The 71,584-nt window shown below is 39.6% G+C and overlaps 3 protein-coding genes, 1 long non-coding RNA gene, 2 other non-coding genes and 1 pseudogene across 10 annotated transcripts in view; 1 reads left to right on the top strand and 6 right to left on the bottom strand.

Moving 5' to 3' along the window:
• Positions 1-16,593: 16,593 nt before the first annotated feature.
• On the bottom strand, positions 16,594-34,812 carry TTC5 (tetratricopeptide repeat domain 5). Of its 3 annotated transcripts, none has more exons than XM_004781468.3 (10): positions 34,735-34,812; positions 30,948-31,128; positions 29,331-29,542; positions 28,823-28,973; positions 27,673-27,764; positions 25,712-25,768; positions 25,014-25,160; positions 24,627-24,841; positions 19,915-20,059; positions 16,594-17,216 (listed from the first exon to the last, which is right to left on the bottom strand). In XM_004781468.3, exons 1-10 carry the CDS (start codon positions 34,783-34,785, stop codon positions 17,097-17,099), a joined length of 1,371 nt encoding a protein of 456 aa, XP_004781525.2. In that variant the 5' UTR covers positions 34,786-34,812; the 3' UTR covers positions 16,594-17,096. The 3 variants fall into 3 exon arrangements, with proteins under 3 accessions (XP_004781525.2, XP_004781526.2, XP_004781527.2); XM_004781469.3 differs by having other exon boundaries at positions 30,996-31,128; XM_004781470.3 differs by lacking the exon at positions 19,915-20,059.
• Positions 34,813-36,090: 1,278 nt separating this feature from the next.
• LOC101673599 lies at positions 36,091-39,423 on the bottom strand (annotated as a pseudogene).
• Positions 39,108-49,195, bottom strand: CCNB1IP1 (cyclin B1 interacting protein 1). Its single transcript, XM_004781467.2, has 4 exons — positions 49,089-49,195; positions 47,234-47,566; positions 43,511-43,844; positions 39,108-39,943 (listed from the first exon to the last, which is right to left on the bottom strand). Exons 2-4 carry the CDS (start codon positions 47,528-47,530, stop codon positions 39,741-39,743), a joined length of 834 nt encoding a protein of 277 aa, XP_004781524.1. The 5' UTR covers positions 47,531-47,566; positions 49,089-49,195; the 3' UTR covers positions 39,108-39,740.
• Positions 49,196-51,660: 2,465 nt separating this feature from the next.
• Positions 51,661-55,219, bottom strand: LOC123388226. The gene is made up of 3 exons (XR_006602781.1): positions 54,832-55,219; positions 53,367-53,432; positions 51,661-51,939 (listed from the first exon to the last, which is right to left on the bottom strand). It is a non-coding gene; the product is annotated as an uncharacterized LOC123388226 (long non-coding RNA).
• Positions 52,248-52,394, bottom strand: LOC123388260. The gene has a single exon (XR_006602815.1). It is a non-coding gene; the product is annotated as a small nucleolar RNA SNORA79 (small nucleolar RNA).
• Positions 54,571-54,646, bottom strand: LOC123388261. The gene has a single exon (XR_006602816.1). It is a non-coding gene; the product is annotated as a small nucleolar RNA SNORD126 (small nucleolar RNA).
• A 12,159-nt stretch (positions 55,220-67,378) lies between the features above and the next one.
• The window catches only part of PARP2 (poly(ADP-ribose) polymerase 2), a 9,543-nt gene continuing 5,337 nt past the window's right edge, over positions 67,379-71,584 (top strand). Inside the window, exons 1-7 of one of the 3 annotated variants that reach the window (XM_045067465.1) lie at positions 67,379-67,516; positions 68,545-68,691; positions 68,997-69,067; positions 69,671-69,721; positions 70,045-70,141; positions 70,550-70,625; positions 71,512-71,584. The exon at positions 71,512-71,584 is cut by the window's right edge and continues 30 nt beyond it. In XM_045067465.1, the coding sequence (XP_044923400.1) occupies positions 67,474-67,516; positions 68,545-68,691; positions 68,997-69,067; positions 69,671-69,721; positions 70,045-70,141; positions 70,550-70,625; positions 71,512-71,584 (558 nt within the window). In that variant the 5' untranslated portion in view covers positions 67,379-67,473. The other 2 variants (XM_004781465.3, XM_045067466.1) reach the window with 2 other exon arrangements.

Below are 71,584 nucleotides of genomic sequence, written 5' to 3'. Positions count from 1 at the left end.
AATGCCCTCCTTGGTTTAATAAGATCTTTCTTGTATTTCTTAGAGTAACATTTGCCATCATTTTGAGCTTTGACTTTGGCTGCTTATTTCTTCCTAGAGACTTGCAAGATAATTAATATTAAAATAAATTATCACACTGCTCATGTCCCGTGTGGAGAAAAGGAAATCATCATTCACTGTTGATGGAAATGCAAATTAGTGCAGCCACTGTGGAAAATGGTGTGGAGTTTTCTCAAAAAACTAAAAATAGTATTACCATATGATCCCAGCAATTCCATTACAGGGTATTTACCCAAAGAAAATGAAAATGCTCTTTCAAAAAGGTATATGCACCCCTATGTTTATTGTAACATTATTTACAATAGCCAAACTATGATAGCAGCCAAGTGTCCATGAATGGATGAATGGATAAAGAAGTAATAGAATATTACTCAGCCAGGGGACACCTGGATGGCTCAGTCAGTTAAGCATCTGACTTGGCTCAGGTCATGATCTCAAGGTCCTAGACTCGAGCCTCAAATCAAGATCCATACTCAGCAGGGAGTCTGATTGTCCCTCCCCCACTGCTCCTCCCCCCACTTGTGTTCTGTCTCTTAAATTTGAAAAAAAAGGGGGGGATATTATTCAGCCATTAAAAAGAAGAAAAGAATGAAGTCTTGCCATTTGCAACAACATGGATAGACCTAGTCAGGCAGAGAAAGACAAATACCATATTATTTCACTCATACATGGAATTTAAGAAACAAAACAAATGACCAAATAAAGAAAAGAGACAAGTAATGGTTATGTCTTATATATGAGCAACTACACATCAAACAGAAATGGTTTACTAAAAGCCTAGATTAACATGGTTTATCCTCAGTTACATATTTTTTATACAAAACAAGTATAAACATTATTTAAAGTACATTAAAAATCAACTCTAAACACCTAAGGAGAACCAGGCACTATACACACTAATCTTAACTATTAAATTTTAGCCCTTTCTACATTATCTTTTTATGGGTTTAAATAAGAACATGTAAAAGTGCTTCCTTATTTTGCAATAATAAGTCCACAAAACAGCCAAGTATAGTGTCAAAAACACTAGACCTGGTTTCAGGAGATTTAAGCCCAGGGTTACCACTCACTAGCTATACAACATTCATCTTAAAACTCTCAACCTGCTATATCCGATACTAGAGCAGGTATTCAATCAATGTTTATAAATGTAATCAGGAACTGAGTCTAGGAGAACCCAGTGAAGACGTGAAAGAGCCTTCCTCTTTGCTTGCCAACTTATGAATTTGGTTATAACAACAGGTAAGCAAATAAAATAAAATAAAGGATAGAGTTCTCCCCTCACCAGTTGTTCAATCATGGCAAGGCAAAGAGGAAATGGCCTGCACCCGGAAATGAGCACAAAGAGAAGGAAAGCCAACAGGGCAAAAAGACTGGTAGACTTATACTCTCACTAAGATTCTTTATCCCCTGGGAAGCAGTTTTCTCTGATCCCACTGGGAAAGCATGCATTCTGCCATGCAGTGGGGCCATGACATAAAATCCCAGTATTCTAGATCAGCTTCTTTATTCATCTGATAGAATTCTGGTTTATATTTTCTATAGCCATCATGACCTGAGCAAAGATAAGCTGGACCATGAAGCCATTTTGTTTATCTTCTCTATCAATATGAGCATATAAAAGAAGCAAAAAAAAAAAAAGAGAATCTGATAGCTTAAACCTAAAGAAAAGATTAGATATGTGGGTATGTGGGTAGCTCAGGCAGTCAAGTGTCTGTCTTCGGTTCAGGTCATGATCCCAGAGTCCTGGGATCAAGTTCTATGACAGACTCCTTGCTCAATGGGGAGCCTACTTCTCCCTCTACCTTCTCTGCCTGCTCTGCCTACCACTCCCCCTGCTTTTGCGTGCTCTTTCTCTCTCTCTCTCTCTGACAAACAAATAAAAAGGAGAGAAAAAAGATAGTTGTGATTTAGTCACAAGATCACTGACTAACTTAATGGTATTTTATAATGAATCATGTCAAGAAAATTATATTCAATTATTATTTCATATTACAAGGATGTTAGAAATACAATGGCATATGAGGTATGTAATGATAGTTGATATTTTGTAATAAAAATATTTTCTGAAAGAAAAAAAGAGAAGATTTGTGTAAGCAAAAATAGAAAAACACATGTTCAGAGAATTGTAGTCAACAACAGAATAATGTATATTCATTCAAAATTTATTGTTTACTAAAAACAAATAGCTAGGGAAACAATTTAGACAGACATATTTCAGATACAGCCTACTTAAAAGAGATCAAAATCTTATGGGAGATATTGATAATAATTTACAAATCACTTATACATTAGATAGTAATAAGAATATATAAACACAGTTGCTTTAGTAATAAGAATATACAAATATGGTTGCTTTATCTAGAACACAATTTTCAATGAACACTGATAAAATTGTATAGATTGAGATTTCCATGTCTTTCTTGGGCTTATCCCAAGATACAGCCTTATAGCTGTTGCAGCCACTCTGGAAAATAGCATGGAGCTTCCTCAAAAAGTGGAAAATAGAGCTATCCTATGACCCAGTAATCGCACTACGGGGTATTTACCCTAAAGATACAAATGTAGTGATCTGAAGGGGCACGTGCACCCGAATGTTTATGGCAGCAATGTCCATAATAGCCAAACTATGTAAAGAACCTAGATGTCCATCAACAAACAGATGAATGGATAAAGAAGAGTGGTGTATATATACAATGGAATACTATGCAGCCATCAAAAGAAATGGAATCTTGCCATTTGCAACGATATGGATGGAGCTAGAGGGTATTATGTTAAGCGAAATAAGTCAATCAGAGAAACAATTATCATATGATCTCCCCGATATGAGGAATTTGAGAGGCAGAGTGGGGGCTTTGGGGGTAGGGAAGGAAAAAATGAAACAAGATGGGATCAGGAGGGAGACAAATTATAAGAGACTCTTAATCTCACAAAACAAACTGAGGGTTGCTTGGGGGAGAGGGGCTATGGAGAGGGTGGTTGGATTATGGACATTGAGGAGGGTATGTGGTATGGTGAGGGCTGTGAAATGTGTAAGCCTGATGATTCACAGACCTGTACTCCTGGGGCAAATAATACATTATATGTTAATAAAAATTATATATATATACACATATATTTTTTTTTAAAAAAGACACAGCCTTATAAGCACATTTACCCGTAGGCTGGCAACAATCCTATCATTCAGTAGAAAGGTTACAATTCAACCCTCAGAGAAGTTTTCCATCCTAGATTTCAACTGGCCTGGCCTAAGAGCATTGGTAAAAGGCACTCAAAGTCAAGTCTCCTATCACTTTGCTTCTCCAAGGGTGAGCTGGAACTAGGACAGTTCCCTTCAGCAGTATCCATTTGTTCAGAAAGAGGTCACATGAATGTTCTTGGGTATGCTAGAAGGAGATTAATTTATTCTCTAACATAGCTTTAAAATCATACTTTAAAAAATGTTTTTAAATGTCATTTAAAAATGTAATCCAAGAAGTCAATCCAAAAAGGCTACATAACTCTATGATTCCAACTGTATGACATTATAGAAAAGGCAAAACTGTAGAGACAGTAAAAAGACCAGCGGTTGCTAGGAGTTAGAGGAGTAGGGAAGGATGAATAAGTAGAGTGCAGAGGATTTTTAGGGTAGCAAAACTATTCTGTATGACACTATAATGATGGATACAAGTCATTATACAATTCTCAAAACTCACAGAATATACAACCTCAAGAGTGAATCCTAATGTAAACCACAGATTTGGAGTGACAATGATGTATCAGTGTAAGGTCATTGACTATAACAAATGTACCATTCTAACGCAGGATGTTGATGGTTGAGAAAGTGTGTATGTATGTGTGCATGTGTGCAGAAGGTACATGGGAACTCTCTGTACTTTCCACTCAGTCTTGTTGTGAATGTAAAACTGTTTTAAAAAAATGAAGCTTATTTTTTAAATAATCAAAAAATGTAACCCAATAATAATTATTGGCCAAGACTACACAATTAGTGTTTACTTTCTTTTGGGCAGTGACAAAAAGCAGACAAAGTAAGCTTTCCACAAGTCTTTTTGTGGTACAGAAGCAGCAGTCTTTTTGTGGTACCAAAATATAGAGGCTCAATTAGTAAGTTTTCCTTGAATAATAACTTTTTTTTCGTCTACTCATTTCTGCCATCATTCACTTGGCCCATTTGGGAAACCTCAACCAAATATCTTCTTTCCCCCTTTCTGCTAGCAAGAAGAAAAAACTTCAGGCCCAGTTGGCAATATCTTGAAGTGGTTGGCACTGTTCGAGCTGCCTCTGTGAAAGAAATGCCCAAAGGATTCCCATCCCCCCAGGCCTAATCCAAAGACCGAGTTATTTTAACAGATTGAAAAGAAACTTGAAGAGTCAGAGTCATGGCAGAAGATCCTGAGGTCCCCAGGTACAGTTTGGGACTTTGCACCAGCTCTGCTTTGGTTGATTAAAGCAGGAGTTGGAGGCCCCTGAGAGCCAATTAGAAAATAAAGTCAGTGTGAGGAAGAGAAAAATGATTCCAGAAACTACCAATTAAAAGTGAATGGATCCCACATCACCAAGGGACCATGACTCAAACTATTGCATCAGCCAAGTTTCAGTACCAATTCCCCAAACATGATGAGGGAGCAAAAGGGAGGGAGCCAGAGGAGTTTCACACACTGGCAAGTGTCCACTTCTTACCCCAAGTGCATCCATCCCTGGCAAATTAAAGTGTAAATGGTATATCTTGATTAGCCACGTAGAAAACCCAAAGAACATGCCATGAGGGCAATAGGCTCTGTAGGCTGGAAAGCAGACCCAGTGGAGTTACACAGGGTGATGCTGACACAGCAGCCCTGCTACCGACTCTGAATCACACCTGTCAAGTCAGATCACACATGACTCATTGACCTTGGTGTAGCACAACACTACTGCCATGATTACACTCCCTCACCCCATGCATGCAAGATACTTGATGATTTTCACACATGTTCACAAACAGCACTTCATTCATTGTCACAAAATCCCTGTGGGTTTTGTCCGGTGTGTGTTAGTATTTCCATCTAGGAATTTAAAGAAGTTAATGCTGAAGTTCAAGACAGGTGCCTAATATCACACGGATTTGCATACTTTAAGTGATGGGCCACTATGCTCATATATACATAGACTATCTCTAGAAGAAAATATGAGAAAGTGGAGCAGTTACTACAGCAAGGGAACTAGGGGTCAGGAATGGAAATTAAACTTGCTTCTGTTACTCTTTTTATGACTTTACAATTTTATAGTCTTGTATATTTAACTTCCTGAAATTAAATGAAAAAGAAAGATATAATTAAGGAGTAGAAAACCACAATCCATTTCTCTTCCCACTGCATAATGCTGCCTCCCCTGCAGGGTAAGAAGCCAGAGTAGCTTTCTTTCTCTTGTATCCTCCCACTTCTTCCCCATTCCATCACCTCCATCCACATATACATACACAAACACAATTTTCTACGAGAAATTTCCCATTAATGCCTGCTCTGTGCAATCTTCCAGGAGCTAAGAATGTGCTGAAAACCAACCAAGTGATAAGGAAAGTGAAAACATGATTCTTGCTTATAGATTGAGTGATCCTAATGATAGTTTCATTTGGAAAAAATATAGCATCTTTGTCCAATATTTTAAGAGAATAGAAATATAAACAAACACTTCAGCATAAAGAATCAAGTATAGGGGCACCTCAGTGGCTCAGAGGGTTAAGCCTCTGCCTTTGTTTCAGGTCATGATCTCAGGGTCCTGGAATCAAGCCCCACATCAGGCTCTCTGCTCAGTGGGGAGCCTGCTTCCCCCTCTCTCTCTCTCTCAGCCTGCCTCTCTGCCTACTTGTGATCTCTCTCTATGTCAAATAAATAAATAAAATATTTTTAAAAAATAAATAAATAAAGGATCAAGTTTAGAAAGAATGAAAGCCACAAAACCTGCCAGTACTAGGGACTGTGGCTCCCTAATACTCAACAGGCTGGCAAGTCACTGACTGAAGGGGAAGAACTCTCTTCCCTGAATATCAGGGGAGATTCCTCCACTTGATATAGTGAGATGGGCTTCCACAAGAAGAAAAGGTGAGAGCACATATGACACAATGGCGATTGCAGCTACACACATCTAGAGACCAAACAGATAAAACTAAATTGATAGAGAACTGGAAGATATTGCCCATCCCACCACTTGCAACAATAATACTCTGTATCTACTAATCATAGATGCAGGTAGAAGGGTAAGCAGGAAAAAAAGTGCTGGAGCACTTGGGTGGCACAGTAGGTTAAGCATCCAACTCTTGGTTTTGGCTTAGGTCTTGATCTCAGGGTCATGATATTGAGCCCCTGTTTAGGCTCCACACTCAGTGTGGAGTCTGCTTAAGACTCTATCTCCCTCTCCCACTGCCCTTCCCACACACACTTGTGCACCCCTGCTGCTCTCTCTCACTCTAAAATAAAGGAATAAAGTATTTTATTTTAAAAAAAAAAAAGAAATTAAATTTAAAAAAAAAATAAAATGGTGACAGAATCCTGACACCAAGAGGCAGTCATCAGTTTGGACTACAACTCTTCTAAAGTTTGTTCATCTGTTCCATTTAAATTTATTGAGCACTTGTGTCAGGTACAGTGCTAGGATCTAAGACCATGAAAATGAGTAACTTCAAAAAGCTCATAGCCCACAGGAAATTAGCAAATAATTAAAATACAATGTCATAAGTGCTCTGAGAGTATAAAGACAGACACATTAAAATCTGCTTCCAGTGAGCCCAGGAAGTTTTTATAAGAAATGTAACATTTAAACTGAATCTCAAAGGACAGTTAGGAACTCTCCAGTGGGGGGGGACAACACATCTCAAGCAAAAAGAATCATATGTGCCAAAGTACTGAGGTATGAAAGAGCATGGAAAATTTCCAGACATTAAGAATATGTTGAGGGTGGGCGCCTGGGTGGCTCAGTGGGTTAAGCCGCTGCCTTCAGCTCAGGTCATGATCTCAGGGTCCTGGGATCGAGTCCCGCATCGGGCTCTCTGCTCAGCAGGGAGCCTGCTTCCCTCTCTCTCTCTCTCTGCCTGCCTCTCCATCTACTTGTGATTTCTCTCTGTCAAATAAATAAATAAAATCTTTAAAAAAAAAAAAAAGAACATGTTGAGGGTGCCATACATTAGGATTATAAGGAGAAAAGAGCAGGAATGAGAAAATATAAATAAGCAGACAAAACTTGAAGGCTGTGGCCATGTGAAGGAGTATCTTGCTGGAATTATAGAACTGTTGAAATTAAAGAACTGTTGAAAGTTTTTAAATAAGGAAATAGGGTAGTCCCTTTAACAACCACAATATTGTTCCAAGACCCCCACTGAATCCCTGAAATCCTGGAGAGTACCAAACTCTATATACACTGTTTTTTTCCCCATATATGTACATGTATGATAGTGAAATTTGTAAGTGAGGCATTGTATGAGATTAACAACAGTAACCAATAATAAAATAGAACAATAGAACAATTATAACAACATGCAGTAATTAAAGTTATGTGGTCTTTCTCTCAAAACATCTTATTGTACACAACTTTCTTCTTGTGATGATGTGGGATGATACAATGCCTACATGATAAAATGAAGTGAGGTGAATGACACAGGCATTGTGATCTAGTGTCAACCTACTAATGGCCTTCTGACAAGTCATCAGAAGGATCACCTGTTTCCAAACAGTGACTGATGAGGGTAACGGAAACAGCAGAAAGCAAAATCGTGGGAGCGGAAACTTGGATGAGGGGGGACTACTGTAATGTCAGACTGTCAAACAGTCTGATGTCAAACATCAGACTGATGTTTGAGAAAGGTGAAACTGTTGGCAACATTTGCCATTTCTGAAACAGCAGCAGAGCAAATTAGCAGAATAGATAATCCTATAAGATCTGAAGCCAGGATCACAGGGGTCAAATGATAGCTGCCATACAGTTGGAATATCAGTGTAATTGAGTATTGTCCTGCTGGTCTCTGCCTGTCCTATACCACAGAGGACATAAGTTAACTCATTTAAATCTCACAACATTCCTACAGGGTAGGTAGTGAAATTATCTTTATTTCACAGATGGGGACACTGAATCTCAGAGAACTAAGAAACTTGACCACAGCCTTTGGAGCAGAATAATAGTTAAGATGTCAAGTCCCGGGGCTCTTGAGTGGCTCAGGTATTAAGCGTCTTCAGACCCTGATCCCAGGGTCCTCGGATCGAGCCCCACATTGGGCTCCCTGCTCAGCAGGAAGCCTGCTTCAAACCCTCCCTTTCCCCCTGTTTGTGTTCCCTCTCTCACTGTGTCTCTATCAAATAAACAAAATCGTTTTTTAAAAATGTCAAATGCTGGCTCTGTGGCTTACTAGCTCATAAACTTGGACAAAGTTACTATTATGATCATTATTATTAAGAAGTTTTAAAATGGGGAAAAAAGATTTCAACTATTGAGAAAATAATTCTATTCAACTATTGAGAAAATAATGAAAATAGTAATTCATTATAGGGATGCCTGTATGTCTCAGTGGGTGAGCAACTGACTCTTGATTTGACTCAAGTCATGATCTCACCATTGTGAGACTGAGTTCCATGTTGGGCTCTGCATTCAGCATGGAGTCTGCTTGAGATTCTCTCTCACACTCTCTGGTCCTCATCCCCACTCACACATGCACACATACTCAATCTTCCTCTCCAAAAAAAAAGGGGGGAGTGCCTGGGTGGCTCAATGGGTTAAAGCCTCTGCCTTCGGCTCAGGTCATGATCCCAGGGTCCTGGGATCAAGCGCCACATCGGGCTTTCTGCTCTATGGGGAGCCTGGTTCCTCCTCTCTCTCTCTCTCTGCCTGCCTCTATGCCTGCTTTTGATTTCCGTCTGTCAAATAAATAAATAAAATCTTTTAAAAAAATAAAAATAAAAAAACATTGCAATAATCAGACAAGAAATGCTGAACTACTGAGTTAAGATAATACAAATGGAAAGAAAATAAATGAGATATTTAGGAGGTATGATTAACATATCCAATGACAGACAGCATATAAGAAATGAAGAAGAAACTCAGACTTCACAAGTTTCTGACCTGGATAACTAAACATACGTGAGGGCAGTTGCTAATATGGAGACAACAGAGGTGGATACCAGAGATAAAGAGTTGTGTTTCACAGATTTGGGATTTAAAGTGTCTATGGCGCATACAGCCTAGTAAGCTGGTATAATTTTATCACAAGTGCTTAGAGAAACCATCTGGAAATAAAGATTTGGGAAAATTGGTAATTCCTTTGGTAATTGAACACATAGCTCTGAATGAAACAGTGAAAGCAGAATGTTTCGAGGAAGAGAAGCCACAGGCCACAGGTAGAACTCCTAAGGCCACCATTGTTTAAATATGGGAAGAGGAAGTGTACATGCAGGAAGTAGGACTCAGGAAAATTCTGACCTCACACCAGGGCTATGCTCATCCACAAATCAGAAACAGTGCTTATACTGGCAGCGTTCACTGCGCTCATGGTTATTCTCTCAGATTGAGCACTCGGCGTTTTGTTTCACCTCTCAGTTCTTCTCCTAATCACTATAATTAGGCCTCTTTTCCATTCCCTGCAGTACCTAGTTGTAAGCTTCAACTTCTGCAACCCTTGGAGGATCCTCCTCCTGGCAGTTCCGTGTTGGATTGCACTGTGTCAGCCTGCTGAGCTGGAACTACATTTCTAAGTATCCTCTGCCCTTCACAGTTCTGGTTTGGAGTGGGCCAAAAAAAGCAATTTTCACAAGACCTACAAGGTGGAAATCAATCAGTAGTCATTACTCCGAAGGTCGTTGTGGCAAGAGGTGGTGACAGACACAGAAGTGTCAACAAGTTCCAATTTGTTCTCACTCTCCCCTACTCTCCTGCTCTTCTTTATAATGGACGGGCAGGCCAGTGGTGGGCAGGCCATGCAGACTGTGTTTACAGTGGAATAGCCTCCCAAAGACACCTCCCTAACTTCCCTCTGCAGTCCCATTTCAGGGGCTGGTTGTGCTTGGCTTCTCTGACTGGCTGGGGACTCCTAACTTCCTCCTGCCCTCTGACAAGTGTAGAAGGTCTAATTTGTATGATAAATCCTTTATCCCGTAACTCATAAACATTCTGCTCCCAATTATACCATGGACTGATATATTCCATCCTCTAATTCCCTAATTTTGATCCCTATATTCCATATTCTGTTAAGAATAGCGCAATTTCCACTGTCTCTCTTTTTTTTCAAGATTTTATTTATTTGTCAGAGAAAGAGAGAGAGAGAGCACAAGCAGGGAGAGCCACAGGTGGAGGGAAAAGCCTCCTGGGCAAGGAGCCCAATGGGGACTCAATCCCAGGACTCTAGGATCATGACCTGAGCCAAAGGCAAATGCTTAGCAACTGAGCCACCCAGGTATCCCTCCGATTTCTTTGAAAGGCTAGAGACCACATTGACCTGCAAGAGGAGCAACTACCAGAGCAGGAGCCCTGCACTATAGGCTCTTCACTCCAATAGAATACAGTTTCAGCATTATTATTCTGCATACAATGTGTCAGCACCCTCTACATTAGTTGAGTATGTCCTTCTTTCCTAATCCACCATCTATCCAGCCAGCCAGCTATCTGTCATTGAGTCAGGCAATGTCTAATCCTCCGAGGTATGTGATAATGTCTAAAGCTCAAAGGTAAGTATGATTTCGTGTCTATCCTTAAAAAGTTCAAACTATATAACCAAATATTTCTAACATAATAAAACATATGTCATATAATATAGAATGTACAAAGTGCTGTATCATTTCCTAAACATATGTTCCTAACTTTTTAATATGGTTTCCTCAGTCCTGGATGTCCTCTGTTACATTTCACATCAAATTCATAAGTAACTAACAAATATTTTGTTAAAATATGCTTAATATCTGTATGTTGGCTAATTGAATTTAAATTTTAAAAATGTTCAATATCACAGATAAAGTAATATAAATTTAAAAGAATGAAGTGTCATGTTGCCTATCAGATATAAAAACCATACACCACGTTATGAATACCCATTCTTGTAACAGTTGGGAAGGGAGAAAATCAATAGTATGAAGATACAAATAAAATTAATAAAATGGGAAAAAACTACAAAATATGGGGGGTCAACAAAGTCAAGTTCTTTCAAAAGTTGTAAGAGACAAACTGCTGAAAGAAAAGATACAAAGTATGAATAAACAATATCAGTGGAGAAAAAGAGAACAAAAATTCTCATACCACAAAGAATAAATAAATAAGGAACATAATACAAATAATTTGGTAAATTTGAAAACTTAAATGAGATGGATAAATTACTAAAAATATAAAATATCACAATAAAATCAAGAGAATAAGAAACATTAAAGAATTTAAATCAGTAGTTAATCTTTCCATTTTTTAATGGAAATGTGGTAGAAGACATGAATAGACATTTTTTCCATGAAGACATCCAGATGGCTAACAGACACATGAAAAGATGCTCAACCTCACTCATCGTCAGGGAAATACAAACCAAAATTACAGTGAGATATCTCCTCACATCTGTCAGAATGGCTAAAATTAACAATTTAAGAAACATATGTTGGTAAAGATGCAGAGAAAGCGGAACAATTTTGCAGTGTTGGTGGGAATGCAAACTGATACAATCACTCTGGAAAACAGTATGGAGGTTCCTCAGAAAGTAAAAATAGAGCTGCCCTACACTCCAGCAATTGCACTAAAGTATTTACCCAAAGGATACAAACACAGTGATTCAAAGGGGCACCTGCACCCCAATGTTTATTGCAGCATTATCAACAATATCCCAACTATGGAGAGAGCCCAAATGCCCATCGACTGGAGAATGGATAAAAATTCACACACACACACACACACACACACAGAGGAATATTACTCAGCCATAAAAAAGAATGAAATCATGACACTTGCAACAATGTGGATGGAACTAGAGGGTATCGTGCTAAATGAAATAAGTCAGTCAGAGAAAAACCAACATCATATGATTTCACTCACATCTGGAATTTAAGAAACAAAACAGATGAACAGATGGAAAGAAAAAAAATGGAGACAAACCATAAGGGACTAACTACAGAGGACAAACAGGGTTGTTGGAGGGGAGGTGGGCAGGGGATGGGCTAGATGGGTGATGGCGATTAAAGAGGGCACTTGTGGTTTGTCTCCCTCCCAACTCTTAATCTCACAAAACAAACTGAGGGTTGCTGGGGGGAGGGGGTTTGGGAGAAGGGGATGGGATTATGGACATTGGGGAGGGTATGTGCTTTGGTGAGTGCTGTGAAGTGTGTAAACCTGGTGATTCACAGACCTGTACCCCTGGGGATAAAAATATATGTTTATAAAAAATAAAAAATTAAAAAAAAAATAAAGAGGGCACTTGTTAGGATGAGCACTGGGTGTTATACATAAGTGATGAATCACTAAATTCTACACCTGAAACCAATCTTACACTATAACAGGAATTTTAAAAACTAACTAGAATTTAAATAAAAATATGAAACAACAACAATAAAAAAAGTCAGGTACTGATAATTTTATATGCAAGTTTTACCAAGAAAAAGATAAACTGATTTAAAATAAACTTTTTGGGATGCCTGGGTGGCTCAGTGGGTTAAGCTGATGCCTTCTGCTCAGGTAATGATCCCAGGGTCGTGGGATCAAGTCCCGAATCGGACTCCTTGCTGGGCAGGGAGCCTGCTTCTCCCTCTGCCTCTGCCTGCCACTCTGCCTGACTGTATGCTCGCTCTCTCGCTCTCTCTCTCTCTGGCAAATAAATAAAGCCTTAAAAAAATAAAATAAACTTTTCAAATAAACGTGTAGAAGAAATACTCTTTACTCATTGTATGAGGCTAGCATATGTTTCATATCAAAACAAGACTAGAGGGGCACCCGGGTGGTTCAGTGGGTTAAGGCCTCTGCCTTCGGCTCACGTCATGATCCCAGGGTACTGGGATCCAGCCCCGCATCGGTCTCTCTGCTCCGTGGGGAGCCTGCTTCCCTTCCTCTCTCTCTGCCTGCCTCTCTGCCTACTTGTGATCTCTGTCAAATAAATAAATAAAAATCTTTAATAAAAAAAAAACCAGACTAGATTATGTGCTTTTTATATACACTTGATCTTAGATTCTACACCTGTTTTGAGTATTTGCCATGAAAAAGGTGTTATAAATTATCCAATGCTTTTTCTGCATTTAATGAGAAGGCAAATAATTTTTCTCCTTTAATCTGCTAATGTGGGAAGTAGAACACTCAACTTTTAATTAATAAACCAAACTTGCATTCTTTTTTTTTTTTTTTTTTTTTTTTTTTTATTTATCAGAGAGAGAGGGGAAGAGAGCGAGCAGAGGCAGACAGAATGGCAGGCAGAGGCAGAGGAAGAATCAGGCTCCCTGCCGAGCAAGGAGCCCGATGTGGGACTCGATCCCAGGACGCTGGGATCATGACCTGAGCCGAAGGCAGCTGCTTAACCAACTGAGCCACCCAGGTGTCCCCCAAACTTGCATTCTTGGTACAAACCTTCCTTAGTCAGGATATGTATTTTTGTATATATTGCTGGACTCACTTGCATACAATATCTGTGGGTCATGAGTGAAATTTATTAGTTTGTGAGTTTACCCTTTTTATTAAATATTGAAAATATTTCCTTTAAGTATAGAAACAAGACCAGGATGCTTGTATTCAGCATCACTTGTATTCAGCATACTGGAGGTCATAACTACACAGAAAAGAAAAGGTAACATGTAAAAGGACTGGAAAGGAAAATACAAAACAGTCATTATGTGTATACTGAAAACCCAACAGAGACAACAAATTATTAGAATGAGAGATTCTGAAAAGGTCACAGCTATGAAAAATATATAAAACAGCCAGTTGGGGGCGCCTGGGTGGCTCAGCTGGTTAAGCATCTGCCTTCAGCTCAGGTCATGGTCCTAGGATCCAGCCCTGTGTCAGGCTCCCTACTCAATGGGAAACCTGCTTCTCCCTCTCCCTCTGCAGCTCTCCCTGCTTGTGCTCATGTGTGCTCTCCCCCTCTCGCAAATAAATAAATAAAATCTTGAAGAAGAAAAAAAAAAAGCCAGTTGTATTTCTATTCCCACACATAGCAAATGTAACTTTTAAAATGACACTATTTACAATAGCACTGAATACTATTTAGGAATAAATTTAATAAAATATATATGAGGTGCCTGGGTGGCTCAGTTGGTGAAATGACTGCCTTTAGCTCAGGTCATGATCCTGGAGTTCCAGGATGGAGTCCCCCATCAGGCTCCCTGCTCTGCAGGAAGTCTCCTTCTCTCTTTTACCCTTCCCCCTCTCAAGCTCTCTCTTTGTCTCTCTCAAATAAAATCTTAAAAAAAAATAAAATATATGTAAGACTTTTGTGGGAAAAGTATATAATTATATTGAAAGACATTGAAGAAGATGTAAATAAATGAAGAAAATAATGGATAAGAAGATTCAAAGTTATAAAGATGTCTATTTTCCTAAACTGATCTATATATGGAATGCAATCCCTCCCTCCGCCCATTTCCCCTCCCCCCCCTTCTCATTAACTCTCTCTGGGCGGTGGGGGGAATAAGTAGCTCCAGGTGGTGATGATGCAGTTGGTCTGGGGACCAGTCTTTTGAGAACCACTACTATTAAAGAAACTCTTACACTTACACATTCAGGACATGTGCAGAATATTAATAATGTGCTACCCTGACAACAACAAGCCCAAACATCCTTGAACAGTAGGATGACTAAACTGTGGCACAATCATACAACAAAATATTTTCCAGCTGTGAAAATAAATGAGCTCGTGGAGAGGCACACAAGGGGTTCTAAGATACTGGGGATGTTTCTAGTTTATAAGCCAGGCAGACATTTTCACAGGTATTCTAATTACTCTCTAAACTACGTACACATTTGTATACTCCCCTGAACATGTACTTCATCTTAAATCTTTTAAGTTCTGTTTCACTCTACTGTAGAGGTCGTTTTTAGTCAAACAGGCTTGAGCTTTAGAAGATAGAGAGGCCCACAGCCACCCCTAGGGCCCATCCGGCGCCCCACCTCAAAATTTCCATAGGCCCTCTCTGACCAATGTGCTACTCAAAACCAGGCACAGCTAAGAAAAACAGAATTCCATGGGCCGCATTACCTCCTCACTTTCTTGCTTTAAATACAGCCCCCACCCACTGCCTCGAGGCAGACAGCCCCTCCTCTGCCCTCCTGCCTGCTGCTCCCTAAGGTGTGTAGTCAATAAACTTCTCTCCTTTTCTGCCTCAGGTCATTCTTTCACCACCTGCGCCACCAGCTTCCAACAGATGGCCGATGGCCGCCCCACATCTGGGGGCCCCCATCCAATAAAAACACCCCATTTAGGCACATTTTTCTACTGTCTGGTCCTAACACCAAGTATGTAAAATCACACCCAGGACTTAGGTAAAAGGGCAAGTGTGACTGGCTCTCATCTCTCTACTGACTCACACATCACACCACCCCCACAACCTCCCCAGTTGCTTTCAGCCTTTTCTCAACGTATTTTGTATCCCTTCAAGTTCCTGATTGCTCTCCCATGCCTGCCTGTAGGTCTCAAAATCAACGCCCAGAACTGCACACAAAACTCCACGTGTGGGCTGTGTTGAAAACTCCCTGGCTACTAGATTCACTGGTACAGTCGGAAAACAGAGCTTTTTGCAACTGTGCACATGGACTACTCATACTAACTTTATCTACTAAAATTCCCAGTAAGTTTTCGCACATGATGCTAAAGAGACACCTATGAAGTTGGCCTTTTGGGACCAAAACAATGACTTCAAGCTTTTATCTTAGATTCGCCCCTTGTAACTTCTTCAGTTTTATCATCCATTATTATCATCCATTTAGCTTATTTATCACCCATTCTCTGAGTAGTCCTCGGAGTTTTATATTCTTTATAAAATTAATGAGTCACCAATGATATTCAAGCCAATGATCAAGAGCTCAACAAGACCGTGGTACCTGAGTGGCTCAGTCAGTTAAGTGTCCCACTTGGTCTTGGCTCAGATCATGATCTCAGGGTCTTGAGATCAAGTCCCAAGTCAGGCTCCACACTCAGTGGGGTCTGTTGGAAGATTCTCTCCCCTATTCCTCCCCCTACCGTCTCCCTCTCAAATAGATAAATAAATCTTAGGAGGAAAAAAAACTACTACAAAACATCACTATAATCTAAAGGAACTGAATACCTAGCTCCCTCTGGTCTTGCAGCCCAGTAACACTATTAGAATATTACTGTCCTCTTGTACCATGGTGAGGGCCACCCCTAGGGGTGACAGAAGGATGAAATGGTAGGAACCTATTTCCCAGTGACTTTGTGGGGTTACCATTCCTGCCTTGGGCTGCCTGTTGTCAGAATTCTTTTAACTGGGAGAGAAATGAACTATTTTATGTGAAGAAAAAAAAAGGTGGTGTGGGGTGGCAGGGGAGAGTACAGATTGAAGTGATCCTAAAACCAAAATCCAAGCTTGGAGAGAATAAAGCCAAACTACAGTATTATTTTTCTCCAAACAAATTTAATTCTGTTCTAGCCCCAAAGAAGGGGAAGAACCTAAAGTTTAAAAATAAAAATAAAAATTGAAAAAAAAAAAAAACAAGCCATTAAAAAATTAAGCCCCCTCCCTCAGCAATAAATACTGAAATGATATATACACATGAGGCTTAGGAGGGAGGCAAGAACAAGAACCTTGGGAACACCATCCCATGGCAAGATCCCACACTTCTACCAACTCCATGCTCTTTGCCTAAAACACAGAAGAGCAATGAAAGAGGCTGCAGGGATTACACCAAGGAGTGTGTGGCCTCAGGGAGAGCTTGAACAGGATAAAAGGAGGAAAAGAAGAGACACATAGTGTCTCACAGGGCAGAGGAAAGGAAAAGTCATCATCTCAAACATCCCCCGCGGCCTGGCTGAGTCACGGGGTGTAGGTGGTCCAGTTGCTAAGTGCCTGTGAGCTTCTCCTCTCAACCCGACTCCTTAGCATGCAAGTCAGGTAAGGTCATTCACACTGGGGCCGAGATGCCACTGTGGCAGCAGCCTGACTGCTGGAACCCTGAGGCTTCCCATTCACCACCAGCAGGAGGGGTGTCTCCACACGAACACTGGAAAAGGAATAGTCCTAGAAAAGACAAACACACAGAGGCTCGTTACAGATCCTAAGATGGAAGCAACTTCAGCACAGGAATACACCAGTGGGGCTTTCTCCCCATTCCTTCCCCCTCAGGACATACACCCTTACCTCTATCTCACATTAAAGAAACAAAGCTGAGCTACCATAGGGGGGTCTTTTTCCCCAAGTTTTCAATCTTCAGAAGGAAGATCTGGGGAAAGTAACACGCCAGTAACACCACTACAAGAATGGAACAATTCTCTGAAAAAAGACAGGTTCCGGCAAACAGCCTAGCAAAAGGGCACCACCACCAGCTCTCACAGAATCTGCCCTTCCTGTTGTTTCCTGACAAAACCAGATACACAGAGGGACACTGGGCAGGCTCAGTCAGTGGAGCATGAGACTCTTGATCTCTGAGCTGTGAGTTCGAGCCCATGCTGGATGTAGAGCTTACTTAAAAATAAAATCTTGGGGGCATCAGAGTGGCTCAGTCATTAAGCATCTGCCTTCAGTCAGGTCATGATCCCAGGGTCCCGGAATCAAGCCCCACATCAGGCTCCCTGCTCGGTGGGGAGTCTGCTTCTCCTTCTCCCTTTCCCCCTGTTGTGTTCCCTCTCTCACTGTGTATCTCTCTGTCAAATAAATAAAATCTTTTAAAAATATAAATAAAATAAAAGAATCTTAAAAACAAAAACCCAGATACACAGAGCCACCAGTAAAAATTCTGAGAAACTCTAAGTTCAAGTGTTTGTAAGGCCCGAAATTAATCTGCCAAATATAAATTCGAGTTAACTCTCCTTTTGCATCAGCAGGAAGAAACAGAATGTGTAGTTTAGACATTCTTCTAATAACAGAAAAGAGAGCTCCCTTTACCAGTTCAAATGTATTTTAAGTTATAAAACATGTTAAAAAAAGATCTTTATCCAAAAAATACTTTCCCACCAGGAGTGTGAAGGCAGCCCTTTTAAGTCAAAGTAATGAGGTGAATTAAATCAAATTTTTTTAACATCCTAACAGGAATATGGGCAATAACCAAAAAAAGAAAAAAAAAAGCTGATTTATAAAAGGAATATAGTCAATAAACATCTGATAAAATGTCCAACCTCACCAATCATCAAGAAACCAAAGCAAAACAATACTGATGCTGTATTTTTCATGTAAAAGCAGCATATAATGTTTCAAAGGTTTCTCCCCAGAGCTGAGAAAACTACAAAGAAACACTCACTCACATCTACTGTTCGTAAGAACTGGTACGACATTCCAAAAATTAACTTGGCAATATGTAGCAAAAGTCCTAGAATTCTGCATACCCTTTAGAGCCAGAATTCAACCTTAAAATTCATTTAAGTAAATAATCCTGAATACAGACAGATACAAATTTTTTCACTACAGTACCTTTATGACAGGGAGAAATTAGAAATAATCTATATCTGGGGGCAGTGTATTTTTTCTGTAAATGGCCAAGTAACAGTTTAGGCTTTTCGGGCTCTACAGTCTCTGTCACAGAACTATTCAACTCGAACACTGCAAAAAGCAGCCACAGACCATCATGAACAAATGAGCATGGCTAGGTTCCAAAAAAATTAATTTGTGGACTCTGAAATATGGGTTTTCTGAATTTTCAGGTATCACCAATTATTGTTCTTCTTCCAATTGCTTTTATTTGAAAATACAGACACTATTCTTGTCTCACAGACCATATGAAACAGGCAGGGAGCCAGATTTGGTCAATAGGCCCCCAGCTGTCAACCCCTAATCTAAATGTGAAAAATGGTTAAACAGCAACTCATGTAAGATTTCTGTGATGATGAAATGAGCCAGTACAGGCAAAAAAGCTCTTAACCCAGCATCTAGCAGTCAGTTAAGTTTTCAGTAAATGTTAACTATCATCATCGTCCTTATCACCACCTCTGCGTGTCCATTTAAAACAATGTTGTAGAATATGTAAAAACACAGGGAATGTTCACAAACATTACATATACTATTCCGCTCTTTTTAAAAATAACATATGAATGTGCATGTACAGATTTATGAAAAAAAAGACGAGGTGTACAGATGAAACCACAAACAGTAATAACATCTGAGTGATAATATTTTGGTCCAGTTTTTAAAAAATTTTTGTTGAGATAACTGGCATCTAACATTGTGCAAGTTTAAGGTTTAAACACGTTTATTTAATGAATTTATATCATGGAATCTGATGACCACCACGGTGCTAGCTAACACCTCTATCGTGTCATTGCTTTTTTTGTCATGGGAACAATTAAGATCTAGTCTCTTGGCAGCTCGGAAGTATATAATACCATGTTGTTGTCTGTAATCACTGTGCTATGCATTAGGTCTCCAGGACACATTTATCTACTGCAAGTCTGACCCTTAAACAATATCTCCCTAATATGCCCACTCCCACAGCCCCTGGCAACTACAATTGTAGTCTCTGTTCTCCTAATTTCAGCTTTATTACTTTCCACAGAGAAGTGATATCATACAGTATTTGTCTTTCTCTGTCCAGTCCTTTTTTAAAATTCTTTTTGTTTACCAGTAGTTTCCCTTTTTAGTAAAAAAAAAAAAAAAATTACATGTATGCATACGTATACACACATATATATACATATATATGCATTATTTTACATATTTGTTAAAGCAAATAAACTCGGCTCCACTTTCAGAGCCTATGAGCTGGGAACAAATCCTGGCCATCACTCACTTTTCCTTTGTGCTGAATTTGGTGAAGCCGGAGGTTGGGCTCGGGAATGGCTACAGAGTCCCCAATGAGCACTCCCCAACTCTGTACCATGTTATACACCATCACTGCATAGCAAGGTCCATCTGAATCTACCAGGCCAAATGTACTGCCAGGTTAAGATGGGTTAAGGGAGGGGTGGGGAGGAAAGTGGGCAGGAAAGAAGAGCAAAAACAGTGGTTTTAAAATACCAACAAAATAAACAAATGCTTTCTCAGTTACTTAGAACACTTATGACAGGTAACCATCATCCACAACGCACATCTGAGTCCTCATTTTTCATACATATATAATATCTTTGATAAAGATTACGCACAAGACTCATCAGTCACTTTGCCACACACTTGAGATGTATGCACGCTGGGACCATTCAAAAAATACTAATAATGAACCAGCTCAAAATGTGGCAGCTGCAACTTTATTCATGGTCTATCAATTTAACCATCATAACCTTCCAATTCTCTAAGCATCACCACCAATGTCACTGAATCCCACAAACTTTCAGTGATTACAGATCATGTGTCAAGCTTTGTGCTTAGTGAGAAGACACTGATCCAGCTGTGAGTAAGCTTACAGTCTAGCAGGAGTGAGACACTTAAACCGTCACTTACAAGACAAGTGTGAGAGGTGCTAGAACAGTTTCTCCCTCATGCTGAGTTCAGTGAGGCCAAAAGTGGGACCATGGGAACCCAGAGGAGAAAGCAGGGGAGGTTTCCTTGAGAAGGAGAGCCTCAAATGGAATGTAAAGGATGAAAAATTATCTGGGTTACAAAAAGAAAACTAATCCTCAGTAGGAACAGAAAACCTCTGGGGGAATGGGAATAGGGATTACCTGGGAAGGAACACAAGAGAACTTTCTGAGGTGCTGGTAAGTAATGCGCTCTATCTTGACAGGTGTTTGGGGTACATAGATGTATGTTAGTCAAAATTTAGCAAATGTACACTAAGACTTGTATATTTCATTCTACATAAATTTTACATAAAAAGAAGAAAACTAAATACTGAACTCTAGTTAATGATTACATGCTTAAGTATTTAGGGGAAAGTATGTTGATCTTTGCAATTTACTCTGCAATGCTCCAAAAATAAGATGGATTAATAGATTAATAAGGGGACATAGAGATACATGAGGAACCAAGTAAGGTATTAGTGGTAAAATATGGGTGGTTGGGTATGCAGATTTTTTTTTTAAGATTTATTTTTTAAGATTTATTTATTTGTCAAAGAGAGAGAGAGAGAGCACAAGCAGACAACGGCAGAGAGAGAAGCAGACTCCCCATTGAGAAAGGAGCCCGATGTCAGACTCGATCCCAGGACCCTGGGATCATGACCTGAGCTGAAGGCAGCCACTTAACCAACTGAGCCACTGAGGCATCCCTGTTCACTGCAAAATTCTTTTAATTTTGCTGTGTTTGAAAAGTTTAAAATAAAATGTTGGGGGGGGGAATGTGAGTTGTATCAAGAAGCAGCCAAAAAGGGGCACCTGGGTGGCTCAGTGGGTTAAAGCCTCTGCCTTCAGCTCAGGTCATGATCCCAGGGTCCTGGGATCGAGCCCCGCATCGGGCTCTCTGCTCAGCAGAGAGCCTGCTTCCCCCTCTCTCTCTGCCTGCCTCTCCACGTACTTGTGATCTCTGCCTGTCAAATAAATAAATAAAATCTTTAAAAAAAAAAAAAAAAAAAAATAAGAAGAAGCAGCCAAAGGGGGCGCCTGGGTGGCTCAGTGGGTTAGGCCTCTGCTTTCGGCTCAGGTCATGATCTCAGGGTCCTGGGTTCGAGCCCCACATAGGGCTCTCTGCTTGGCGGGGAACCTGCTTCCTCCTCTCTCTGCCTGCTTCTCTGCTTACTTGTGATCTCTCTGTCAAATAAATAAAATTAAAAAAAAAAAAAAAGAAGAAGAAGCAGCCAAAGGATTATCCAGACAGACATGAGCTGTGTGTAAAGGTATGGAGGCATGAAAACAGCCGTTCTGGAACTACAAAACTATGCCAAGACAGGAACAAGAGGCACACAAGCAGGAAAGTGAAAAAAGAGAATGGAAAGAGGCAGGCACAGAGCAGATTATGAAGGACTTTGCATGCTAAGCTAACCTAAGAGTTCAAACTTTATCCTGAAAGTAAGCACAGGAGTAAGAAGGGATTTTATACAGGAAATGGCATCTAACATTGTGTTGCTTCTCTACACTGTGAAAATATTTCTCCGCACTGTGGAGCACTGGACAAAAAAACAAGGAGTCCAAAGACCTGTCTGGAGAAGCAATAAGGGGCTACATTGTGTCCACAGAGAGAGGGAGGTAGGGGAATGTATTGGACTTGATGAGTGCCATAATGCATGAGAATGGAGAATTCCAGAACAACTTCCAGAAGTCTTAATTAAGTGACTGAGCAGAAGTGCACCACTGATTGACAAGGAAGTCAGGGTGGAGAAACGGTTTAGAGAGAAAGAGAAAGCAAGCAATTTTGGACATAGTGAGTTATACATTTCTGTTGGGAGCCCAGAGGCAGCTGGATATAGGAATTCAAAACTTAGAAATGAGGCTTGGACTGGTGATACACCTGTGAGCATTATGGGGGCAGCCACAGCCTTGGATTTATACGACATCACCAAAGGAGAGGACCTCTAAAGATGGGAAAGAACTGGGGCTCATGCCACCACTTGGTACACCCAAATTCATAACCCAACACTGCAAGCAAGCCCAGCACTCTACTAGTGAATCCAATCAAAGCCTCAGAACCCTCTACACAGTATGCTAGGCAGCCACAGCTAAGCGATAGAAGCTGGCACCTATTTGCCATCCTGGTAAAGGGAGAAAAGAGGAAAGGACAAAAACAGCATCTTTCTGGACTTAATATTTGGAAGTTAAGAAAAAGAGAAACCGAGGAGTGATAAAATATTTCCTCAAGACCCCCTAAAATCCACATTTGTCCATCTCTCCTTCTCATTCCTCTCAGTTTTCAGGTCTGCTCTAGTTAACTAAACTTTTCTCTACTACTTTCTTGCTCTTCAACTCGTGCATCTCTAGAGAATGCCATGGAGAAAGTTCAGGCATGTAACAGGAAGTATTTGGATTTGGATGAAGCAGAAAAGATATGAAAAGGAAGAGTGAGAAGGAAGTCAAAATGTTGTAAAGCCACGCAGTGGAAGCCACTGGACCAAACACTGGTGATGCTAGACAAAATAAATTCAGTAGAAAACCAAAAAAGGAAACCATTCAACAAGGGATCAGAAAATAAGGGTAATGACATGGACTAAACTGGAATTTTTCAAGAGCTAAAAATTTTTAAGTGAAGGACACCTGGGTGGCTCAGTCAGTTAAGCCTCTGCCTTCAGCTCAGGTCATGATCACAGGGTCCCAGGATGGAATCATGCATTGGGCTTCCTGCTCAGCGAGGAGCCTGCTTCTCCCTCTCCCTGTGCTTGCTGCTCCCCCTGCCTATGCTCTCTCTCTCTCTCTGACAAATGAATAAAATCTTTTAAAAAAATAAATATCTAAGTGCCTAGATGGCTCAGTCAGTACAATGTGTGACTCATGACCTCGGGGTTGTGGGTTCAAGCCCTGCACTAAGAGTGTACAGAATACTTAAAAATAAAATCTTTTTTTTTTAAACTATTTTTTTTTTAATTTATTTATTTGACAGACAGAGATCACAAATAGGCAAGATCACAAGAAAGGAAGAGAAGCAGGCTTCCTGCTGAGCAGAGAGCCTGATGCGGGGCTCCATCCCAGGATCCTGTGATCATGACCTGAGCCGAAGGCAGAGGCTTTAACCCACTGAGCCACCCAGGCGCCCCAAAAATAAAATCTTTCAATGAGTCACTGAACACTGTATCAAAAACTAACAGTGTAGGGGCCCCTGGGTGGCTCAGTGGTTTAAGCCTCTGCCTTTGGCTCAGGTCATGATCTCAGGGTCCTGGGATCGAGCCCCACATCGGGCTCTCTGCTCAGCGGGGAGCCTGCTTCCCCCTCTCTCTCTGCCTGCCTCTCTGCCCACTTGTGATCTCTGTCTGTCTGTCAAATAAATAAATAAAATCTTTAAAATAAAAAAAAAACTAACAGTGTATTATGTTTGCTAATTGAACATAATAAAAATAAATAAAAATAAAATCTTTAAAAAATACATATTTTCTGAGAGAATGTTCTTAACTCATTCTCTCTGCTAGACTGTAAGCACCTTCACTTGGATCCTTTACATTTCACTCCCTACCACACATATATCAGATGCTCAAAAAATATTTGTTGAAGAACATCTAAGACTATCTCCCCATCAGGCCTTAAATTCTAACCTAAAGCTAACCTTCCAGAACTGCCTAGGCATACCTAAGTCCCAACAGAACTGAAAACTCTCCCTCTTCCAACTTCTGGGATCATGAAAACACAAAGAGGCAGGAGAATTTCTAAGTTTTCAATACTAAAAACAGTATTCAAATTTTAGCTATGGATGCAGGACTCCAGAGCACCAAGATCTGGGGGGGGGGGGGGGGGTACAGGTGATGACAAAATCTAGGGAGAGATCTGTGAAACATCTCCTAGATAATACCTGCTCATAGGACAGTCAGAGAGCGAAGCAGAACGCACTAACCTGTGACCACCAACAACTTCCTCACTGTCAGAAAAGGGCCAGGAAGTAAGACCCATTAGTTCAAAAGAATGAAAAAGAGGAAAGGCAAGAGAAACTCACAAGGGGACTTTCTCCTCTGTGGTGAGGCTGAACACCACCTTTCCTAGGACCACGGCACCACTGTTCACCCCAGGCTGTAGGGCACTCAGTGGCTTAAGCTCCAGGGTCAATTTCTGCCCAGAGGCTGATTGGTAGCGCCCATCGCCACAAGGGCCTAGATGGGCTGGGCGCAAGCTTCCCAGCATGCTCTGCAACTTTTTGGTCTTCACCTTTCCCTGCAAAAAAAAAAAAAAAAAGGAAAAAGATAAAAAGCTATAAACTAGTTACTGTGAGAGTCTATCCTACCCACTTCTGTAGACAGAGTCACTACAAATGAAGCTTATTTTATTCTTATTGTATTGACCCCCAGGAGAAGAAAAGCAGGATCCAGACTTTTGACACCTTTACCTTGCTCTCAAGGAGGCTGGTTAATCTATTCAGGAATTCCAGAAGTTGCTGCTCTCGTCGCCGGGGCTCTGGCCAGGCAGGGTCCAGTGCTGCAGCCCGAGAGAAGCCCTCCAGGGCCTCCCCATAATTCTCTTCATATTTATGTAACTGCACAAAAAGTAAATGAAAACCTCCCAATTACATGTGTATCTAACACAAACTATGCCAGGGGGAGTAACAGCACAATGTGCTAGGAACCTACAGAAATAAATTGTTTTCTTTCTAGTGGTTTCCCTGATCTATGAGAAACAGCCTAAAAAAAGAATAATGCTTTACATCCTTCCTCCTGGCTCAGGGGATCACAAATCCTGAAGATGGAATCGTTTCAAAGATGCTAACTTCCAAATTCAAAGCTAGTTACGCTGCATACAGTGGGTCATTCTATTTTTGTATTTATAACGAACATTTCAGAAGAGTCTCCTAAACTGTTCCTCCATCCTCTGTGTACCCTCCTGCCTCCTCGGCCCCCTCCTCTTTCCTGCCATAGACTCGACCAGATCCTAAAGTCAAACTGGGCCAACCCTCTCTTGAAATAATGTGGCTTTTCTCTCATAGTTTGTACTCAGTCCTGTCCCTATGAATACTCAGTTATTATCCCAGGCAAAGACTTAGATGTCACCTAGGTGACTTGCAGATGACCACCACCCCACAGGTCTTACCGTTGCCCTGTTCAGATGAAGATCAGGATTGCTGCAAGCTGTCCTGTCAACCTTCTCCTGTAGCAGGAGAAAAGGACGATCAGTGGATCCTGTCTCATTCTTACGGATGGCCATGCCCAACATAGCCTAGTCCTCTCCCCCTGCAAAAATTTGAGTTTCTTCCTTGTCAAAATGTTACCTATACCCACACTGTTATGCAGTAACTGGCTGAGTGGTATATTACATAGTCTCTGACACCTTAAGGAGGTAAGGGTTTGGGGGTGCGTATGAAACTTTGAATATAATTTATCCATGCAATAGTACAAAAATAAACGTATAAATGCATTTTGATTAAAAAAAAATTTTTTTTAATGTTGATATAATGGTATAAATGAGAAAAGCCTAGAAAAGAAATGTCATCAATTAAATGCATTTCCTGTGCCCATTAACCCCGCTCCAGATACAGGTAGAAGCATGGTTCTACATTCAAGCCCCCTTCAAAATCCACTAAAAATCAAATTCTGATTCTCTAATTTAAATAGATGACCAGAAAAAACACATGAAAGTGCAGAGAGATGTGAAGAAACTGCTATGTCCATGGCCACGTTCAGCTTATTTTTCTGATTATGTTCATTGCCTAGCACATTATAAAAGTAAAAACAACATGGATTAAAACTGTTTAAATGGAGACACCTGGGTGGCACAGTCGGTTAAGCTGCTGCCTTTGGCTCAGGTCTTGATCCCAGAGTCCTGGGATTGAGTCCCGCATCGGGCACCTTGCTCGGCAGGGAGCCTGCTTCTCTTTCTGCCTCTGCCTGCAGCTCTGCCTGCTTGTGCACTGACTCTCTCTCTTTCTGACAAATAAATAAATAAAATATTTTAAAAAAAAAAAAAAACTGTTTAAATGGTTGGTTCAAACATGCTTAAAAATACAGGTTGGGTAAAGAAATCAAGAGTTAAAAGCAACAATTTAGTGGAAGTCAAATATAAAATTTTTAAAGAATACACCGTTACTATTTTTGAAAATGTAAACATCCACCAAAGTAAGAAATTAGACTAAAATATAACTCCTCTGCCTTCAAGTTCCCTGATGGAAAAAACGTCAGTCCCTCAACTACAAACATGAACAGAAGGTAGCTATATTCTCTATTCTGTCACACAGAACAAATAAGTAATACTAAGTTAAAAGGCAATTATTTAGGTCAAGACAAGCAAGAAAGCAAAAAATGAGAGATGAATATGAGACCCAAATAAAAACTGCTTAGAAGGCCAATGTGAACCTTCTTATAAGGAGTAATCAAGAGCTCAAGCCTGAAGGAATCCCCCATGTAAGCAACTGTTGATAGAAAAACAGCCTGAAAGGCCTAAGCAGAACATGAGCTCCACTGGATTGATCCTGAGGAAATGATGCAGAGTAAGCTAGATGCTGTTTCCTATTTTAAAGCTTTCATTTTTAAGTAATCTCTACACCCCACATGGGGCTTAAACTCACAACCTTGAGATCAAGAGTCTCATGCTCTACCAGCTGAGCCAGCCAAGTGTCTCTACTGTTTTTGATTTTAGCCTATGGGAAACCCAGAGTCATAGTGTCTCGTGGTTAATTGCAAGATAACACTTCATTTATACTTAAGTATTAGAGCTTTCATTTTTCTTTAAACACATATACAAATATTAATAAACATTATTTTTAATATAGACTTTTTTCCCCACCACAAAAGATGAACACATTGGGATGGGTTCTGGGATTTGGTCATAAGTGCCCGCAGGAAATCCAGGTAGTTCAAAGAGCTATCTAGCACTGAGGCACCCTTTAAGTAGCTGCTAATACCCCAGTTATAAGAAGAAATAAGTCACCCCTGCAGACACAGCTTTGCAAAACCATGCACAGTTGATGCCACTGATTACCATCCATGTTGCTTGCTAAAGAGCCACACAGAAATCTGAATGACACTCTTGCTTCTGTTGTGACCATAAATACTTACTGCTTGGGCATAGGCACTGAGGGCTTGCTGGGAGATCTTAGGGTTCTGGCCAGTATTGAAGTAAAGAGAAAGATATGCATTCCCCAGAATATCTGAAAGAGAAACAAACGGATTCTGGTTCCTCGTGTAAGGGGCTTGGAAGTCACCACTCCACCCTGGTGGACTGAAAAACCCACAACTCTTCTTGGATCCATAAGACAGGGAAGAACACAGGGCAAACTACTGCCCCTAAAACTGGAGACAGACAGGCAAACATAGGTCCTGTGGCTCACCAGGGCAGAAACTCACAAGGCGCAGGAACCAGTGCTGAGGTAGGAACACCTCAACTGTAACTGACGAAGAGCTGAGGGTTCAATGTGACCAAGTCAGGGAGTCAGAAACTCCCGGGGTCCCAGGCATAAGGAGGTCCCCACAATATTGTGAGATTTACCTCCAAAAGCTCAACCAGATTCGTACAGCAAGTATCCAAGAAAAATCCCCTTCTTTCCCCTACTTCCAGCAGGGGAAATGGGAGAAAGAACTGTTACGAAATATGCTACAGCACCCCTGTTCTTCACGAGGCCTGCTCTCAGAAGAAACTAGCTAACTAGAGCCTAACTAACCTAAGGAAGGAAAATTTCCATCTGGCTGTAGCCATCCATATGGGGGAGGGGAGGCACCCAGCCGCAGCCCACTCAAGCCACCCTGCCCCACCTAAGTAGGGGAAAAACCCTGAGAAACACAGTGGTGAGTCACCTCAGAGCCCAGGTTCAGGATATGACCTATTTTGGTTACCCTGAAAAGACTCTCTGAAAGGTCCCCCATCTGACAGACCCCAGTGATAACACCATATTTAGTATACTCCAAATTCCACTGGGATAAAGAGGTGAACACAGAGCCAAAGCAGAAACCTGAGCAGACTGCACAAAAGCCCTGCCTTGCTTATGTGGAAACATAAGGGTCCTCTCTTGGACGAAAAGATCCAAGAGTTCCTAGAACCGTGGTTCATCAAAATACCTATCAGGCTTCTTCAAAACAAAGATGCCCAGGCTTGACATGAAAAATCAGACCCAATAGGCGGGCTCCAGAAGATTCTGGCATGTGTGGCCATGTTGAGAACCACTGCTCTAGAAACTTGTGGGACTGTGGGAGATCTTTCAAGAGCACTCACACCAGGAGCGGCCATCGTGGACATCCATCTGCACAGCCAACTTAGCCTGTCGGACACTGTCCATGACATGACGAGAATGTTCATCTCCAGTGTCAGTCCGCAGCTGGCGAAGCACCATGGACAGGTTTTGAAGAGAGACCTTGTTCTTGCACTACAAACAGAGAAGACACATACACAACCTTCCTGATTCTAATCCCCTTTCCAGATCTTTTCTTAATCTTCGAAATCTAATTTCTCATCTTGATTCTTAGCACTGTCTACAAGGATCAACTTGGCTGTTAATTTTTCTTCACTTCTCATCTACCCCTGAAACGGATCCCATCATCTTCTTCCTTTCTCAGTCTCTATCCCTGTTTTCCTCAGCCACGTCTGCTCCCCGACTCTTCCTCCCCTCTGATTCCATTCTCCTAGTTCTAGTACAGTCCTATTCTGGTATTCACATCCTAGGGACATTCACAGAACCAAAAGAATGTCGGCCTTCCCATCTGTGTTTCCCCAGATGGCTCACATGGGTCAGGGCTCCTGAGAAGCAGGTGTGGGCAGCCGCAATATCGCCTTTCTTCCAGTACACCTCTCCCAGCTGGTTCCAGGCTTCCACCAGCTTGGGCTCCAGCTTCACAGCCTTTGACAGAAGCTCCTCAGCCTTAGGACTGTAGTCTGGAGTCACATTCAGTGCCTTCCCAGTCAGCATCAGAACCTGTGCCTTGCCCTGGACAGAACCTAGGAGGAAGGGGAAAAGAGGAAATTGGAAAAACCCAGGCAGTCTTAGAGAAGACCAGAGCACTTTTCTCAAGAAATAACCTCAGATCAGCCCCAGGAATGAAATAGTTGAAGAAAATCTTTATGAACAAACCACTTATTGAAAGCCTATCAAGGCAGAGTAGTATGTTAGGTAATGGGGAAACAAAGAAAGTATTATCCCTACCTTGGAAAGGTTTACAATCTAGTGGAGAGGACAAAGCATATTCATGGAAGATTAAAACAACAATGAAAAGAGGCATACGCCAATAAATGGGCTTTACCAAGTGAAAAGGAGGGGCACCTGGGTGACAGTTAAGCATCCGACTCTTGATTTCAGCTCATGTCATGATCTCAGCATCATGAGATGAAGCCCCACATCAGGCTCCATGCTCAGCAGAGAGTCTGCTTGGGATTCTCTCTCTCCCGCTGCCCCTCCCTCACTGACTCCCCACCCCAAACAACATGCTTGCTCACTCTCAATCCCTCAAATAAATAAATCTTTAAAAAGGTTTTAAAAAGAAGTGAAAAGGAGAAAAGACAAGATCCTCCAGTTAAGAAAATGATGTACACAAAGACAGAGAGGCAGAAACCCATGTGGCATGTTCAAGGGAGAATAGATAGTCCAACCTGAAAGACACAAAAAGTTCCTCTGTTAAGTAAATAGTCAGAGATAAGGGTAGAAGAGAAAAAAAAAAAAAAAAAAAAAAAAAAATGGTCAATGAGATCTGAATACCAAATTAAGGTGTTTAGACTTCAAGCAGTCAATAGTAGGAATCTTTGAATATACTTGAACCAGGAGGCAGGAAAAAAGGTAAGATTAAATACAGGAAGTAATATTTAGAAAGATAATTTTATGATCATTACATATACTAATTTGAAAGTAAAAGAAATTAGAGGCAGAAAGGTCAGTTAAGAGATTAAGGGCTCCTGGGTAGCACAGACAGTTGAGTGTCCATCCAGCTCTGGGTTTCAGCTCAGGTCATGATCTTGGAGTCTTGAGATCGACCCCTGAGTAAGGCTCACTCAGCCAACAGGGAGTCTCCTCCCCCTCCCCCTTGCCCATCCCCCAACTAACACACACACTCTCTCTCTCTTTCTCTCTCTCTCTCTCACACACACACACACACACACACACACCCTCTCTCTTTCCCCCCTTCTCAAATAAGTAAATAAATCTTTAAAAAAAAAAAAAGTAGTTTAAGGAACAGTTATGTTCTTTTATTTCATGGCATCTGCTATAATCAAACTTCAGAAAACATACTTTAAAGGACTAAAAGGTAGCCATCCTACAGAGGGGCCCTCAGAAGAAATACTCTGTTGTACCATCCTGTAGCAACCACAAATGGGATACAAAAGGGTTTACAGAGGGAGAGCAAAACTCTACCGCATTTCGGTGAAGGGCAGGGGGTTGCGCACTCCTTGCCATTCATACCCACTACTTCCTCCATCTGCTGCAGGGTCTTCTCCATCTCCTCCCGCACATCCTGTTGCTTCCTTCCAGCATCCTCAACACCATGGGTCTCGAAATAGCACTCTCGAAACGAATACAGCTGATCCACCAGTTCCTGGGAAGCATAAGAATGGTACCATTAAGAGGAAAGAATGCCAGACATGGAAATTGGAAACTGGCTAGCCATACCAGCTCTGTTCTAGAAATACAGATCTGCTCTCTCATTGAGGAATAATGACACAAGAGGCAAGCAGACAGGTCTCCCAAAATGCCACAGATCATGAAGAAAAGTAGCCAGGTCCCAGACCACTCTCGTGCGGTCCCCTGCCCGTCTCAGCACCATGATGATTGTTTTCTCTCCTTCAGCCCTAGCAAGGCTTCCAGCATGACTAAGCACTTCATGTACCACAGTCAAGAGGAGGGAAACACTTTGCAACTTGAGATAAAACAGAGTTAATAAGGTAATAAGGTTATTGGTCCCCAGAGCATAGAACTTCGAAATGCACCCTTAAAACTGGACTTCCTAACAAAAACAATCCTATCCCTGATTTTTCTTGTACTAGTTCCTGACCTTTGCAATGATGATGACCAACACAAGAGAACCATTGCTTTCCACAACAAACAGATCAATTTAAGTTTGAGGATCTTGGTATTTTTACAGGATTTTGTTTCTTTAAATATTTGTGGTTTTTGTTGTTTTTTGTTTTGTTTTTGTCAAGTCACCTTCTGGCTCTCTTGCATTTGACCCAAGTAAATGTTCCCTTTCCTACTTTTTTTTAAAGATTTTATTTATTTGTTTCAGAAAGAGAGAGAGCATGAGAGGAGAGAAGCAGACTCCCTGCTGATCAGGGAGTCTGACATGGGACTTGATCCTGGGACTCCAGGATCATGACCTGAGCTGAAGGCAGTTGCTTAACGAACTGAGCCACCCAGGCACCTCCCTCATTTCCTATTTTAAATGCCTCTGTCTCTGAGTCTTCCTGTGACAACAAAGCCTTTCCACTATCTATTCTTTACTGAAACTGACCAGCAGCAGAAATACGTAACACAGTTCTCTCACATCTTAACTACCTCTACATCATATCCTAAACCCATCTACCTGTCTCCTTCTCACTAGGACTATCCAGGACTAAATCAGCACCATTACTTGCCTGGACTGCTACAATAGCTTCTAACCTGGTCATCTTGTTTCTACTCTCTCCCATTCTCCTCATTGTAGTCAGGACGACCTTACAAAAATGTACATCACGTTTCCGTAGTGTAGTGGTTATCACGTTCGCCTCACACAAAAATATACATCACATCACAAACTGTTTTCCACTATAGAGAGAATAAAATCTAACTCCTAATCACAGCCTAGAAGACTGTACGATCTGACCTCACACTACTATTCACCCTGCCACAAACTTCCTCTCCCTTCACTCTCACATGCTCTCCCTTCTACAAGAATCAAGCCACACTGGCTTTCACTCAGTTCCTCAGATCCAGCAAACTCAATCCCACCCTGGGGGTTCATACCTGCTATTCCCTCTGCCTGGACACTCTTTCCCTAGATCTTTGCACACCTCATTCCTCATTATCATTTAGACCTCAGTTCACTATAAACTTCTTAGAGAGGCTCTCCCTGACTACCCAAACTAAAGTAACCACCTCCTCTTCTGCCCACTGTTAATCATACTTATTTCTCTTCACAGTCCCTATCAGCTGAAATTAGATGGCCTATACAGTAACAGTCTGTTGTTGTCTCCACCCCTAGAATGTAAGCTCCATGAAGGGAGGGTCCTAATCTCCCATCCCCCACGTTCAGAGCTATACCTGAGTGCCACAGAAGGGCTTAGGACGTGACAGGCTCTCATTAAAAAAAGTTGATGGAATGGCTTAACGAATCATCCCTGTCTCTAACACTCATGTGCTACACTTAATTTAAAACCCTGCCCACAGCAAAGAAAATGGACAGTACCCTCTGTAGTAGCAATTTTTCTCAAATATTCTTTGTGTTATTTTCAGGACTCAGCCTGCAGATTCTGATTTTAGAAGTTTTAGCAGAACCCAAACACCTTTTAACAAGCACCGCAGATGACTGTAATGAAAATGGCCTGTAAAACACACTTTGAGAAATAACCTTTTATGACATTCCTTCTGTCCTAAAATGACAAGGAAATACCACCATTCCCATGGATAGCAGTATCACTATCCTTTTCCTCTCCTCTACTCCATTCCCCCATTCCATTCCTGCACCACTCCTGTCCACCCACCCCAAGATACCCCAAGGTACTTGCTCAATCCATCTACCACAAATGAGCCCAGGAAAAGAGAGTTCTCAGCAAAACTTGTAACACAATTCCTTTTGCCCTGCAATCAGCATGGCTGTAAATTAGGAATTTTTGTGAGGGTTTCATTGTCTGCTTCTAGTCCTGAAAACGAATGTGCAAAATGAATATTTGGCTTTGTTGTTTTATTTTGTTTTGCTGGAGTGAACATTTTTAATAACTTCTTGTCTCATGGAAAAATTAATATATGTAAGTTGCTAAAATTCATGCAAGTACACATAAAAAAAATACAAAGTAAGAAGTTCCTCATTATCTCCCAAACAATCTCAGGGATAACCACTGTTTAGTATACATATACTAACATATATACACAATGCTTCCAATATGAAGCCAGGATTGATTTCGGCCAGTCACATTAGGAATTCCCCAGTCACCCTAGGGAACGAAATTAAATTAATCTCAGTCAAGTGGAAGTAAAATAAAGTTCACACTCTAAAAGGTGTTATTATCTTAGTCTCCTCAAAAAAACAAACAAATCTCACCAATGTTTAAACTTTTGTATTACAAGCCTTTAAGCAGGTTATAAACCTGCCACAGGTCTAATGTTTATTCCAGAGGGAGGCATCTGGCCAGCTCTGTCTGAATGAAGGGCATGCAACCCTTGATCTCCAGGTGGTGAGTTTGAGCCAAATGCTGGGTATGGAGATTATTTCAATAAATAAAACTTTTCAAAAAATAAAAATAAAAAATAAATTCTAGGCTGTCTTAGAACACAAAGAACTCAGTTTCTGAGGTTTAAGGAAAATCTTGGGTCACTGAAAGAAGGTAAAGAGCAAACAAGCAGTTAGTGGCTACCTACCAAGTACAAAAGACTAGTCCTAGTCACAAGGGCAACTGGGTGGAATGTGGACCCCTGGGCATCAGATGCCAAACTGGGATTCCAAGTGTGCAAAAGAATCAAAACTGTGGAGTCCTGAGGGGACTGACCAGGATACTACTAGTGCAAGCTCTTACTCTGCTTGTTGCCCATTTCAAAGCAGGTAAGCAGCGAAGAAATGGCCTTTGTGGGAATCACAACACATAATAGCCCCTGCAGATCTACCACACACATGTGTAGACTACTTGTGACGGGTGAACGGAGGGAGAAGAAAAACCTCCCTAAGAACGTGCAAGAATAAAGTTAGGAGCAACAAATCCTCTTCCACGCGGGACTGGAACTGAATGTAGTCAGGGCGGCAGCAGGAGGTCCTACCACAACGCAGCGCTCCTCCCCCGGCCCGGGAGGCTCCCCTCTCCCACCGCCGCGGCACCCTCAGGAGTTGTTATAGTAACCGCACTGACACATGCAGCGTCCTGCGTGCGCCACGGAATTCGCCGGTAGTACATAAACTGGGCTCCCCGCTTCTTCCCGAGTAACAAAGGCACATACAGATTTTAATCTATGGTCCCACCTGCAATTTCTGCAAGACCGGCTTGACTTCCTCGTCTTCATCAGCCATCATTTCCCAGCCACTCTCCGCTTCTCCGCCCCCAACTTTGTAACCACAGAGACTCATACCCACCCCACCCACCCCCCCGCATCGTGGAGCCAGAGCGACATCTAGGGCACTGGAGGCTTATCTGCATCTGAGTAGAAAAGCCGGTGGATTAATGGGTTTGGTTTGGGGTTTTTGTTTTTGCTTTTTATGTGTCTAGACATTATTTAATTAAAAAAATTCATGGAGTAATTATACATTTAATAAATTAAAATGGCGGTTTCTGGGGCGCCTGGGTGGCTCAGTGGGTTAAGCCGCTGCCTTCGGCTCAGGTCATGATCTCAGGGTCCTGGGATCGAGTCCCACATCGGGCTCTCTGCTTGGCGGGGAGCCTGCTTCCCTTCCTCTCTCTCTGCCTGCCTCTCTGTCTACTTGTGATCTATCTCTGTCAAATAAATAAATCTTTAAAAAAAATAAATAAATAAAAAATAAAATGGCGGTTTCTGATTGCAAGAAAAAAAAACAAAAAAAGTTTTCGTATAAGAATTACTATAAGGTTATAATGCAAATCCATTTTTTATTGTAAAGAGGCATAACATTTCCTTTATGGGCAACTTGTCATTTATCCATCGTGTAATATCAAATACACCTGTACTCCCATAAAATAAATATGATTCTTTTGAGGGAAAAAAGCCAAATCAAAGACAAAATTGAGGAAAAACTTGAATAGTAGACTATGAATTCTACAGAAGACAAAAGCTCTGAGTTTAAATGTCTTTAAACTCCCTAATTCCTGACAGAGTTCTCCGAATATAGTTTCTCAGTTAAAGAGTAGCAAATTGACTTACTGGTTAAATTAACAACTCTGGAGCTTCCTGACAACAGCATAAAATAAGTGGATAATTCGGAGTAACTAGCTTTTGGACTTTAATTTAGTTACTTTGAAACAACATAATTTAGTACCAAATGTTTAAACAGCCATTAGAATTGCTAAACTGTGAAATCAGCATTATTTATATCTGATCGGGTATACAAAAATCATCAATTCTCTCTTTTTTTTTTAAGATTTTATTTTTTTTTTATTTGTCAGAGAGAGAGAGGGAGAGTGAGCGAGCACAGGCAGACAGAATAGCAGGCAGAGACAGAGGGAGAAGCAGGCTCCCTGCCAAGCAAGGAGCCCGATGTGGGACTTGATCCCAGGATGCTGGGATCATGACCTGAGCCGAAGGCAGCTGCTTAACCAACTGAGCCACCCAGGCGTCCCAAATCATCAATTTTTTCCTGAAAAAAAAGAAAAGGTAGTAGAAATCCCAAAGAATAAAAAAGAGACTACTAATTATGGGTCACATTTATGAACCTAGCACCATCATTCCAGTCTTGGGCCATCCCAAGTGGCTAGAAGGAGGAAGAGAAGAGATAAGCATGTTGGAAAAGCATAGTTCTTAATTTGTGGCCCATTGGTACTCTAAGCCAACACAGGATCTAGCAGAGAGGAAAATCAGAGGCTGGAATTTAAAACAAAAAAACTTTTGGCTCTGAGGGTAAGGAGGCACACAAAAACAACAGAATCAGTACATCCAGAAGGCCATGCTGGAGTCCACCTCGTGAACTAGGGAATTCCTTCTTTACGTCCAAGTCCTTTTAATTTCTATAAGTTTTTTTAATCAGGTGTGATATGTCATAATTCTGAGCCAGATACATTCCAACCACATTACCAAAAGTACATCCAAGCAGGTACTAGAGCAAGGTTATCTGCTAGAAATGTGCAAAGGATGGCTAGAAACTGATTTTCATGAAACGGCACTGCGGCAAATCAACTTAACCCAATGCCTGTAGCTCAAAGAAGATGCTCTATAATCACTTTTGAGTTTATAAACTTGTTCCAAATCCTGCAAACTTCTAATATTCTCAGGTTGATTGCATGTATCTTTTTGTTCCATATCTTTCTATTTATACCAAGATTATAATACCATCTTCTGCACCAAAAAAGGACAGGTTAAGACAGTGTATGCCTGTGTTGTAAGTTTAAAACCTTAAGGGAAATGTAGTACAATGGTAAAGTAATTTGTCTGAATATTTTCCAAACTTGACAGTTATTTTCTATATCAGAGGGATTTCATCATTTTAAACAGACTATATTAATAATTCTGTTACACTCAGAATGGTATCATGAAAGTCATAACTAATAAACTAATAGTATATCAGTACATTAATAGTGCCAACATATTGATAGACTATGTCTAGAAGGATAAATAAGAAACAATGACTATCTCTGTAAAAGGAAATGCGGACCAAGAGTTGTCAGTAGGCAAAGAAAATGCTTTTGCTGTGTACACTTTTGAACTTATCATGTGCATGTACTACCTATTTAAAAATAAACATAAATTTTTTTTAATTTTTTATTTTTTATAAACATATATTTTTATCCCCAGGGGTACAGGTCTGTGAATCACCAGGTTTACACACTTCACAGCACTCACCAAAGCACATACCCTCCCCAATGTCTATAATCCCACCCCCTTCTCCCCACCCCCCTCCCCCCAGCAACCCTCAATTTGTTTTGTGAGATTAAGAGTCACTTATGGTTTGTCTCCCTCCCAATTCCATCTTGAAAAATAAACATAAATTTTACATAAAATATTAGTTGCTTCCACATAGACTATCTCTAAAAGAGACACAAGATACTGACAACATTAGTCGCTTTCAAAAAAGTGAAGTGAGTGACTGGGGGACAGGGTGAAAGCGAGACCTCACTCCATGCTTTGTTTTACACTTTTTTTGAATTGGTGTCATGTGACTACATTAAACTCTTCAATAAGTAACTAATTAAAAGTAGCATGTAAAAGTCCTAAGAAATTCTCTCTACTTTTTAATTATAGCTTACATGTATTTCAAACTGATCCTATAAACCTAACACAAGAAGTTTCAAAGCAGAAGTAAATCATAAATAAAGATAAAATTATTTCCCCACCATTTTCTAACAAAATTTAAACTGCAGAGGGAAGAAAAATACTTTGTAATGTAATATATAAAATATGTTAACAGCTATGAAATGGGAAGAGATATTTTAAAACTTTTTAAGTGAAGACTTTCATCCTCTTTCTGATATACCATTTTAACTTTGGAATAGAGTAAAAAATGTTTTTGAAAAAGCTTTATATTCTATACTACTAAGGAAGAAAACAGTACTTGCTATCCAATTATGTAAAGCAAAAATATTCATTTGCTTTTCTATCACTAAATATAAAATATCCTCAAATACATTCAGTATGACTTTATTACCCAAATATCAAAGGGATTTGGTATTTAGAGTAATTCTACTATAATTCCTCCTAACCCAATAGAAATAAATAATAAAATTCAAGAGTTAAAAAAGGTCTATAGGGGGCGCCTTAATTCAGTCCCTCATTGGGTTAAGAAGCAATGCCAAAAAGTTCAGGTCATGATCTCAGAGTCCTGGGATCGAGGGAAAATCGGGCTTAAATTCAGCGGAGAGCCTGCTTCCCTCTCTCAGTCTGCCTTTCAAATCATGCCACTAAAATGATGTACAGTCTGTCAAAGTAAATAAATAAATTTTTTTGGGCTTTATGTTTGGTTGTAGGATAATTTTTTCAGTTTAAGATTTTACAGATTCATTTGACAATCCCAGAAAGTCACAATTCAGATTCAAAAGGCAGGCAGGGGAGAGAAGAGAGAGTTAAATTGCAGGATCCCTGCTGAGCAGAGACCCGATGCGGCTTTCAAATCCCAGGACCACTGAAATGATGTACAGAAGGCAAGTATTTTTTCAAATTTCTTTTGGGGCGCCCCTGTTTGTTTGCTTTTTAAGATTTATTTAAGAGAGCACATGTGCAGGGGAGGAAAGGCAGAGGGAGAGAGGAGACCTGAAGCAGACTTCCTGCTGAGTGCACAGCCAGACCCAGGGCCCTATCTCAGGACCCTGACATCATGACCCGAGCAAAAATCAAGAGTCAGACACTTAACCCACTGAACCACCCACGTGGGCCAGCTCTACGGTTTAAATAAGTTGTTTGTGATAGTGATCATAAATGCTATTTAATAAAGGAAAACAAGGAATAAGTCTTTAAAGGTATTTTAATTAATATAATCTCTTGAGATAAATAACATATTTTAAATTTTCTGTGATAAGAGTGCATCCTTAAATAAGGCACTCTGTCAGAAGGGTGGAGTCATTTCATTTTGAAATAAATGCCAAAAAATCAACTTTACAAAATAATTTTATCAATGTAAATCATTTTTTTCTTTTTTTTAATTTCTTTTCAGTGTTCCAGAATTTATTGTTTATGCACCACACCCAGTGCTCCATGCAATACATGCCCTCTATAATACCCACCACCAGGCTCACCAAACCTCCCACCCAATGTGAATCATTTTTAATTGTAAATATAGACTTAACATAAAAGCATGAAATTGTATTCTTATTCACCAACATGAGCACACTCCAAACAAATTAATACAAGGGCAAATACAAAAATACATAGATGTACATACCCAAATAACAAACTACAAAGATTCACCTGCCACTTCCTGAGACCAAAGTCTCTGCATAAATATACTGGAAAATACAGCAAAATATCAATATAAAGGAACACAAATACACACACACACACACATATGCATAAATACCAGAACACAAAGTGGCATGTAGACCTATAATATAGGTGCTTATGTACATATACATAAACACCTAGTTCAGTCAGAAATAACACAGACAGAAAACCAACAGTCATCTACAAAACATGAAAATTCAACAGTCACAATAAAATTGGGCTCAATACAATGCTCATACTTTAAATAATGGGGGGGGCAGACCCTAAAGGGACTCCTACTGGCACTGAGTTTCTCATAAGTTGAAAATGTAATAACACACAAAGGTTGGTGACTCCTATCCTAATCAGAATAAAGATTATTTGCTAAATGAGATCACTAACAGTGAACAGAGAAATATTCTGTAAAGTGAGCTAAATTCTTTTTACTTTAAAGGCCCTGCTAGAGATTTGCTGCTGCTCTAATTCACGACTTGGGGAAGCAAAACTAAAAAAGCTGTTGCTGGGCTCAGGTGCTGTGGGAGACCCCACAAAAAATGGTCTGAAGTGAAAATCTCCATCTCCACCACCCTGATTTCGAACTGGTGAACTGTCCAAAGGAAACTTGGAGTTGTTCCCTAGAAAAAAATAAGTGAAAAATTTAAGCATCTATTTCTTCACAGATCTTTAGAAACAAAACACAATATTATTTAAGAAATCTTTTTTATTTAATAAATATTTTAACAGAACTCAACTCCTATGAGACTGTATACCCAAAACCATAAGATACCTAGAAATAAACCTAACCAAAGAGACACAGAATCTATACTCAGAAAACTATAAAGTACTCATGAAAGAAATTGAGGAAGACACAAAGAAATTGAAAAATGTTCCATGCTCCTGGATTGGAAGAATAAATATTGTGAAAATGTCTATGCTACCTAAAGCAATCTACACATTTAATGCAATTCCTATCAAAGTACCATCCATCTTTTTCAAAGAAATGGAACAAATAATTCTAAAATTTATATGGAACCAGAAAAGACCTCGAATAGCTAAAGGGATATTGAAAAAGAAAGCCAACATTGGTGGCATCACAATTCCAGACTTCAAGCTCTATTACAAAGCTGTCATCATCAAGACAGCATGGTACTGGCACAAAAACAGACCCATAGATCAATGGAACAGAATAGAGAGCCCAGAAATAGACTCTCACTCTATGGTCAACTAATCTTCGACAAAGCAGGAAAGAATGTCCAATGGAAAAAAGACAGCCTCTTCAATAAATGGTGCTGGGAAAATTGGACAGCCACATGCAGAAAAATGAAATTGGACCATTTCCTTACACCACACACAAAAATAGACTCAAAATGGATGAAGGACCTCAATGTGCGAAAGGAATCCATCAAAATCCTTGAGGAGAACACAGGCAGCAACCTCTTTGACCTCAGCCGCAGCAACATCCTCCTAGGAACAACGCCAAAGGCAAGGGAAGCAAGGGCAAAAATGAACTATTGGGATTTCATCAAGATCAAAAGCTTTTGCACAGCAAAGGAAACAGTTAACAAAATCAAAAGACAACTGACAGAATGGGAGAAGATATTTGCAAACGACATATCAGATAAAGGACTAGTGTCCAGAATCTATAAAGAACTTAGCAAACTCAACACCCAAAGAACAAATAATCCAATCAAGAAATGGGCAGAGGACATGAGCAGACATTTCTGAAAAAGAAGACATCCAGATGGCCAACAGACACATGAAAAAGTGCTCCATATCACTCGGCATCAGGGAAATACAAATCAAAACCACAATGCGATATCACCTCACACCAGTCAGAATGGCTAAAATCAACAAGTCAGGAAATGACAGATGCTGGCGAGGATGCGGAGAAAGGGGAACCCTCCTACACTGTTGGTGGGAATGCAAGCTGGTGCAACCTCTCTGGAAAACAGCATGGAGGTTCCTCAAAATGTTGAAAATAGAACTGCCCTATGACCCAGCAATTGCACTATTGGGCATTTACCCTAAAGATACAAACGTAGTGATCCAAAGGGGCACGTGTACTCGAATGTTTATTGCAGCAATGTCCACAATAGCCAGACTATGGAAAGAACCTAGATGTCCATCAACAGATGAATGGATCAAGAAGATGTGGTATATATACACAATGGAATACTATGCAGCCATCAAAAGAAATGAAATCTTGCCATTTGCGACAACATGGATGGAACTAGAGCGTATCATGCTTAGCGAAATAAGTCAAGAGACTGTAAAATATAAACCTAATTTTGGATAAAGGGCTATGATAGCTCCCACTCCCTCCATGACCACAGTATATACCATATCTTCTGCTGTGACACAGTTTCCAGTAGCCATGACCTCATCAACCAAAGTAATTTGACACAATGAAATATGTTTTTAGTAATGCTAGAACTTATAATTCATAATCTTATTCATTGTCTATGTAATCTACTTCAAAGGAATATAGTGTGTGTATAAAACCATTTGACCCAGTGCTTTAAGAATAATTTTTCTTTTGGGGTGCCTGGGTGGCTCAGTGGGTTAAAGCCTCTGCCTTCAGCTCAGGTCATGATCCCAGAGTCCTGGGATCGAGCCCCGATCGGGCTCTCCGCTCAGCGGGGAGCCTGCTTCCTCCTCTCTCTCTGCCTGCCTCTCTGCCTAGTTGTGATTTCTCTCTGTCTAATAAATAAAAAAATAAAAAAGAATAATTTTTCTTTTAAAGATTGCCATAAACACTCTAGAAAATATAAGACAACTATGAACAATTGGCATATACTCATGATCCAAGATCAATTAGAATAACCTTAAGAAAAATCAGACAATAGATCTGATTAAATAAGCATCTAACAACTTCAACCAAGCCGTTCTCTGGCTTCTACAAGTTTTAAAGGGAACATGTAACTAACTAAAGGAAGAGTGTGGACTATATCTTCTTCAGGCCAACAACTGTAGCAAGAGGTGAAAGTAAAAAGTTAAGTGTGCATAAAATGTGGAACAGGAAAGAACTAGTAAATATGAAAGAAATCAAAATAAATGTGGATCATAACAAGGAAAAAATATCTACAGTATTAATATACAATAACACTTTGACTAAATTATAATTATGATTAACTGAAAGTTAAGCAAAAATTCATTTTTGTTTCAGTTCTTCTAGCTGATAAACCTCATCTCATTACTTCCTGCCTTTTCTAGGATATCTCCTCCCCACTAAATCTTTTTCTTCAGCCTATAATTCAAAAAACACATATTTAGGAAAGTCAAGTACAAGAAACCTCACTTTTTTATATGCCAAAACTAACTTACATTAATAGCATTACAAAAATCTTTTGGATTCTGTTATATCAAGAGTAGTATAAAGAGAAGGACTCAAGAAGAGATACGATATTCATTGCATTTTCCAAAGCACCTAGAAAGCAAAAAAGTACTGGCATCTTCCTAGATTGTACACTTCCAGAAAGCAGGGATCCTATCTGGATAATTCTTATATCTCATTGCCTAGGATTATGTCTAGCAGTTAGCACATGAAATATGTCTGATAAATATTTGGTAAATGAAAAAATGTGAACCAAACAACCAACAATAAGTTAAGAATGGTGCACTCAGTATTGCCATGTGAAAGAAACCAAACATGGCCTTTTTGAGTGTGGGCTCTGAAGACAGTTCTGTGACCTTAAATTTACTTAATTTACTTAAATTTTACTTAATTTACTTAAATTTTACTTAATTTACTTAAATTTTACTTAATTTACTTAAATTTTCTGTGCTCAGTTTTCTCATCTGTAAAATAAGGATAATAATAATAATAACTACATCATAAAGTTTTGAAAATAAGAGGAATACATGTACAACTGTAACAGTGTCTAGTATTTGGTAAACAATCAATAAATAGCAGCTAATATCATTATTATTACTGCAAGGAAATAGCTTTCCACTTAAAGTACCAATATGAAAACTTTTACTTTGGAGAGATTTTTTTTCTCTGTTTACATTGAAGATGTAATTTAATCACAAGCAAATAAAATAGATAAAAGCAAAGATGCACATGTTGAGACATGGATGAAGAATCTGGAGCTTACCACCATTTTACGCCTTTGGAGTCTCCACTACCTTCCTGGAACTGTGCAGAACACAGTGTGAAAGATTTAAAGAACAGTTATTGGATATTACATATCCCTTCTTACCTAATGGAAAGCCAAAAACACCAGATTGTGCAATCATGGAAGGCTCAAGGGTACTTTCTTGGTTAGCAATAGTGATGTTTCGCAGCCTAAGGCTATCATAGAGGCCTTGGAGCTTTTGATACTGACGATTTCGCTCCATAAGTTTCTCAGATATGTCACTGAACTTTTTCTTATATTCTTCTAGCACTTTCTTCATAGAGGTGACCTCCCCCTTCATAGAGGTCAACTCTACATCCTTGCTCTGTATTTGCTGAGTATATATCTTCTCCATCTGTTTCAGATGGCCTTCAGCCTTGCTGAAATTATATTCTTGATAGAGACGCTCCTGATGTACCTGTCCCAAGACAGGAAAAAAAGACTTTTAAGGTAATAAATATAGTTATATATTGTAAAACTTTAAATGTAAAAGAAAAAGAAAGACTTACACTGGGATGTTATTAATTTAACATTTAGAATCGGGTTAAGATGTACAATAGGATGGTTATTATAGTAAATAATACACTGTGTCACTAAATGCATAGGAAAAAATTCTGAAGGAATACTCTCAAACTACTACAAATATACTAACAAAAAAAGGATTTGTCTAACCTTAACAAGTGACATGTAGTCTTAAGGTTTTTAAGAAATAATTTCATATCTCAAGTAATCCATACTACAGAGAGCAGATTATAAAATAGCCTCCAATTAACCCTACCTCCTTGTACTTAGATCCTCCTTTTGAATGTGGACAGAAACTATGACTGGAATACAGGAAAAATGACAGGATGAACACACTACATAAGACTATAAAGTCTGCCTTAGCACATTCTCTCTCTTGGCTGGCTTTGTAGAAGCAAGTAGCCATATTACAAAGGGCAACAAGCCAAGTTACCAAGAGCACTTTCTGGGCAATAGCCAGCAAAATACTGAGGTCACATTCAATCTAAACATAGACTGTACAACCTTCACAAAAATTGACTCAATACAAATCAAGACCTAAATGTAAACACAAAACTGTAAAATTGCAATATGATAACAGAGGAGACAATCTAAATGATCTTGGGTTTGATGGTGACTTTTTAGATGCAACACCAGCAAGCACAATCTACAAAAGAAAAAACTGATAAGCTAGACTTCTGTTCTGCAAAAGACAATGTCAAGAGAATAAAAAGACAAGCCACAGACTAAGAGCAAATATTTGTAAAAGACGTTATCTCATAAAAGACTGTATACCCAAAACATACAAAGAACTTTTAGAACTCAACAGTAAAAAGGCCAATTTAAAAATCAAACTAATAAAAGATAACTGAAAAAAAGAAAATTCCTGTAACATCTGAGTTAGATATATAGAGAATTCTTATCAATACGAAAAAACCTATAGCAATTGAAATAAGCAAACTGAAACAGGCAATTCATAAAAGAAAAGTTCATGAAAAAAATACAAGAAAATGTTTTCATCTAAAAGTCATCCAAGAAAGGCATATTAAAAGATTAACAAGATTCTACTTTACTCATGCTAATTGGTAGGTAGAAAGTTTGGAAAATCAAGCACCATCATACACTTAAGGGAACACAAAATAATATGGCCTAACTGGAGGGCAATTTTAAAATACTGCAATTTTGGGAACACCTGGCTAGTTCACAGCATGCTATCTTGATTTTAGGGTTGTGAGTTCAAGTCCCACATTGAGTATAGAGAGCACTTAAAAATGAAATCTTTTTTTTTTTAAGATTTTATTTATTTATTTATTTATTTGACAGAAAGAAATCACAAGTAGATGGAGAGGCAGACAGAGAGAGACAGAGGGAAGCAGGCTCCCCGCTGAGCAGAGAGCCCGATGCGGAACTCGATCCCAGCACCCTGAGATCATGACCTGAGCCGAAGGCAGCGGCTTAAACCACTGAGCCACCCAGGCGCCCCTAAAAATGAAATCTTTAAAAAATAAAATAAAATAAAATACTTCAGCTTTTAAATTTTTTTATTTTTTAAAAATCTTTTTTTAAGGGTGCCTGGGTGGCTCAGTGGGTTAAGCCTCTGCCTTCTGCTCAGGTCATGATCCTAGAATCCTGGGATTGAGTCCTGCATCGGGCTCTCTGCTCAGCAGGGAGCCTGCTTCCTTCCTCTCTCTCTGCCTTCTTATGATCTCTCTCTGTCAAATAAATAAATAAAATCTTTTAAAAAATCTTTTTTTAAAGATATTATTTGTTTCAGGACGCCTGGGTGGCTCAGTTGGTTAAGAGCTGCCTTCGGCTCAGGTCATGATCCCAGCGTCCTGGGATCGAGTCCTGCATCGGGTTCCTTGCTCCACAGGGAGCCTGCTTCTCCCTCTGACTCTGCCTGCCACTCTGTCTGCCTGTGCTCACTCTCTCTCTCTCTCTCTCTGACAAATAAATAAATAAAATCTTTAAAAAAAAAAAAAAAGATTTTATTTGTTTCTCAGAGAGAAAGAAAGAGAACATAAGCAGAGGAAACAGTAGAGACTGAGAGAGAAGCAGGGTCCTCACTGAGCAAGGAACCCAATGTGACTCATCCCAGGACTCTGGGATCATGACCTGAACCTAAGGCAGACACTTAACGAACTGAGCCACACAGGTGTCCCCAATTATTTATTTATTTATTTATTTATTTAGGAGAGAGAGAGAGAGAGAGAGAGAAGAGCATACAGGGGAGGGGCAGAGGAAGAGAGAGAATCTTAAGCAGGCTCCACACTCAGCTTGGAACCCAACTTGGGACTTGATCTCACGATCCTGAGATCATGACCTGAGCTGAAATCAAGAGTTGGATGCTTAACCAACTGAGCCACCAGGCACCCCAAAATACTGCAATTTTTACAACTTTGAAATGTATTCATCCACTTTCGGGAATTTAAATTAGCAAAAAATTAAATGTGGAATTTGATAAGAAAGCTCAACCCCACTTTTTTTACTACGTGAAAATAAATTATGATGCAATACAACTATTAAAATTATAATTATAGGATAGCTAACTTTAAAATACTTAATAAAATATTCATAAGCATAATGTCAGCTTTAACTGATATTACCCTTACTTTTAGACAAAATACATATTTATGCACAGAAAAAGTCCAGCAATACACAAACAAATATATCAAACAAATATATCTGAGTGATGGAATTATGGTTCATTTTTTTTTCTTTCTTTTGGAATTCCAAAAATTAACCTATTACTTTAAAAAAAAATTATTAGGGTCAGATGCTCAGTCAGTTGAGCATCTGCCTTTTGTTCAGGTCATGATCCTAGGGTCCTAAGGTCCTAGGATCCAATCCCAAATCAGGTTCCCTGCTTAGAGGGGAGTCTGCTTCTCCCTCTGCCCCTCCCTGATGCTTGTGCGCATGCCCTCTCTCTCTCTCTCACGCACACACACACTCTCTCTTTTATACTCTCTCAAATAAATAAATAATTTTTTAAAAAATTTATTTAAAAGAATGTTTTCTATATATTCATAAAAAATGAGGGATGCTTCAGCGTCTCATTTGGTTAGCCTTTGGCTCAGGTCATGATCCCAGGGTCCTGGGATTGAGTCCCCCATCAAGCTCCTTGCTCAGAGAGGAACCAACTTCTCCCTCTGTCTGCTGCCCCCCTGCTTGTGCCCTCTAACAAATTAAAAAAAAAAATAAGATATTTTAAAAAAAATGAATACAAACACAATGAAGGAGAAACATTAGAAACTTCCACATATGCTTCAAATCACACTCTCCAGAAAAACAAGCCTAAGCACTAACCTGATATGTCCAGAAGGCCAGTGCACGGGAGCTAATGTCCAACACAATTTCCGGTCGAAGTCCTGCCAATACCATGGCTTTATATTCCTCTGATGGACTGAGTTCTGTGCGGACAATGTCTAGCTTTCCAGAAAGGGTACTATTGCAGGCAGGGCAGATAGCTGGTGACCGACTAAACTCACCACTGCCATGCTGATCACAGAAGATGTGAGAGCAGGCAGTGACCCATGCATAACCAGAGAGTTTGAGGCGACACTTGCGATAGTTACAAAGCAGCATGTCTTCACACAAAGACATAAGAGAGAGTGAAGTCTCCAGATGCTGAAAAGAAGCCTAATAAGAGGTAAATGAAAAGGTGAAATAAGTCAAATTTCAATGAAATGAAATAGAGTATGTTTTCATTTTATTATGATAAAATAATGTATTTTATTGTTTGCATTTATTATAATCAATATATTGATTTCAGTGACTCGACAATATTAACTGTGCTCCTTTATATAAACCTCTAGAAAGCCCATGAAAAAAAAATGTAAAGAAAAAATTAAAGACACAAAGTGATCCAAATCTTACTAAAACCAAAAATAATATGCACATGGAAAATAAAGTTTAGGAATATTTACAAAGTACAAATAAAAATTAATCTGTGCCTTTTGCCATTCCTCAATGCCTAAACAAAAAAGCCAAATTTATACCCATCCATAGTTTGCCAGAATATTTCAGTCAGTACCACTTCTCACGCTTGGCAGATATAAGTCCAGGCACCAAGTTCAGCCACTCTTTAGGAAAAAGTGTTTTTTAAGTTACAGTTTTACGTTTTTCATATACACTGATTTCTCAGATTCTTTACTTGTGTTGCCTTACCTAAAAAAGAGTAATAATATGTAGTATTAAATGGAAAATAACTTAATTCATTCCAGCAAATGACCATTATGAAAACTGAAAATCTGAACAAAAGCTGTTTACCATCAAATAATTCACCTATTAATATAAATACTATTGAATGCTATACTCTCAGTAAAGAAGTTTGTGAAACTAGGGTGCCTGGGAGGCTCAGTTGGTTAAGCAACTGCCTTTGGCTCAGGTCATGATCTTGGGAGTCTCAGAATCGAGTCCCACATCAGGCTCCCTGCTCGGCAGAGAGCCTGCTCCTCTCCCTGACCTTTTCTGCTCTCTTGTGCTCGCTCTCTCTCAAATAAATAAATAAAACCTAAAAAAAAAAAAAAAGTTTGTAAAACTAAATAAATACTCATAAATAAATAAATAAATACTCTTCTGTTATTTTTCAATATAGTGTCCACTCTCACTGGTTTTACTAATCCAAACTGGACAGCAATATTCTGGATATACCAAAACCATACATTGTATGAAATAACTTTGACACACCAATTACACACCAAGGAAAACGTTCATATTTAACACATTTATTAACCGACAAATTCTGTCAAGAATGTTGCCTTGATTCCAAAGGGGGGAAAAAATGTTGCCTTGGTCCCATGGGTCGATGAGGGCACTCTGATACCTTTACCCCTAAGTACCCACTGAGTTAGTCTCCAACGATAAATGGCACCTTGCAGCAGGAATTATGAGGCCTATTTTACCTCCAGCTGGATAACAGGCACAGGGGAAGCAGAAGAGCTGGGAAGTTTTAAAGCTGAGAGCTTTCTCAGGCAGAGCGGAAGGTGCAGCTAATTCCAAATTTTCCCCGACTCGGGGAAAAGCCAATTCGGCAAATTTTAAGTTACTGAAGACCAAGTTTTTAAGAATTGGACTCACGGAAAGTTCACTTGAGTTCTTTCTGCTTTCTGTACTCTGCAGAGAAAATAAGAACAATAATAATACAAATAATATATCCAACCTGAGGGGCCCAGAAAAAGCGCGGGAAAACGCCGTCGCCTCCACAACTCTAGCACTACACGGGCGAGGATTCGCGGTACCTCTCCAGTACGACACAGAACGCATGCGTGGGGTGGCCCTGGAGCCTGGGGGTGGTGGGCACAGGGCTTCCGGCCGCGCAGGATCCTGGGACCGTCAGGGTGTGGCACCTGGATTCAGGCACATATCCCCATGCACGCGCGTCTCAGGCGCTGTGAGGGCATGAATCCCACTGAGCATGGTCCGGGTTTCCCACATGGGAGCCCCGTGGATAGGCCATGGAGTACCCTTTACTGCCCTCAGCTGGCACAAAAAGTAACATCCTAGGCTATCCTGGGTATAACATTTGAGGTCAGAGGCTCCTGAGTAAGAGCAGGATAGGGACAGCTGGGAAGCTAACAGGGCTAGCTTGTGCGCCTGCGTATATGCGGGTGTTTGTCCTGGGAGCTCTTGCGGAGGACCGGCTGGGCAGCACAGACTTGCTAAGTTGTCTCAAGGAAAAGTCCCAGAAATTTGAGATACCTGTACTTGGATAGTTATCACCTCCATGTTGAGGTAGATTCTGCCGTTTTATTTTTTAATCCATCTTGATAAAGACATCTTTCTAGCTTTTACACATCCTCTATATACATTTAAAGAAAATAGAACTTTTCCTTCGTTTAGAATCTGTATTAGGAACATTCATTACAGTGCCTGTAACGAAGCGAGAGGATCAGGTGTCAGCTTTTTTGAGGTGATCTGCCTGCCTTTTTTTGAGGTGTCAGCTTTTTTGAGGTGCTCTCCTGGACCTACTTTTAATTGTTTAAATGTTTGTGCCTGTTTTACCCTAATGCTATTACCTGTCACTTTCTTTTCTGTTCTTTGTAAACTGTGTGATTTTCTGCTCAATCTATATGAGTTCATTAGAATCCATATTGAAACTAAACTGAGAAGGGCTTGAAGGGTTCTCAGAATACAAGCCTTAATGCTGTCTTTTGTGGCCAGCCACCTGTCCAGATGATGTGACCCCATTGTGAATTAGTAAGACACAATCCAATGAATCAGCAACACAATGGATACCAAAGCCCTGCAAACCTTTTTCTGGGTAGTGAATTTCTAAGCCATTCTTCTTCAGACAAAAACCTATCCTAATTAAACAATTTTGTGCTAGTTTTTGGTCTACTTACTGCTTGCTTGTTCACAGTAATTAGAAAAAGTCATCTTGACCTCTGCATACATTTCCTAAAATGTCTTGAAAGTTTAGAGTGGTAACTTAATTCCAGTGGTACAAATTGGATTCAAACAAACTTGGGGTTTCATGTGCAAACTCCTCACATCTATTTTGGCTATCTGAGCCTTTTGTGCATTTTCTGATTTTTAACAATGCCAAATGTAGTACAATAAAAGAGTACAATCTCAAAGTTAGAAAACATAAAGCATTCAAATTTAGCCAGAACCTAATTTTGTGATCTAACTTACCTTTGTACTGCAATATGATCTCTTCTACTTCTTCATTAAGACAACTGATTCCCGAAACCTTAGTGTTCCCCACACAATTTTCCCACTAACTCAATTACAAATTTCCAACCCATTTGGCCAGAAGTTTGTAGGAATAACATATATATATGTGTGTGTAGTATGTATATGTACGTACATATGTATGTATACTTTTTTTTTGCCAACATGTTTTGGCAGATAGAATAAATGGGACGCAGGGTGCTACAAAGTCTTAATATCGCAGTAATCTGGAACACCAGGACCTGAACTAGCCTGCTTCTCAGTGGCACTGTATACTCTTCTGTTATGGCATAGACAAACCCTTCACTGGCTCTTTTCTAGAGGGCTCCTGGGGATGAGACTACTGAACTCAATCAAGGCTGAAATACAAAGACCCAACGACCAAAAAAGAGCTTTTTAAAAATTTTTTATTTTTTATTATTAAATATTAAGCATACAAAAAATATGTGAAGAATGAACATCACTCAGCTTTTATAAAATGAAATCTTTCTCACATTTTATATTATTCCTCACATAGCCAGATTGTTTTGGTAGCCATTCTTCATTGACTCGTAATGGGTCAGGCATCATAATTAAGTATCAAGAGTTTAATTTTTTTTAAGATTTTATTTTTTAAATAATCTTTATACCCAAGGTGGGGCTTGAACTCACAACCCTAAGATCAAGAGTCATAGGCTTTACCAACTGAGCCATCCAGGCTCCCCAAATACTAAGTGTTTTAAGTAGACTCCGTGGTACTCAGATAGTTTAATGTACCTATACATATAATTTCCATCAGAGTCAGAGTGAAAATTGAAGTCCCAATTATTACATATAAATAAATATCTTGCTGAAATGCCATTAAAATGGTTGCCATTTTCCAAGGACTTAAAAAGATTTTTGCGGACGCCTGGGGGGTTCAGTTGGTTAAGCAGCTGCCTTCGGTTCAGGTTGTGATCCCAGGGTCCTGGAATCAAGTCTTACGTCGGGCTTCTTGCTTGGTAGGAAGGCTGCTTCTCCCTCTGCCTACTCTGCCTGCCACTCCCCCTGCTTGTGCTCTCTCCCTCTCTCTGAGAATTAAATAAATAAATAAAAATCTAAAAAAAAAAAAAAATTAATGGAGGTTTCAAATCACTTCATGTATTTTTCAGTATCTATTCTGGGCCAGGCATTACAGATAAGGAAGCTTTCCCACTTTCATGGAGTTTATAATCTAGCAAAGAATCTAAGAATGATAAAAGCAAGTATTTCACTCTTTCCTTTGGTGTTTCTTACATTTGTGCAAGTTGATTCTATAAGGCATTTCTGGTGAGAAAAGTCACGTTCCATCTTTAATTTGAAAATCATCTACCTTCATGCTGGAAAGAAAAAGACATTTTTAATGCTAACCTGAAATATATAAACAGCTACTCAGTAGAAAACTGATCAGTAGAAACTTATCAGTAGAAAACTAATTAAACCACTTAAAATTTAATGATTTCAGAGCATAATGTTTCAGTAACTCTTAGAATCAATTACTAGACCTCTTTCTTTCATAGTCCTAGGTCAGTGCTATTCAAACACTTTTGTGGTCAAAGGGATTTCTAAAAACTACATCCTCATGTTTTCATATCAGTTTTATTTTTCAATCACAGGTACATTCTTAATCTATCACCACCTGCTTCATAATTGTTTGACTCCGCAAAAATCAGAAGACACTAATGGATGGCCAACGCATCCTATGGTGCCCTGAGTGAAGACAAGTCAGCTTTGATATATGATGGAATAAAATCCCACTACCAAAAGCTCCAAGCAGTGAGAGGAACAGCCATCAAAATTTATCTCCAACCATTTTAATAAATGCTTTAAGGAACATTTATAAAAATAAAGCTATCGGGGCACCTGTGTGGCTCAGTGGGTTAAGCTGCTGCCTTCAGCTTGGGTCATGATCTCAGGGTCCTGGGATCGAGTCCCACGTCGGGCTCTCTGCTCAGCAGGGAGCCTGCTTCCTCCTCCCTCTCTCTCTGCCTGCCTCTCTGCCTACTTGTGATCTCTGTCTGTCAAATAAATATATAAAATCTTTTAAAAAAATAAAAATAAAGCTATCAAGTTGCTCTTAATAGGAATCACTACGTCTAAATTTTTAGGTCAACTAAGAGCTGGAAGAGCCAGCTAGATAGACAAAATGAGGAATAAGATGATAAATAAATTGGTACCAAAACAAGATCAATCAACTAAATAAAATGTTACTGGGGCAGTTATATAAAGATATACCCTATAGTCCTTATCACTATACTTTGCCTAATTCTAGAATGCAATTGAGTTTTGTGTGCTGAAGATAAACATAATGAGGTGTAGACCAACTGGCAGAAAGATGCATGTAAGCAAAAACTGCACAGGACTTTGAAGATAAAACAGCTCACATTTTTGAGTGATTACCATATGCTTAAACAATGTTCTAAGCCCATGCATTTATTATGTAATCTTCAAAGTCAAGTACTATTCTTCTGAATCCAGTACTATTATTCTCATCTTCTAAGATATAAGGGTACTAAGACCCAGAGATGTTAAGAAACTTGCCAAGTTTACATAACTGATTACGTGACAAAAGATGGGTCTGAACCCTGTCTGACTCCAGAAACCATGTGTAACTATTATATTATGCTACCTCTCAACATCCTTAATTGACTTTTTTAAAAAAACAAAATTTTCTGTAGCAGCATAGCAGCTGGCCATGAAGTCATAAAGCTGAATTTTCAAAGATTCATATATATGTCAAAGTTTCTTGATTTCAGAGAAGACTTACCATAACAGAAAAATGTTGTCATCATCTATTGTATATCCAGGACTTAGAGCACCCAAGAATTCCAGCCTGGGAAAAGAAGTGAGACTCAGATCTAGTTTCAGTCTCCTGAAACTTCATTTCTGCAAAAGACATAGCCAAAACTAAAACCTACTTCAAGTGCTGATGTTACTTTGAATTATTATTTAAAAGTGCTGATGTTACTTTGAATTACTACAAATTACTGAATTATTTGAATTATTATTTCCTATATTTCCTGCCTCATATGTACCCCATTCTCTGCTGAAACATGCAGGCACAGGTAAAGGATAGAAGCCTGTTCTGCGTAGGTTCAATTATACAATACCTGAATATAGTAAAGTCAGAAAATAAAAGTTAACAAGATCACCCTTAGAATACAATTCTATAGGAAACAATAACCCCTGGTATTTGAATATATCCTTTCAGATAATTTCTGAAGTAAACATAAGTATATGAAAATGTTTAAGCATGAGTGCCTGGGTGGCTCAGTGAGTTAGGCCTCTCTGCCTTCAGCTTGGGTCATGATCTCAGGGTCCTAGGACCCAAACCTGCATTGGGCTCTCTGCTCAACAGAGAGCCTGCTTCCTCCTCCCTCTCTCTCTGCCTGCCTCTCTGCCTACTGGTGATCTCTATCTGTCAAATGAATAAAATTTTAAAATCTTAAAAAAGAAAATATTTAAGCATAAAAAGGGTTACACATATTGCTCTATAACTTGTTATTAATATATCATGAATACCCTAACATTTCAAGAAAGATAAACCTGTATCATAACTTTTAAATGTCCATATAGTGTCACATTTTATGATCTTGGCAAAGTTGACTTAACCAACTCTGGGATTCTCTTAATCTTTTTTTTTTTTAACATATAATGTATCATTTGAGATTCTCTTGATCTTACATATAAATTAAGAAAATAGTGATAAGTTTAAAACTGCCGAGTAAAATGGTTGACAGAATTAAACCAGTTATCAGTGTTTTTTCTGTAGTGTTTGAATGTTTAGATTAAGGATTCTTGACCCTAGTTCTGCCTATCTCAAGAAGATACCACAAAAGATCAAAGCACAACAAAGTGTTGTAGTGTCAGATCTGTAATTCAAAGATTTAAGAACTACCTGGGACTGGAGGCTAGAATCCAGTAAGAATTCCAAGAAGCAGAATTCAACTCCAGGTATTTGCCCTAGCTTTAGTCTCTCAGAGCATGTGTTTAATCAGGGTGATCAGCTGAAACACGGACTTAAGATGCATTTCATCATAGCAAACTGTAAATGACTTATGAAGGGCGAACCACCACCAGCTCCTCATCTTTAAACCAAGCAAACCCTCTTAACGTAAGAACTAAGGTTTTTTCAAACTACCAAATTCTAGCTACTAAGAACATGGGGCCCCAAAACTTAGAAGGAGATTAAAAATCCAAACAAAGTAAAAATAGTTTTCTTTTACACTTACCTCTGGTATCAAAAGAATCAGCTTCTATCTAGAAATTAGTTGAACTACACGATCTACCAACTACCTGAATACCAACTTTCCAGATGTATCATCTCTGGAAAATAAAAAGTAAGCAAGTAAATAAATGACTTGAATGCACACCAGCCTACTCCCAAGTCACACCCCTATAGCCTCAAGGAAAATTAACCTCAAGGAAAACTTCATTCTGTATATTAACTTCTAGTCAGTAATATAAATGGACCCATCTATTCGGAGAGCATCATGAAATGCCCAATCTCAGTATCACATTAGGGCAGGACTCTTACACAAGATCAACTTTTGTATGAATTTAAAGTTTGGGGACACCTGGGTTGGCTCAGTTGGTTAAGCGTCTGCCTTTGGCTCAGGTCATAATCCCACAGTCCTGGGATAGAGTCCCACAACAGGCTCCTTGCTCTGCCTGCCTCTCCCCATTCTTGTGCTCTGTCTTTGACAAATAAATAAAATCTTAAAAAAAAAAAAAAAAAGTTTGGGGGCACCTGGATGGCTCAGCCAGTTAGGTGTCTGCCTCCAGCTCAGGTCGTGATCCCTGGGTCCTGAGATTGAGCCCACATTGGGCTCACTGCCCAGTGGGGAGTTTGCTTCTCTCTCTCCCTGTGTCCCCTCACCCCTGCTTGTGTTCTCTCTCTTAAATGAATAAATAAAATCTTTTAAAAAATTGATTAACTGATTAATTTAAAAGTTTGGGTAAAACAGTACAATAAGACTAACCACACTCTGAAAGGATACAAGTCAACAGTCTCACAACAAGAGAACAGGTATGGAAAAAGGAAGGAGCTGTGTGCTGGCTGCAACCAGAGCTTGACAGCCATGGGGAAAATTCAGCAATATGGGGCATAAAAGGCATGGGATACTGCAACCTCTCCAAGTCCATATGGTGTGTAACTACAGAAAACCCTTGTAACCAGTCACTAAATTCACAAAATCCTTAAAAAAAAAAAAAAAGGTAACCCATAAGATAAATAAGAAGGTAATCTGAGGCCCCTGCTGGCTCAGTTGGTAGAACATGAAACTCTACCTCAAGGTTCTGAGTTCAAGCATCACTTTGGGAGTGTAGTCTACTTTTATAAAAATGAGAAAGTAATCCAAAATAGTTAACATTTTTTTTCAAAGTGTGTTTCAATTTCATTTCATCCAACATTGATTGTATTTAGCCTTTACTCTTGGTAAAAATTAATCACAATCAACTGAAGAAAACCTTCCTCTGACAAAGCAAAATTGTAGCATCATTCAGAGCCCAACGTGGCCACAAGATGGCAATATAAGAAAAAGTATAATTTCCTCTTCCAACAGTTGGTGTAATCTAACTTCTAGGTGAAACAGGCCGAACACAAAATTCATCACTGCAGGCAAACTTCAGACTATTCCATGTTCACCAGATTACTAACTAGAAAGTTTCTTATATTGCATTTAATGATAATTTAAAACTTACTACTAAAAATATTACAATTATATCTTTACCATGTTCCTTTTCATGCATCAATGTGAAGATTTAAAAATCTATAACCTCAGATATAATCTAGCTAGAAAGACAAGATTCATGAATATTAGTGTCCATGCAGTAGAGCAAGCAACGCTAAGAATAAGAACCACTGGTCACAGATGTCTTCATGAAGAAAAAAGGTACAGGTCTTGAATGAGCCTTAAAATTGTACTTAAAATAATACCGTATTGTATAGTTTAAAGTTGCTAAGAGAGATCTTAAAAGTTCTCATCACAAGAAAAAAAAAATTGTACTGTCCTATAGGTAACACCACATTCATTCATTCATTAAAATTAAAATTAAGTTAAAAACTAACTTCCTGGGGCACCTGGGTGGCTAAGTGGGTTAAAGCCTCTGCCTTTGGCTTGGGTCATGATCCCAGGGATTGAGCTCCACATGGGGCTCTCTGCTCAGCAGGAAGCCTGCTTCCTTCTCTCTCTCTGCCTACTTGTGATCTCTATCTGTCAAATAAATAAATAAAGTCTTTAAAAAAAAACTAACTTCCTCAGTCAGGCACATTGTAATTGCTCAATCAGTAGTCACATGTGGCTAAGGGCCACAATATTGAACAATATAGAACATTTCCCACAGTAGTCACATGTGGCTAATGGCCACGATACAGAACAATATAGATCACACAAAGTTCTGTTGGACAACAGTACCTTAAAGGATGAGTATAACTAAAATATACTGACAGAAAGGAAACAGTAGCTATCATTCTTAAAAATTCCTACTTTCTATCAAGAACTGTACAAATCACTTCACTCAAACTTTACAATCTCATATTTACATGGAAATTTGAGGCTCAGAGGAGTTAAATAAATTTTCTAAGGTCACCCAGCTATTAAGAGCTAGGATTTAAATCCAGTTCTGTCAATAATCCCAATTTTCACTTCACCATACCACTTCCTACATGAAATAAGAAGCAGAGCTACAGAAGATGGTTGGTTTGCTTTGGCACATATAGAGAATGCTCTGGAGGCTCAGTAGGTCAGAAAGAGACTGAGGTGTTTTAAGTACCTGAGATATGCGATCAACGTGTTATTTTAACTCCTGTCCTAGAGTTGAATACTGTTTTAATTATGTAAAATGTTTTCAGAGGAGTAGCATATTAGATTAACCAAGGAAATAGAGACGAAATAAGCATTGAAGTGCAAGGTTTCTAAAGCTTTAACATTGTCTCCCTCAAAATCCCATGATCCAAGTATTCCCTACCAGAGAATAATTATATATACACCTAAAGGTGCAACTTCTCTATTCTCACAAACCTAGATTGTAACAGTTCTGGTCTCTGTATCCTTGGCACATAACCTAAAGTTTAGGACACAAATCCTGATATTAAACACATGACCCCTCTCCTAGGATGAGATGCTCCCTGAAGGATTCTAGCTATACTTCAGGAAATGTCACTGTACCATGTGAAGGCCACTTCATATTTACTGAGCATTTAGGGAGCTTAAGCAAATATTTTGTAAATACTTCATAAACTATCAATGACCCACTCATTTTGTTCCCTGTGAGAAGTAAATGCTGCCAAGTGATGGTGCTCATGGCCAAAAGGTACCTTTTACAGATGTGAACAGATGCTTCATGAAGACCTGATACAAACTCCAAATTGATAATACCAAATCATTTGATGCTTCTGCTTTAAGATTACTACCACTGCTCAGTTTTACCCTGTTCCATGCCAATTATTCAGTGCCCACTCTGTGTCTAGCATTATAGGATACAACAGGAATTCAAAGAACCTATTCTTTTTTAGATAGAAATGACACATAGGCATGGGTGAGACAGAGAGAACACTTAAAGGCCTATCTTAGTCAAAGTTCAAGTACTTGCTTTATGATCCCATCAGCCTTTAACCATTCCTACTGAGAATGTCCAAATCCCAGCCCACTTGATCGTTAGGGCATCTATAGCAGATGTTACAGATGCTTTCACAATGCCACTTCCGGACTGGCACCCAGGGGTCTGAAGACCCAGGCCTTCCTTCCTCCATGGATTCTGTCTTCAACCTGAAACAAAAGGAAAACAACACAAAACTTCATCTAGGAAGTAAAAGCAGACCTGTCACTTGTCATGGCTCTCTTTCAGGGATAGCTCTGTAAGACGCTGCTATCAGAACAGATTCCAAGTTTTGTTTCCCACTCACTGTCAGCTACTTTAGAAAAAGTGATTGTTTTAACCTCTGAGAGCATATAGAAAATAAAAGTGGGGAGTCCTTTATTGCTCAATCAAGACATTTATGGTGTTGGTTGGTTTCTAGTCATCACTGTGTACAAAATAAATATAAGTAACAGGAAACACTGCATGTTTAGTCCTTATAAATATATCAAAACCCACCTGAATGTAATATGTGACAAATGACTCATACACACATATGTTGGGGGAAAACAACAAGATTGTAAACTACCTAAATGTTGACCAATAAAGGTTAAATAAATTACGGTATGTACATACATTAGATTACTGTATAACCATTATAAAGAATGGGGATGGGTCCACCTGGATGGCTTATTCCGTTAAGCCTCTGCCTTTGGCTAAGCTCATGATCCCAGGGTCCGGGATAAGGCCCTACATCAGGCTATCTGCTCTGTGGGGAGCCTGCTTCTCCCTCTCCTGCTCCCGCTCCCTGTGCTTGTGCTCTTTCTCCATCAAATAAATAAAATCTTTGAAAAAAAAAAAAAAAAAGAATATAGGATATTCTTTATTTACTCACTTGAAAATCCTAAGTGGGAAAAGGTAGATAACTGGTAGAGAATGTAAAGAAGACAGGAGGGTGAAATACATGTATTTGATTATACTTACATAAAATACCTCACAAAGGATACAAAAGAAACTGTTAATGCTATTACTGGGGAGGGGAATTAGGTGGCCTAGGAGACTTCATGATACATGCTTTGATCCCTTTTTAATTTTGAACCATGTGAATTTATTATTTTCAAAAAATAACATAACAATAAAACTTGAGAATTATAAGGATTATGAGAAGTCTACAACCATCTATTACCACATTTCATTCCACATTATTTCTTTCACATCTTGTATCTGGAAGAATAATGAACACCTACATTATATTCAAACTGATATAGATCAAGGAGGAAAATGGGAACACTGAAGGTTACGAGGCAAAACGTTTTTATAAGAAGAAAGATATCCAAAATAAATGTAGTGCTTACTTCTAGAAGGCATCTTACATTTATTATAATACCAGCCTTCCTACATTTTGATTTTCCAAAGGGGAGCCTAGTCATGGTTCACTGACTCACCCAAGGTCCCTGGAGGAGTAACCTGTGGTGCTAGTATTTGATAGGCTTGTCCTGAGCTAAGACCCCTGATTTTTCTTTAGTGTATCTTAGGCTTTTTAGGGTACCCTCACTACAGTGGCCACATTAAAATTGGGAGCTCCTCTTAGGGCTCACTAAAGTCATCAACTTCAGAGGTTGCTGCCTAGGCTCACTAAGAAAGCTGGAATGCTCTGAGCAAAGACCAGGGCAAAGACAATGTTTGCTACATCTCCCTCAATCCCAGCAAGGACCTGGGCCCTGCAGACACAAGAGAGTTATAGTGTATTGGTCTGAAACTCCTCCCAAGTAGAACAGCGTGTTGGGATAACAATACCTTTCCCTCCAAGCAAAATGAATCCAGGCGTTTTCCAAGAACACAGGCCCTGGATACATGAAGCAGAGTCTATTGTTTCTGGGTCACCGGGTCTCAAGGAAGGAAGGCAGACCCAGTGCTGCAGAGGGCCACGTGGAAACAAGACAGAGCATTTCCCTGCCTTCCCTCAATCTCCACACAGCCGAATTAATGCCCTTGTGACTCACACATAGTCCAACACTTGCTTGAAATAAAGGCCTGCCATCAGGATACAAGGTTCAAATGGAAGAGAAATTCAAAACAGTTAGGGAGCAAAATTAAGTGCACACTCACCAGCCCACCACCAAAACTGAGAGAGTAAGTGTAGAGACAGGAAGCAGTTTTCAGAAGTGGCCTCAGAGTCTGATTGGCTGATAAATTAAAAGCAGTTTCCCTTCTCCTTTACCTTAAAGGGTACGGGAATGAGGCAACCCCTTCCTTCACCTATTTGTCTCATGGAACAGTGATGCTACTTGCCCTATTTTTAGATTGAATTTTTTTAAACCAAGTTTCCTTTTGAGGTAACTTAACACAAGGTACTTAACACAAGGTACTTAACACAAGCAAACACAGGCTAATTCAAGCTGTATATACACATTCTTGCTTAGATGGCCCTACTGTAAACAATTTTCATTCCTTTAGGATCATTTCCTAAATTTTCTGACCTTAAAATGGTTAATTTATGCAAGGTAACAGGTTTCATTATTAACAGTCTAGATCCACTTAAGTTAGAACTTACCTTCAGGGTAATGTTCCAGTTAAGGAGCCTAGTGAACAAAAGATGGGTGTGGTTAAGGGTTTAGGTTTTGAAGTAAAATTTAGCTGTATAAACCTTACTAAACTAAGCCTTATCTTCTTGGCATTTTTGGCCAGTTACTACCACTAGTTCAAACTCCTTTGTCTTTTCTCAATTCTTCACAAATTTACTGTTTCTTAGTCTAAAAGTATAAACTCTTCCTGCCCTGGTCACTTCTTCTGGTCTTCATTCTCTTGTGAAAGCTCCTGTGTAAGTTAAAAATTCAATAAAATTTGTCTCCCCCCCCCCCCATTAATCTCTTTGTAAGGTTAATTTTCAGACCCTGCCAGGGACCCTAAGAAGGTTGCCTTAGAGTAGCAAATGAAAATCCCTATTTAAAAAAAGAAAGAAAGAAAGAAACAGAGAGAGAGAGAGAAAGAGTAAAAGAAAATCTCTATTTCAAGGTGCTGTCCTAAAATATTTTAGGACATTTCACGTAAGTTGTGATAGTTTGCAAGATACTTCCTAGTTGCATGATCTGGAATAAATTTCTTAAACTCTCTGAGACTCAATTTTCTCCCCTGCACCATGGGGGAGAGTAATACCTACCACCCTAACATAGATAGAAATATGGGAGAGTCTAGCATAATGACTGGTCATAGTACATGCTCAATTCATGTTCTCCTTTCTTCCTTGCTCATTCCTCATTCTTATACAGAGAGGAGATGAAAAAGTAACTGCTTGTGAGTTTACTTATACACTTCTATTTGTCTACACATTATACAATTCTTTCTAGATACAAGTAAATCAATGGAAGTTAGTTTTTTCTCCTAAATGTTGTGATTACAGACCTATACTTGCCCATAATTTCCTGCTTCTTAACAGTGGGCAAGGTTACATTGCAGATTTTCTTCTTCTCCAGTAACATATATGAATGATGAGTATAGGGCTCTCTGAAATCATTGTGGGAAAAACTACTTTAGTAAAGGTCTTTGGAATACCAAGATGATATACAAAGGCAGAAAGGAGATCCTGTACATTGTAAGGGCTAAAAAGGAAAGATGACCCAATCTCTAAAGTGGGTTCCTGGAGAGGGGAATGAAGAAAGAATCTGGGTCCAGGACCCATCAAGTTGCAGATGCTGAAATCAGCTGACTCTACAAGACAATGCTAAAAAATGTGAAGCCCTGAGTTGCTCTAAGTAGAAGATTTTGGGCCACACTTAGCACGAAACAAGTAGGATCAGCCACCTTCAAACAACCATACTGACCTATGCAATGATCTACTTGAACAACATCATCATTCTAGCACCAGAAGATAGTGTGGCGACACCAAGTGAGTGAAAAGCAATAGAGTAGAGAACACACCAGACTCTGTGTTTTGGGATGAACTGGATGAGCTGCCCCTCCCCAAAGCCCTAAATATTTTTGGATAATTTGAGGGGAAGGGAGGGGCATGTTGTTCTTAGCAAGGCATTGAAAAACAACTAGCTCCCCACCCTCCACACACACTCTGAATTCATGGAAGAATCCATGTCAGTTACATGTCTTTGGTTACCAAATGATACAAGGATTAGATGGTATCACAGATTTAGCCCATTATCGCCAATTCTTGATGTTACCATTATAAACAAAAACAAAAAGAGTGAAAGAAAGGAAACAAATCTCCCTGCAAATCACCCTTCTTCAGAAACCTTTCTCATCCCCTGTCTAATCACCTCCTGTGGCAGCTACTCTGTTCATCCCTCTTGTGCATCTAATATTTCTCTTCCTCTCTTCCCCAGTTCCATTCTTCCATAGGCCTCATCTTCTTGCATACAGTCCCTGACCTTGAGACCCTTGGGATAAATAGTAGATCCCTTTGCCTTAATCACAATCCTTCTTCTCCAGGCTTTTCAGCTTGTTCCTTCCTTCTCTGGACCTTTAATACCTTTCCCTTCCCACCTTATCCCATCAGTACCCATGCTAACTCCTCTTCTCTTTCTCGTCCCCATTGGTCAGGCTCTGGAGGTCTTCTGAAACTTGGCTACTGTTTTGTTTCCCAAAAGTTGAACAAATTTATGAGGCCAGAGCAATATGAATATTGCTGGGATATACATGGAAAACATACAAAAAATATCATAGTGATTATAAGACCAAACAGCAAACTCACATTTACATTCTGTAAATATGATTATTACAATTTTTAAATTAATTTATTTATTGAGTGTTAGAGAGAGAGAGCACACAGTGGGGAGGGGCAGAGGGACAGAAAGAGAGAAATTCTAAGCAGACTCCACGCTGAGGGCAGAGCCCCACACCAGGCCCACCAACCTGACGCTGATCATGATCTGAACCAAAACGAAGAGTCAAGTGCTTAACCAACTGCACCACCCTGGCTCCACCAGTTTTTAAATTTTTTTTTTTTTAAGATTTTTATTTATTTATTTGACAGAGAGAAATCACAAGTAGATGGAGAGGCAGGCAGAGAGAGAGGAAAGCAGGCTCCCTGCTGAGCAGAGAGCCCGATGCGGGACTCGATCCCAGGACTCTGAGATCATGACCTGAGCCGAAGGCAGCGGCTTAACCCACTGAGCCACCCAGGTGCCCCTTTTTAAATTTTTTTACCCCTTCTTTTCCCCTTTCTTTTCTTCTTCCTCTCTCTTCCTCTTCATTTGTCTTCTGTTCCTGCTATTTCTCCCCACGTATTTTATATATTCTAGGAATTTAGACATTTTTTAGATACTATTTCTGCACCTTCTTAGAACCCAAATAAAGAAAATAAAATCATATGTATTTCTAGATTGTTTCAGCCATTTGAGATTTGCAAGATTTTATGTATGAACTAAATGATTCTTACCAGAGCACTGAAGCTAGTTGCTCAGTCCAAGGGGATACAAACCGAAACTGGTCCTTAAGAAGAGTCCCTTTATATTTCTAAAGGCCTACTTATTTATTCTTGGATATCATAAATCCATTTTTCATACACTGTACTTTTTGAAACATATAGACTTTCCCAGAAATTATATACCTTTTACATTTAGCTTGATTAGTCTGTTTCCTGTACCTATATGGTATGATAGAAAATGTAAATAAATCTTAGGGATATCACATTATAATCAGTAACACTACCTAAAATTTTCACTTAGCAGGATATGAAGTCTGGATTTGCACTTAACTCTTCTCTTTAGTTACACTTATTTTGACTAATTCATCATTTTTTCCTTAATATATCTTCAATGCATTATGGCAATTTTAAGCACACAGTATACTAGAGAAAGGAATATAATGGACATCTAGACATTGGTTACCGAGATTTAGCAACTGTCTTCCTTTGATTATTTTGGCTGAAGTATTTCTAAGCAAATTGCAGATGTCATGACATTTCACCCCTAAATATTATAGCATGCTTTTTTTAAAGGAACTTTAAAAAAAAATCGTAACTACAGTACCATTGCCACATCTAATAAATAATCCCCTAAGACTATCTAATACTCAGTTCATATCTATATGAACTGCTACCAAAAGGATTTTTTTTTTAAGATTTTATTTATTTATTTGACACAGAGAGAGAGATCACAAGTAGGCAGAAAGGCAGGCAGAGAGAGAGAGAGAGAAGCAGGCTCCCTGCCAAGCAGAGAGAGAGCCCGATGCGGGGATCGATCCCAAGATCCTGGGATCATAACCCAAGCCGAAGGCAGAGGCTTTTAACCCACTGAGCCACCCAGGCGCCCCCAAAAGGATTTTTAATCTCTTTTAATCTAGAACAGTGCCAATCTCTGTTGTTACTGTTACTATTCTTTTCTTATAAGAATAAACTTTACTGAAGTGAGTAGGCCAGTTATCCTGTGGAATACTAACACTAATACCTCACATTGTTATACTAGTGAACCTGAACAATTTTTCCATGTCCTTGCTTATCAAATTTGCAAATGGTTTATTTGTATCATTTGTCTAGTTATGTACAGAAGATTTGGTTTCTCTTAGGACTTTGGGATAGCCCTTTACATGTTAAAGTACATTGACTTCAACTTTTAAACACTTTGTAGCTTTCCACTGGGCATTTGCTAAAAATCTTTGCTTTTCTTCCTTTCTTTCTTTCTTGCTTTCTTTCTTTCTCTCTCTCTCTCTCTTTCAGACTTTACCCATTTATTTGAAAGAGAGAGAGAGAATGAATGAGCAGGGGAGAGAGACAAAGGGAGAAGCAAACTCCCTGCTGAGCAGGGAGCTCAATACTGAGGATCCTAGGACCCAGGGATCATGACTTGACCCAAAGGCAGAGGCTTAACCAACTGAGCCATGAAGGCGTCCCTCATTTTCTTTTTTAAGAATATATAGTCAAATAAGGTATTTCCCCCTTTTCTTGCTTTGCTTAAGACCTAAGAAAACTCTCATTCACCATACCTTTGTTTCTTCTGGTTTCTTCTGGTTATGGATAATATGTTTTAATACTATTTTAGTTATGTTTACTTTGTATCTGACTACAGAAAATTGTATCTTCAAAATATATTTCAGTAATTTTCACTCTGACCACCATTAAAAAAAAAAACCAAATAAAGAGAAGAAAAAATAAAAATAAATTTTAAAGAATATGGGTGGGATGATAATTACTACCAAGAAACTTGACGAATATAATAGCTTAGTAGATAAAAACAAATTTTGGTATAACCTAAACCTGTCCTGCCTCTTCTGAACTGTGTGTCATGGGCTGAATTGTGTATGCCCAACAAAAAAATGTTATGTTTTAACCCCTCAGGAGTTCAAAATGTGACTGTATTTGGAGGTAGGGCTTTTAAAGAAGTAATTAAGGCAAAGCAGGTGATTTGAGTAGGCCCTCATCCAATATTACATGTCCTTATAACCAGACTGGGACATAGACAAACACAGAAGGAAGACAATGCATGGAAGACAGGTAAGAAGACAGCCATTTACAATCCAAGGAGACAAGCCTTAGAAGAAACCAAGGTTGTTCTAAGACCACCCAGGTTCTAAAACTACCCAGGTCCAATAGGTCCACCCAGGTTCTAAAACTACCCAGGACCAATAGGTTAAGGGTCTGACTTCAGCTCAGGTTATGATCCCAGGGTCCTGGAATGGAGCCCATATCAGACCAGAAGCCCCACTCTCAGCAAGGAGTCTGCTTCTCCTTCTCTCTCTGCTGCTCCCCCTGCTTACACTGGCTCTCTCTCCTCTCTCAAGTAAGTAAATACATAAGTAAATCTTTCTTTAATTAAAAATTAAAAAGAAGAAGAATCCTACATTGTAGACATCCTTGTCTTGGATTTCTAGCTTCCAGAGTTGAGAAAATAAATTTCTGTTGTTTGAGCCACCCGGTCTATGACAGTTATGGCAGCCCTAGTAAACTAATATACTATGTGAGCTTGAATAAATTACTTGAATTTTTCAAAAGCTCAGCTTCCTTAGCCATAAAATGGGGACAATAATAATACTTATCCTATGGGGTTGTTGTGAGAATTAAATCATGTTTGTAACGCTCATAGCATAGTAATCAGCAAATAAATTCTAGGTATTATCAATTTGAGATTAAATGACATACATGTTAAAGCACTTAACTCTGTCTAGTACCCAAAGCTTTGATAATTATTTTTAACAAATGCTCCATTTTTGTCACATTTTCCTATCTCCAAATTAACATCTTTTAGACCAGTCTAGCTTATTTGTGTCATAATTAAATTAGATGCAACAAACGTTGACTTACCAAGGAAAGAAATTAACCAATTCAATCCAGCAAACATTTGCTGAGCACCTATATTTTGTCAGATTTATTTCCAAGTATCTGATAGACTTTGATGTTATAGTAAATGTTATTATTTCTTAAAAATTCTATTTCTATTTGAAGCTCTTGTAAAGATGCAATTTATTCTTATGTGTTATTTTCTATCAGCCTTGTTAAACTTCTGTAATGAGTTAAAAATTTGTATTTTGTAGTTTCTTATTCACAACCAAACCACATACAAACAATAAGAATTTTGGTTTTTATATTTTGCGAACAAAGCTCTTTAATTCCAGGAAATCAAGTGTATCCATCTTTTCTCTTATAATCAGTGACTTTTGTCTTAAGAAACCCCCTTCTTTACCTCAAGGTCCAAATGGAGACTTGTTAAGCTTGGCCCCACTCCTGACCCAAAATCATCACATTTCCCCCTCCCCCCTCATACTCTGCTTTTCTTCAAAAACGGGCGGGGGAGAGTAGTCTGAATTAGGTTATGAGGCCCCCCAGCCAGGGTACCTCACCTCAGCCATTGAACTCACTTTGCTGGCCGTGAGTCTGTTCCAAGCTCCGGCTAAGGAGGCATCCGCCAGGCCCTTCCGCAGAGGGTTGGGTCCATGGCATCTCCTGCCCAGTCTGCCCTCGCGCGGAGCCCCGTTCTCTGGGAACTCACCTCCCCGAAATCAGGGAGGACCCTGTTAGGGCCGCTCTATGGCCCTAGTCTCAGACCTTCCCAGGGGACATAGGGTAGAGTGACACAAGGCACTCAGCTCGTGGCCCCACCGATGAGCTTCCCTCCGCCCTATGGGAAAGGGTGGACCCACCGAGCATTTATAAGGCTCCCGCATCTAAAGACATTTTACAGTTATGGTGACTTCCCACAACGCGTAGCAACATGCAAATATCGTGGAGAGTACCGCCCCTGTCCCATGCACGCGTCTTTCTCAGCACGCACGCACGCGCGCTGTGTTCCCGCCCTGTGACTCCAGGCGGGTATTTCCAGGGGCGGGTTTGCTGACAGGAACGTTCAGGCTTCATGGCTGCCAGACGGCGGGGGACGCGCAGCAACGGGGTCGGAGGTTCGGTGCACAGTGTAGGGGGCGAATACTGGGGGGTGGGGAGTCTGAAGAGGAGCGGGGCCCTCTGCTCTAGCTCCACCCCTTCCGTCGTACCCTGACCCGTCCTTGGCTATCACGCTAGTTTAGGTGCTGAACTTTTTAAACTTCAGTTTTCAGAGCTTTTCGGATTACAGAATTGTGTATAAGAGCTTGTGGACCTGTAGTAACTAACACAGTGCCAGCACTATTTTAAATACTTAATGTCATCTAATTGAAAGTATTTACTTATTAATATATTTATTTATTAATAATATTTATTAAGATGCATCATTATTTTATGTATCACTAAGAAAGGGAAAAAAATGCTTCCAGTTAAAACGTGATTCATTGTTTATATGTCATCCATTGTAAGATGCAGCCCAGTTTCAAAGATAGTAAAATTCAGGTCTTAGAATTGAGGAGTATTACACTCTCTCTGTGTTATGTTCTTATGTGCATCCATCCTACAATTGTATAGGTCCATCCTACAAATTAGGTGCTATTGTTGCCCTCCTCTGGATTTTACAGTCGAGGCAACTGAGGTACAAAGAGGTGAAGTAAATTCTACAAGTTTCCACAGCTGGAAGAGACCCAGCTAGGCTCTAAACTAGAGACAGATTCCAGAGCACTCTGTTAACCATTATCTCATACCACGTTGGGTAGTTGGAAGATAGGTATTGGTAAAGTTTGGGGATGCAAGTAAACAGAGATAAACAGTCTATATGACACTCATGCCTCAGGCTATGAGCTCACAAGAGCCCTGGGGCTCCATCTTATTTTATCTTATTTTATTTTAATTTGGCTAGAATAGCAAATTAGGATGTGATTTCTCAGACTATTGCCAAGAACAGTGATATGGCAGTTACTATTTCTTTGTAAATTTACAAAACCATCTTAAGCCTTTTCTTTAAAAAGATGATGTTTTTTTCAGAGTAGGATTGTGTTCATTGGATACTCATTCTTTCTTTTGGTTCTTTGCCTATTTATGCACATGGCCTCTGTAGCATTAGATGAAGCTGGACGAGTTCATAATGGCAACACAGCTGTAGAAGACCCTCTGCCTGCAAAGAAAACTCGAAGATGCCAGAGGCAGGGGGTAAAAAAGGAGCCTGTGAATGGAGGAGAGGCCAATAATAACAAAACAGAAGACAAGCAAGGTCAGCTTCAAGTGGTAGGCCAGAGAGGACATGGACTAGCAGGATTGCCTGTGGGAGGGGTGAGGACAAAGGATGCCTTGTTCTTTCAAATCTTACTCTTCCTTTCTTAAAGATATCATTAATTTTCTATCCTTTGGGCATACCACAATACGAATCTCCTTTCTTGGAATCTTCAGTTTCATGTAATTTAGACAGATTGAGACCTGGACAGATCAGGATTGCTTGGGATGGGCAAAGTTCATTATGACATGATAGTTATTTTTGATTCCCATACAAGTAGCTGTAGTATATATCTCCTCCCTCAGAGTCCGTGAAGACCTTGCTGTTAAAGGGCAAAGCTCCCGTGGATCCTGAGTGCACAGCCAAGGTGGGAAAGGTGAGAGATTCCTTTGCCCATCAATTTCTCAGAGAGCAGTTGTTCTTTTGCTACTGGGATTCCTGTCTGGAACGCTACTAGTATTCATTTTAGGAATCCTCCAAAACGCTACTAATGATTAATTTTCTCAAAGATTAAGAGATGGGGGTGCTGGAGTTTGGGGTTAATAATCAGGATGTTTTTTTAACTTCTGGGGTTATCATCAGCTTTCCGCACCTCATTCTCTTTCTCAGGTAGCAAATTATACCATTATCAAGGATGAAACATCTTTGTTCTCATGAGAAACTGTGCTGTGGTATGGCATGAGTTACGAATGTGAAAAGGATTTGAAGAATACAGAAGAAAGGCTTCCTCTGGAGCAAGTTTCCTTTAAGTGTTAGAATCATTTGTTTTTCTGTAATTACAAAAAAAAGCCAACATGTTTTTATTATAGGAATAATAGGTTATATGTAAAAGAACATGCTTTTGCAGTTCTTTCCTGGAAGGTAGATATTGGTGGTGCTGGAGAATGACACCTTGAGACAGAAGAAAATTTAGAGCATTACTAAGGCTCTCATGAGGACTGAGACTACACTAATGTCAATGTTTTCCTTCTCTCTCTAGGCCCATGTGTACTGTGAAGGGAATGATGTCTATGATGTCATGCTAAATCAGGTAAGGGAAGGAGCTGTTCTATGTATGGGAATTTTTTTCTTGGTAATTACAGATGAGCATGTCTCAATGCCCAGATCTTTAATTCTTAAGTCCCTGATGTTAGCCTTATAGTAGCTTTTTCCTTACAGCAGTTACTAGTACCTGTGACCAAGGAAGACATCAATTTATGTGGCTTCCATTTGTAAACCTGTCTCATGTTCGTGTGTTTCTCTTATAGCTTTTTCCTTACAGCAGTTACTAGTACCTGTGACCAAGGAAGACATCAATTTATGTGGCTTCCATTTGTAAACCTGTCTCATGTTCGTGTGTTTCTCTTATCATAGACCAATCTTCAGTTCAACAACAACAAGTACTATTTGATTCAGCTGTTAGAAGATGATGCCCAGAGGCACTTCAGCGTTTGGATGAGATGGGGCCGAGGTAATGACTCTTATTGGTTTTCTCATTTGTCATTCAGAAAGCCAGAGACAGCTTAGTGAGTAACCAGAAGATCCTCTGGGTTTAAATTGGTGGAAAGGAGGCTTTATAACCTAGGAGGGGCTTGCAAAAGGGAAATTGCAAGCATCTTCATTAACAAGTTCCCACTGGAAAAACTAAGAGCAGCCTGTTGAGGCAGGGAAGTGTCCTGCAGTTGGTCTGCTAATGCTGTTCAGGAACTGTGGCAGTTAGCAGGTAACTAATACCAACAGGATCAGTCCACTTGACCCATTCACCTTTCCCTTTCCCCTTCCTGCCTATTTGTCAGATGCTTAAGTGGGGAGACTTTGAGAAAATTCTTCTTGCATTGGGAGGCAGGAAACCATCTTATGTGTGGAATTTATTTTGCAGTTGGGAAAATGGGGCAGCACAGCTTGGTGGCTTGCTCAGGGGACCTCAACAAAGCCAAGGAAATCTTTCAGAAGAAGTGAGTTCTAAGAAATGAGTATCAAAAAATACCATTCTTTTTCTTCCATGTATCTTCTTTAAGAATTTATAAGAAGTGTGATTTGGCCTCAATGTTAATGTGTTTCCACTGTGACATTCTATGAATAGAAAACCAAACTGCATCCTTAGTTAGTGATTACATCACCTGGAACCTTCAAATTAACTAAAAATAGGGGCGCCTGGGTGGCTCCGTGGGTTCAAGCCTCTGCCTTCCGCTCAGGTCATGGTCCCAGGGTTCTGGGATCGAGCCCCGCATCAGGCTCTCTGCTCCACAGGGAGCCTGCTTCCTCCCCTCTCTCTCCGTCAGCCTCTCTGCCTACTTGTGATCTCTCTCTCTGTGTCAAATAAATAATAAAATCTTAAAAAAAAAAAGAAATTAACTAAAAACAGAAGAATCTAATATATTTAGCATATGACCAACAATTAAGGAAATTTGGGAAAAGTGGGTAGGATGCGAATATTCAGTTAGAGCTTTAAAAATTCTTTCACTATGATATAGAGACAGAACTTTCTGGTCTCTGGGAATCTTTCAGAGAAAGAACTCAGAAAGGGATCTTTTGTCTAAAATCTCAAAGGCTTTTGTGGTATTTTGGGGCCTTTGGGAAACTCAAGAGTCCTTTTTTTCCATTTTTTATTCCCATTGACTCTAGAGCCTTTTTTTCTTTTTTTCATTTAGGGTCCTAATTTAGAATCCAGGATTTTTGGGAATTCAGATATAAGAGTTGTAAGAAATAGTTGGGAGGAAAAAAAAGAAATGGTTTGGAGATGTTCTAAGGAAACAATTATAAGCCCATTCCTAGTAGTAAGAGTTTTCTTACTTGTAAGATTTTTTTATAAGCCTTTTCTCACCATTGTGGATCCCACAGATTCCTTGACAAAACAAAAAACAATTGGGAGGACCGTGAGAAGTTTGAGAAGGTGCCTGGAAAATATGATATG

Source organism: Mustela putorius, unplaced genomic scaffold, assembly GCF_011764305.1.
Source record: "Mustela putorius furo isolate JIRA1106 unplaced genomic scaffold, ASM1176430v1.1 tig00003896_pilon_pilon_pilon, whole genome shotgun sequence".
Classification (NCBI taxonomy): domain Eukaryota; kingdom Metazoa; phylum Chordata; class Mammalia; order Carnivora; family Mustelidae; genus Mustela; species Mustela putorius.
This window is presented reverse-complemented; position numbering and strand designations above follow the sequence as displayed.

Bases quoted from the DNA above. Each gene is read 5' to 3' on its own strand.
- TTC5 (XM_004781468.3), bottom strand. From the start codon at position 34,785: ATGATGGCTGATGAAGACGAGGAAGTCAAGCCGGTCTTGCAGAAATTG. The intron at 25,769-27,672 runs GTAAGTATTTAT...CTCCTGCTACAG, and splicing joins TCAGTGCCTATGCCCAAGCA to GAGAAGGTTGACAGGACAGC. The intron at 17,217-19,914 runs GTGAGTGATGGC...TGTCTTTTCTAG, and splicing joins AAATTCAGCACAAAGGAAAA to GACTATTCCTTTTCCAGTGT.
- CCNB1IP1 (XM_004781467.2), bottom strand. From the start codon at position 47,530: ATGTCTTTGTGTGAAGACATGCTGCTTTGTAACTATCGCAAGTGTCGC. The intron at 43,845-47,233 runs GTTAGTGCTTAG...GTCTTGGGACAG, and splicing joins TGGCCTTCTGGACATATCAG to GTACATCAGGAGCGTCTCTA. The intron at 39,944-43,510 runs GTAAGAAGGGAT...ATTTTTTTCTAG, and splicing joins TGTTTTTGGCTTTCCATTAG to GGAACAACTCCAAGTTTCCT.